The sequence below is a fragment of the Lactuca saligna genome, chromosome 9, assembly GCF_052625555.1.
Source record: "Lactuca saligna cultivar CGN05327 chromosome 9, ASM5262555v1, whole genome shotgun sequence".
NCBI lineage: Eukaryota > Viridiplantae > Streptophyta > Magnoliopsida > Asterales > Asteraceae > Lactuca > Lactuca saligna.
In genome coordinates, this window is record NC_136425.1 from 95,111,197 (window position 1) to 95,183,285 (window position 72,089).

The window sequence follows — 72,089 nt, forward strand, 5'->3', positions numbered from 1 at the left end:
ATGCTGGGAGTTTGGAAATGCTTTGAGACTTCAGTATCATCAATCACTGAAGCAAATCTTTAGATCCTATGGCTCATTGAGCAAAATTTCGGTATAGGTTGGACTACCCTGGGCACACTTGATATCATCTGTATTAACTGCTAAAGTTCCTTGGGCATGATCAGACTTATTTCTATATCAAAATCCATGGAGTTAGCATTAAAAGTATTAATATTTATGAAGTTACTAGGATCCTTGTTATTGGGAATAACAAAGGTTTTGCTAGGAACCTAGATCTTTTAAGCTTTCCCTCATGGAGCTACACTCCAAGCGAGAGCAGGGGCCAATGCTAAGTTTCCTATCTTGCGGTGATTCCCTGAGGATCTTGTACTTTCAATGTTTAGGATCTTGTGGCTGTAAGGTTAAAGGTGCTGCTTCTTGGGCTTTGTGGATCTCTTCCATCATTCTATCCACTTCCTTGAGTACCCTCATGTTGTCCTCCTGTTGTTGAGTGACTTATCATTCCAATCTCTTCATCACAGCAAATGGATCATTACTGGAAATCAGTATAAGAGCATCCTGAACACCTTGGGTAGTGACCGAAGAGTATTTTTTCTTTGGTGCCTTATAAGTTTTCTTATGAGTTCCGCCTGGATGTGGAGAAAGTTTTTTATTTTTTTTATAGGAAATTGGAGGAATGGAGGAAGAGAATAACTTGGTTAGGTAGACATGATCTAGAACAATTGTGAACACTTTTGGATTATGGTCCATTTCGGGTTGTCTTCACCAGGACAATTTGATAGGATGGATATTTGTGAAAGAGGTTCTTTATGATTTACTAATATATTATAAGTATAATATATTAATTTAGATATCATATTATTTAATTAGTATTGATCCTAAATTAATTTGGAATTAAGCTACTGATCAAAAGAGATGAATTAAATTATCGGGGACTAATTATGTACATTAGTGATACATATGGTTTGAGCTATTGATCCATGATGGGCTAAGTTTATGTAGGAATCCATAAATAGTTAGTCCACATGAGTTATGGGTCATAAGCCTAAGTGTATGGATTAGGGTTGCATGTGATTCTTGGATTCTACATTATATATGGAACCCCTTTATGCACAAAATTGACACAGTAAAGATCTTGGAGATTCTATAGCCAAAATTTGGTGCCAAGAAACTCTTTATCAAAGAACTCCTTTGTTCATGGTGTTTGTTACTCATTTGAGGCATCACATTTGAGGTGCTAAGTTCTTAAAGGCTAAATACATCAAGCTTCAACAAAGAGGTATCTAATCTATTTTATGATTTAAATATTAAAATGTATGGAAGTTTTAGGCTTCATGCTTTGGATAATTTTTTTGCATGTATAAGTAGAGAAAACTTAGATCCAAAGCATCAGGGTTGTACGTGCTCCATAGGATTGTTATAGTACCTAAAACCCAACAATGGTATCAGAGCCATAGGTAGTTTTTGGTTCTATAGATGCATTGTCTAATTGTTCAAAGTTGAAAAACCTGAAAAATTGCCTTCTGATTGCTGGACTCGATGAGTCCATACACAAACTCGACTTGTCCATGTTCATCACTGATGAACTCGACGATTTCATTATCAGACTAAATGATTTGGATCATCTGTTGGCAGAATTTTCGAGTTTTTGTCATGTTTTGGATTAGGATCATTATCAAAAAATGTTTTGGTTCATAAAATTCAATTTTGTTGGTATGGTAATGATAATCCCCGTCTAATTACATGATGATTGGTTCATAAAATTCATAAAATGCAGACTCCAGGTAGTATCAAAATGTACAATACCCCTCGGGGAGTTTATTTTGTCTTTAATTTTTACTATGTTAATTAAAGGTTTGAATGTGAACTCGTATTGAACCATGCTGATTGACAATCGAATAACTGATGACCCTCCAAGTCACACGGAGTGTGGTGACATTTTGTCACTCCTGGGCCTAGACAGCTCGGACTGTAGCTAGCACAAATATATACAATATATAACTAAGAATTCAACGACAATCGAACAGATAACAATATACCCTAAGTCCACAATCAAACAAGAACAGGAAAAAGGTGAACTATCAGTTCTAAGTCCTTCAAGTCTTATTTATATAAATGTATTGGTGTAGATATGGTTTAGAAATAGAGAAGTTTTAAAAGATTTTGGAGCTAGTTTTTAATACAATTTTACGTGAAAAACGAGTTTGATAAACATTAAAAGCAGTTTTATTGTCAAATCAGCTATAACTATAGAAATCCTCTCAGTTGCAAGTCATAAATCACATGTGATTAATACTGTAATTTGTTGGATTCGACTTGTATCCCCCCCCCCCATAAAAGCATTTAAAAACATTTGAAAGGTTAATTAAGGGGTATGAACTCACCTGCAGTGAGTGGAGTGGATGAAAATGCCGGGTAGGATGCTAGGTGTAAGTGAGGACTTGAACATACACACGGATCCTAAGAAACATGTAGTGACATATAATGGTGTCTAATTAGTTATTTAATCACTAAATAAGTAAGTAATTACACCCTAATTTATGAAAAACACTTTGTTTTAGGTGATAGGAGTGCCAAGGGTTGCATTTAAGGAGCATATGACCTCACTATGGAGTTTACTCCTCGAATACCCACCTTAGGTGAGTTTACGGTGGAGGGACCACTTCCCCCATGAGTTTACGGCCGTAAAGTCATGGGATTGGTGAGTTCGTGTGTTTAAAGGTGTCTTGCATCACTACGAGGGTTCTAAGATCGAATCAAAGGCTTTGAGAAGTGATTAGGGTTAAAAAGGGTACTCCCTTGGAGTTTGCGGTCCTTGGACCACTCCTTGGGAGTTCATGGTCGTAAACAATAGGGTTTACGGCCGTAAACCCTTGGGAACATCATTTCCTTTGTTGTTTTGGTCCTAAGCTCATTCATAAAAGTTTCTAGGTTAAGGTCCAACGCTAGGTAAGGGGTTTAGAGCACATTTTGCACCATTTGAGGGAGTTTACGTCCTAAGAAGGTTCTTGGGCCGTAAACCCTCATTCAACCCTCCAAACTTGATGTTTAAGGTCCATAACACTTCAAGGGTATGATCTAAACTAGTCTCTAAGAATAAGGAAGGACTTAAGGGACATTTTGGCACCCTTTTAAGCGTTTACGGCATAAGAAGGTTCTTGGGCCGTAAACACCTTGTTCTTGTGATTATTGTGTGATTTTAATGCTATATGAGCATGAAATGAGCTTTAACACAATCTAGGGTAAGAGAACTTACAGTTTGGGGATGAAAGCTTGAAGATTCTTAGAAGAAATCGAATCTTGAAGAGAGAGGGCAGAGAGAGAGAGAGAGAGAGAGAGAGAGAGTGTGTCTAGAGTGTCGAAAGAGTGTAAATGAGGTCCACTCATCTTTATATAGGGTAAGTTTACTGGCCGGAGTTTATGGCGTTATTTTTTGTGTTAGGGATTTAGTGGTTATTTTCTAAGGCTAAATCCTTAAGTGTAAGCTCGGAATAATCAAACGGACATTTAATTATGATAATATATGGTAGAAAAGAATCTAGTTTCTATGAATTGTTTGACCGTAGAAATTATTTATATGAAAATTTTCGGGTTATCACACCATCCCCCCGTTAGAGGGAATTTCGTCCTGAAATTAGAGTTCAAACAACTACGCTATTTGACAAAAACTAAGCAAAAAGATGAGGATATTTAAGTGTCATTTGAGCCTCGCTCTCCCAAGTGAACTCCGGTCCTCATTTGGCGTTCCAGTGAACCTTCACAATTGGGATGCGGCTTAGTTTCGTTCGTTTGACCTCCCGATCCATAATTTCTATAGGTTCTTCCACGAAGTTGAGGCTCTCATTGATCTCGATCTCATCTATTGGGATTAAGAGAGTCTCGTCGGATAGGCACTTTTTCAAGTTTGAGACGTGGAAGGTAGGATGTATATTACTGAGTTCGTAGGGTAGGTTAAATTTGTAAGCTACGTGGCCGATTCTAGCGAGAATCTCAAAAGGCCCTATGTATCTTGGATTCAGCTTTCCACGCTTTCCAAAGCGTATCATGCCCTTCCAGGTTGAGACTTTTAAAAGGACTCTGTCTCCCACCTGGAACTCCAAGGGTTTTCTTCGTTTGTCTGCGTAACTTTTCTGTCGATTGCTAGCATCTTTTAATTGTTCACGAATCTGTACGATCTTCTTGGTCGTTTCTTGTATGATCTCTGGACCCGTGAGAGCGCTGTCAGGAACGCGTCCTTTAGCTAACTGAGTGTCATCCACCTTAGCCCAGCAGAGACAGGATCTGCACTTCCGGCCGTAGAGGGATTCAAATGGAGCTGCCTTGATGCTCATGTGATAATTGTTGTTGTAGGAAAACTCGATAAGGGGTAAGTGGGTATCCCATGCCTTACCAAAGTCGATCCCACAGGCTCGCATCATATCTTCCAGGGTTTGGATAGTCCTCTCACTTTGTCCGTCGGTTTGCGGATGGTAGGTTGTACTCATGTCCAGCATCGTCCCTAAGGTGTTTTGCAGTGATTGCCAAAATCTTGAAGTAAATCTATTATCTCTATCGGAGATAATAGATATAGGGACACCATGCAACCGTACAATCTCCCTAATGTATGTTCTTGTGAGTTTCTCCATCTTGTATGTTTCCTTGATGGGCAGGAAGTGTGCGGACTTGGTCAATTTGTCGACGATGACCCATATGGTATCAACTACCCATTGTCTTGGGTAGCTTAGTTATGAAATCCATAGTGATCCGTTCCCACTTCTATTCAGGTATCTCCGGTTGTTGTAGTAGACCTGATGGTTTCTGGTATTCGACCTTGACCTTCACGCAGCTAAGGCATTTACTCAGGAAGGTAGCAATCTCTGCTTTCTTGTTAGGCAGCCAATATGAGTTTTTAAGATCCAGATACATCTTATATGATCCTGGGTAAACAGATTATTTAGCTTTGTGGGCTTCCTTCATGACCAAGTCTCTGAAGCCACTGTGTCGGGGTGTCCAGATTCGGTCCATGAGATATTAGGCTCCGTCACACTTGACTTCCAAGTTCTTATTCATTCCTCGCAGGGATTCTCCCGCCACATTTTCAGGTTATAAGGCTTCGAGCTGAGCTTCCTTAATATGTGCAGATAGATGCGAATTGATAGTCATTGTTAATGACTTGACTCTTCGACCAGAATGTTCTTTCTGGCATAGGGCGTCTGCTACTACATTCGCTTTACCTGGATGATGACGAATTTTGCATTCGTAATCGTTGAGTAGCTCGAACCACCGTCGTTGTCTCATATTGAGCTCTTTTTGGTTGAATATGTGTTGTAGGCTTTTGTGGTCGGTGTATATCGTGCTTTTCGTACCGTACAGGTAGTGTCTCCAGATCATTAGGGCGAACACAACCAGTCCTAATTCGCGGTCGTGTGTGGTTGTGATAACCCGATATTTCAAGTACATGTAAACGACCTAAAAGGTCAAGTATTATAACCACGTTAGTTGTAATAAAATTTACTTCGAAAATAAAACATCCAAAAATCACTAATTAAATTACCTTTTATGATAGATGTCATTAAACCATGATCGTACGTAAAAAGAACGCTCAAATCCGACTTCGTATGAGAAAGTTAGGAATTTTTAAAGTTCGGATTAACGACAGACGACTAAAAACTCGAATCAGAGATCGAGCGACTTTTGGCTGGAATGACCTAAACGAGAATCGAAGGTCTCATCAATGGTATTTCAGCGTTAAAAAGTCTAGCAAAAACCGACGTCAGATAAAGGAGTTATGAATTTCTAAAGAAACTTTTATTACCGCGACCTTTTAAAAATAAATAATAAAAATAATTTTGGAATTTGCTGGTGGAATCTAAACGAAAGTTGTAGAGTATGGTCTCACCTTCGCGGGGAAATAATGAACGTCGAAAACGGAGTTCGTATGAAGAAGATATGAATTTTTGAAGTTTATTAAATAAATTATATATTTATTTAAATCAAAAATCTGGTATTATCCGAAGGGGGAGTCAGCGTACTCATCCGAGTTACGCGCCGCGTAACCCCGTACGCCCCGCGTACGTGAAGGACTTGGTCTCGGCTCGTCCACGTCGCCCCTATGCGAGCAGTCCGACCCGTCCCATCCAAAGCGAGGCTGTCAAGTACTCGGTCACGCGTGACGCACGAGTACGCCCCGCGTACGAGCGTACGCCCCGCGTACCGAGGCTTCTCAGACCCCTATAAATAGAGGTGCGAGGGTTCCGGGAAAAACACCCCATCTCCCTCATTTCTCTCACGATATTGCCTCGATTTCCGTTCCCGCACTACCCCACAACCCCAATCACTTTGCTTAAGCCCCGAAGGTCGTTCGTGCCCCTGAGGTTCCCGAAAATCCAGAGGAAATCCACTTTCGCAAGCCGAAACTCAGTCCGGTTTTTCATCTTGCAACCTTCGATTTTACAAGTGAGTTCATACCCCTATAATTCACATTTTGAATGTTTTATGAGTACTTTTACATGCTTTTAAGGGGGGGGGGGGAATACAAGTAAAACACTCGGTTATTATCGGGTGTTATATAAACTTTCACTTTATGCGTTTTATCAAAGGAATGATATGTGATTTGAAACTATCAAAGGAAATATTTTATATGCAAAGTATAACACGACAACATTTTATCTTTTGAAGTGAGAAAACGATTTAGGTATTTATATAAACCAGATACTTTGCTTATATTACATTCGGTGTGTCGGTTTTGGCACTACAAAAACTACCGTTTTCATAACAAGTGAACATTTTCACTAAGGGTTTATTTAACAAATGAAACACACTTTTAGGAAACTATAATAGGTATAGTTTCACGAGAATACTACAAACTTTACATACATGGAAATACTATTATGATAAGCTACTTTCATATACAATAACTAACGAACATTTTTACACGTAAATCTATTTTATACTAAGTTTTGTGAGACATTAACTTCACGTACGTTCGAGTACACATTTCAAGTCATGTATTATATACCAGAATCCCTTGGAGGGGGAGCATGGTGTTTGTGTATAGATCTATACCGGCTTGACAACCCGCGCCCTGACTGTTAGCTACAGTCTACCTTTTGGGGTGACAAACGTCAAGACATTCCAACGCCTGAAGAACATTGTGTATAGACATTTCTTGTCAATAGTATAGTTATAAAACTCACATGGGGTATTAAAAACAAAATGATTTACGGAGTTTTTCAGACAAATTGAAATCTTTATACTTACACACATTTACTAGAAACAAGCATTTGTCGTGAAAGAAGGTTACAATTATGCTACTCAAAAATATAGGATTTTATAGGAACGTGCAAACAAAGAACAAAAAATTTCATTTCATACAAACATTGTCATTAAATACTTATGAAACTCACCAGCTTAAATGCTGATCTACACTTTCAAAACTACTTGTATGTCCCAGGGATTCAATAATTACAGGTAACAAACGGATTTTGAAGAAGGGACGCTGCGGCGCCAGTTTAATGTCATATTAGACATCATTATGTAATTGGTTTTCAACATGTACACTTTTAAACAAATTTAAACTTTCAATTATATATGATGGTTGTATTGTTTTCTTTACTATGTATTCATTTGTTACGTTACCACATGAAGTCATCCGCCTCCGAACGTTTCCGCCGTTCCGGTTTGGGGGTGTGACAGATTGGTATCAGAGCAATGTTTATAGTGAACTAAGTATATCGAACCTCATAAGATATACAAACTATAAATGCTTAGGGACTCAAAGTCTCTGACAAAATTTTTGTACCTAAATTTTTTATTTCACATAAATAGATTATTTTAGGTTATTAAAATCCGAAATACATGCATACAATGACATATTTTTATGATAAGAACTATACAAAAAGTATTAACACAAGTTGGACACTACGATTAGTTCTCGAGATATGTATTCAAATTAGGGACGAATATAGCCTGATAAACTATGTTTATCCGAAATTTGACTAACGTATGTCAAGGAATGATTGTAGTGAGCAACAACTCAAAACCTAACAAAATAGACACTAGTATCTAACGTACAATTTAAATACTATAGGAGTATTTGGTGCATACACTAGAGTAATTAGTATTACATGTCTCAAGTTTTGTTCAAATCTTATAACCCTATTCTCGTATAGTCAAATGGCTGGATTTCACCCGAATGGAGACCCCTACTACCCACAGCAAGGCAACGGAGGATGGATTGAAGAGGATCCGGAGGAGGACGAAGAGCCCATTGAGTTGGATGGAGGGGAAAACTCCGGGACAAACTCATATTAGGAAATAATCAACCCTCCAACCATTAGGAGGAACTTTCTAGGACCAACTCCCGTTTGGGGAAGTCACCTCATCCACTGGAGCCAACAAAAAGGGATACGCTCTCCCTACAGAATGTGTCGAGAATTCTATGACATCAGGGACGGAGGTTCAACCGACCGAGCACTTCCAGCAATGGTAGGTAAACTGGCCAACCAGTCCTACTAATCGGGGGTTCAAGAAAACCGAATCCGAGAAGTCAACGTGGAAATACAAGTCCACGCGGCCGATATCCGCCGCTTGGATATGTTGCAGAACGACATCCACCTCCGCGCCGAAGCATTCCAAGCACAAGCGAATGCAGATTTCGCAAAGTTGAGGGAACAACAAGCCGCCTTCGATAGGCGTCTTATGGAGTCGAAGCAATCAGATGCAGAATCGAGCTCCAAGCGCAAAACACGTCGCAAGTAGTACTTGTGAAAACCTCAAATTTTGTTATAAGATAGGATATCGGCTAAAAGTTTTTACTTCCTTTAAATTCATGTAATCGGAGACCCGTTTAAGGTTCAGATTTTCGTGATCATTGTATCATCTATTATATTAATATAATTCGCACGCTATTACTACTACGTTGAGTATCGCATTCAATCTTTAAAATACTATGGAAAAACAATACGATTGTTCACATATTCGGATTTACGAATAACCTTCGCTCTTCTATTTGTAAAGCTCATACTATCATCTGTTGTTGGACTATAGTAATTTAGTTCATGAGACACATTCATTATTCACGTATTCTTATCCATATCATCATCTTTTAAACCTATAGTTAAAGATGCTGCCACGCAGGAATACCAGACGTAACCCTAACAATGAAACACCGATACCACCAACACCTCCACCTCCTAAATTTGATGCTATCATGTTCCAGGCAGCAGTCACTGCAGCTGTGACAGCTGCCATGTCACAGATCAATACTCTTGTTACTAGGGGTTCAGGAATTGGAATGCATCCTTCCAACCATGGCAATAGTCATCGACAACCCCGAGAGTGCACCTACAAAGACTTCACAAATGCTAATCCCCGGATGTTTAATGGAACGAGTGGTGTGATGGTTTTAAGGCAGTGGATTGAAAGAACAGAATCAGTGTTTGAAATTTGCTCCTGCCCCGAGCACAGCAAGGTCAAGTTTGCAACTTACACATTTACTGATAGGGCTTTAACATGGTGGAATGGCCACGTTAAGGTACTTACCCTGATAGTGGAAAACTCGATAAGCTGGGAGAGCTGGAAAATCATGTTGATGAGGGAGTACTGTCCATGAGGAGAGATTCAAAAACTCGAGCACCAACACTGGACTCTAGGAATGATTGGTACCGACATAGCAACTTATACCAATAGATTCTGCGAGCTGGCAATCCTTTGCCCGGATATGATTGCCCCCGAGAGCAAGAAGATAGAGCGATACATTTGGGGACTGTCGCCCCAAATTCATTCGAGCGTGTTAGCTTCCAAACCTGACACCTTTGAAAGTGCCAAAGAGCTGGCACAATCGCTCATTGATTACAGAAATCATCAACACTCAGCAACTTCTGCACCAGAACCACACAAGGGAAACAACAATAACAACAATAACAGGAAGAGAGTGTGGAATAAGGGGAAGGGTGGATATTCCCAAGAATCCTTGAAGAAACAGCAACTAGTGGCCGTGAACGCTACGACGGTACCTGCTACCGTTCCTACAAGTCCCTACCCAACAAAGCCTTATGTAGGCAACCTCCAAAAGTGCACCAAGTGCAACTAGCACCACCACGGACCATGTCGGGAAATGCAGTGCTCCAACTACAACAGAAAGGGGAACACTGCCCGTTTCTGCAAGGCCCCTGCAAAACCGATCACTCAAGTTCCCGGTGCTGGTGTAGGCCAAGCCTGCTACGGTTGTGGCGAGGTGGGCCACTACAAAAGAAACTGCCCAAAGGCAGAAAATACCGGCGGAGTGGGACGGGTATTAGCTATTGATCACGAGAAAGCCGTGGCTGATCCTACAGTAGTTGCTGGTACGTTTCTTCTCGATAATTCATATGCATGCATCCTATTCGATAGCGGAGCGGAGAGAAGCTGTGTGAGCCAAAACTTTATTCACTTACTTACACGTAAACCTAGCATATTAGAAGAATCATTCACTGTAGAAATGGAAAATGGGAAAACGGAAAACACTAATTGCATATACATGGGTTGTACATTAACTTTACACGGTCACTCCTTCCCAATTAACCTTATGCCAGTCAACATAAAAAGTTTCGACGTTATAGTTGGCATGGATTGGTTAAGCCCTCTTCGCCCGACATTATGTGCTTTGAAAAAGCCGTTCGGCTAAATCTTCCTAACCATGAAACAATAGTGATCTACGGCGACAAATTAAGTACAAACCTTCACATCATTTCGTGCATCCAGGCTCGAAAGTGTTTGCGGAAGGATTATCAGGCATTTCTCGCACACATCGTCGATACGAGTCAAGAGATAAAAGATATAAACAGCATCCCGGAGGTACGAGATTTCCCTGATATCTTCCCAGAAGAACTACCGGGATTACCACTACAACGCCAAGTCGAGTTCAGAATCGAGTTAATTCTAGGGGCTACCCATGTAGCTAAATCGCCTTATCAACTGGCACCAGCAGAGATGCAAGAACTTTCAAGTTAGCTTAACAAACTACACCAAAAAGGATTCATTAGACCAAGTTTCACACCTTGGGGAGCACCGATCTTGTTTGTAAAGAAGAAAGACAGATCATTCCGGATGTGCATCGACTACCGAGAGCTGAACAAACTCACTGTCAAGAATTGTTACTCTCTACCCCGCATTGACGACCTATTTGATCAACTTCAAGGAGCGAGCTACTTCTCAAAGATAAATCTACGATCCGGATATCACCAATTACGAGTGCTAGAAGAAGACGTTCCCAAGACAGCCTTCCGAACCTGTTATGGACACTACGAATTTGTAGTAATGTCGATCGGATTAACCAACGCACCGGCAATATTCATGGATCTAATGAATAGAGTGTGTCGACCTTACTTGGATCAATTTGTCATCGTATTCATCGATTATATACTTATCTACTCCTGAAGTTAGGAAGAACATAGTCAACACCTACGGAAGGTCTTAGAAACACTACGATCAGAGAAGCTCTATGCGAAGTTCTCTAAATGTGAATTTTGGATTCGAAGAGTCGAATTCTTGGGCCACGTTGTTAGCGAAAAAGGGATACACGTGGACCCCTCCAAAATTAAGGCCATTGAGAACTGGTCGGCACCAAAGACACCCACTGAGATTCATCAATTTCTAGGTCTAGCTGGTTACTATCACCGATTCATAAAGAACTTTTCTAGCATCGCGAAACCTCTTACTACGTTACCCCAGAAAGGCGTGGTCTTTGACTAGGAAACAAAACAAAAAAAGGCGTTCCAAACTCTGAAGCAAGCCTTATTGCGATGCATCGAATCAAGGGCTTGGTGGTGTTCTTATGCAATGAGGGAAGGTTATTGATTATGCCTCCCGTCAGCTTAAAACCCATGAAGTAAACTATAAGACACACGATCTAGAGTTGGGACTAGTGGTATTTGCTTTGAAAATCTGGAGACACTACCTGTACGGAACAAAGAGTACTATTTACACCGACCACAAGAGCCTTCAACGCATTTTCGATCAGAAGGAGCTCAACATGCGACAACGATGATGGGTCGAGTTGCTCAATGATTACGTATGCGAGATTCGTTATCATCCTGGTAAGGCCAATGTAGTAGCTGACGCCCTCAGTCGAAAAGAATACACTGGTCGGAGAGTCAAATCTATGAATATAACCATCCATTCCAACTTATCCACACAAATTAAAGAGGCTCAACTAGAAGCTTTACAACTCGATCATGTGATGGGTGAATCCTTGAGAGGAATGGAAAAGAATCTAGAAGTCAAGGGTGGCGGAGCCTATTATCTCATGGACCGCATCTGGACCCGAAGACATGGTGGTTTCAGGGATGTGGTCATGACTGAAGTGCACAACACGAGGTACTCTGTTCACCCAGGTTCAGATAAAATGTATTTGGATCTTAAGAAACTGTACTGGTGGCCTAACATGAAAGCAGAGATTGCTACCTTTGTAAGTAAATGTCTTACTTGCGCTAAGGTTAAGGTCGAATACCAGAAACCTTCAGGATTACTACAACAACCAGAGATACCAGAATCGAAATGGGAACGGATCACTATGGATTTCATAACCAAGTTACCCAAGACAACATGTGGACTTGATACCATATGGGTCATCGTCGACAAATTAACCAAATCCGCGCATTTTCTGCCAATCAAGGAGACTGACATGATGGAAAGGCTTACAAGAACTTACATAAAGGAAATAGTACGATTGCATGGGGTTCCGATGTCCATTATCTCCGATAGAGATAGTCGATTTACGTCAAGATTCTGGCAGTCACTACAAAGTTCCCTAGGAACTAGATTGGACATGAGTGCAGCCTACCATCCACAAACAGACGGGCAAAGTGACAGAATGATACAAACTTTGGAGGATATGCTGAGAGCCTGTGTGATTGACTTTCGAAAGGCATGGGATATCCACTTACCTCTTGTCGAGTTCTCATACAACAATAGTTATCATACGAGCATAAAGGCTGCTCCATTCGAAGCCCTCTATGGCCACAAGTGTAGATCCCCTCTGTGCTGGACCGAAGTTGGCGACACACAATTCGCTAAAGGACAAGATACTGCAAGCACTCTCACCGGTCCGGAAATCATACGAGAAACAATAGAGAAGATCGTTCAGATTTATGAACGGCTGAAAGCATCTAGAGACCGACAGAAAAGCTACGCTGATCAACGAAGAAAACCTTTGGAATTCCAAGTAGGAGATTGTGTCCTATTGAAGGTCTCGCCATGGAAAGGCTTGATACGCTTTGGAAAGCGTGGAAAGCTAAACCTAAGGTACATAGGGCCTTTCGAGATTCTCGCCAGAATCGGCCCTGTAGCTTACAAACTTAATCTACCACATGAACTTAGTAACATACACCCAACCTTCCACGTATCGAATTTGAAAAAGTGTCTGTCTGATGAGACTCTTGTTATCCCACTCGACGAGATCGAGATCAACGGGAGACTCAACTTCTTGGAAGAACCAGTAGAAATCATGGACCGAGAGGTCAAACATACAAAACAAAGTCACATACCTATCGTGAAAGTCCGCTGGAACGCCAAGTGAGGACCTGAATTCACATGGGAACGCGAGGATCAGATGAAACAAAAGTACCTGCATCTTTTTCTCTGATTCACTTGTATCTTTCTTGCTTTAAATTTCGGGACGAAATTCCCTCTAACGGGGGGATGATGTGACAACCTGATATTTCAACTACATGTAAACGACCTAAAAGGTCAAGTCTTGTAACCACGTTAGTTGTAATAAAATTTACATCGAAAATAAAATATTCAAAAATCACTAATTAAATTACCTTTTATGATAGATGTCATTAAACCATGATCGTACGTAAGAAGAAAGCTCGAATCCAACTTCGTATGAGAAAGTTAGAAATTTTTCATGCTCGGATTAACGACAGACGACTAAAAACTCGAATCAGAGATCGAGCGACTTTTGGCCGGAATGACCTAAACGAGAATCGAAGGTCTCATCAATGGTATTTCAGCGGTAAAAAGTGTGGCAAAAACCAACGTCAGATAATGGAGTTATGAATTTCTAAAAAAACTTTTTTTACCGCGATCTTTTAAAAATAAATAATAAAAATAATTTCGGAATTTGCCGACAGAATCTAAACGAAAGTTGTAGAGTATGGTCTCACCTTCGCGGGGATATAAAGAACGTCGAAAACCGAGTTCGTATGAAGAAGATATGAATTTTTGAAGTTTATCAAAATAAATTATATATTTATTTAAATCAAAAATCCGGTATTATCCGAAGGGGGAGTCAGCGTACTCATCCGAGTTACGCGCCGCGTAACCCCATACGCCCCGCGTACGTGAAGGACTTGGTCTCGGTTAGTCCATGTCGCCCCTATGCAAGCAGTCCGACTCGTCCCATCTGAAGCGAGGCAGTCGAGGACTTGGTCACGCGTGACGCACGAGTACGCCCCGCGTACCGAGGCTTCTCAGACCCCTATAAATAGAGGTGTGAGGGTTCCGGGAAAAACACCCGATCTCCCTCATTTCTCTCACGATATTGCCTCGATTTCCGTGCCCGCACTACCCCGAAGCCCCGATCACTTTGCTCGAGTCCCGAAGGTCGTTCATGCCCCCGAGGTTCCCACGAATCCCGAGAAAATCCACTTTCGCAAGCCGAAACTCTGTTTGGTTTTTCATCTTGCAAGCTCCGATTTTACAAGTGAGTTCATACCCCTATAATTCACGTTTTCAATGTTTTATGAGTACTTTTACATGCTTTTAAGGGGGGGAATACAAGTAAAACACTCGGTTATTATCGGGTGTTATATAAACTTTCACTTTACGCGTTTTATCAAAGGAATCATATGTGATTTGAAACTATCAAAGGAAATCTTTTATATGCAAAGTTTAACACGACAACATTTTATCTTTTGAAATGAGAAAACGATTTATGTATTTATATAAATCAGATACTTTGCTTATATTACATTCGGTGTGTCGGTTTTGGCACAACAATAACTACACTTTTCATAACAAGTGAACATTTTCACTAAGGGTTTATTTAACAAATGAAACACACTTTTAGGAAAGTATAATAGGTATAGTTTCACGAGAATACTACAAACTTTACATACATGGAAATACTATTACGATAAGCTACTTTCATATACAATAACTAACGAACATTTTCACACGTAAATTTGTTTTATACTAAGTTTTGTGAGACATTAAGTTCACATGCATTCGAGTACGCATTTCAAGTCCTGTATTATATACCAGAATCCCTTGGAGGGGGAGCATGGTGTTTGTGTATAGATCTATACAGGCTTGACAACCCGCGCCCTAACTGTTAGCTACAATCCACCTTTTGGGGTGACAAACGTCAGAACATTCCAACGCCTGAAGAACGTTGTGTATAGGCATTTCTTGTCAATAGTATGGTTATAAAACTCACAAGGGGTATTAAAAACACAATGATTTACGGAGTTCTGAATGAATCTGCGAAAGTAGCCAGCGAGACCTAGAAATGGATGAATTTATGTAGGTGTATTTGGTACTGACCAGTTCTCAATAGCTTCAATCTTGGATGGGTCCACGTGGATTCCTTCTTTGCAAACTACGTGTCCTAAGAATTTGACTCTTCAGATCCAAAATTCGCACTTCGAGAACTTGACATATAGTTTCTCTGATCATAGGGTTTCTACGACTTGTCGTAGGTGATCGCTATGCTCCTCCTTACTTCGAAGGTAGATGAGTATATCATCAATGAAGACGATGATGAACTGATCCAAGTAAGGACGACACACCCTATTCATTAAATCTATGAATACCTCGGGCACATTGGTCAGTCCAAACGGCATTACTACGAACTGGTAGTGTCCGTAACGAGTTCGGAAGGCTATTTTCGGGACATCCTCCTCAAGCACTCGTAACTGGTGATACCTGGAACTAAGATCAATCATGCAAAAATAACTCGCCCCTTGCAGTTGGTCGAATAGGTCGTCTACGGGGAAGATGGTAGCGATTTTTGACTGTTAGCTTGTTGACTTCTCTGTAATCGATGCACATACGGAACGATCCGTCTTTCTTCTTTACGAACAAGACCGGTGCTCCCCAGGGTGAGAAGCTTTGTCTTATAAAGCCCTTGTCGAGCGACTCGTTAAGTTGATAGGATAGTTCTTGCATCTCAGCAGGCGCTAGACGTTAGGTTGATTTAGCTACGGGGGTAGCTCCTGGAATTAGGTCGATTCTGAGCTCAACCTGACATTTGGGAGGTAAACCTAGTAGCTCCTCTGGAAAGACGTCGGGGAAGTCACATACGATGGGGAAGTCTTTTAGATCTTTTGTTTTCTGGCTCATGTCGACAACGTGTGCAAGGAATGCATGATATTCCTTATGCAAGTACATTTGGGCTTGAATACTTAAGATGATGCGAAGGCTCGTATTAGGTTTGTCCCCGTAGATTAATAGGGTTTTGTAATTCGGTAGATTTAGATGGATTGCTTTATCGATGTACATAATATCAACACAATGGAGACTCAACCAGTCCATGCCCATCATGACATCGAAACTCTTGATCGATACTGGTATGAGGTCGATTGGGAATGCATGATCATCTAGCGTGATAGTACAACCTATGTAGATCTCTTCAGAACTCTCTGTCTTTCCGTTAGTCATTTCTACGACGAATGCTTCCTTTAGTGGTTTTGGGAATTGCTTAAGTAAGTGTTTAAAGTTTTTGTTTATGAAGCTTCTTTATCCTCCACTATAGAATAAAATAAAAGCATAAGAGTTATCAAGTAGGAAGGTACCTGTGACTACTATAGGGTCTGCTACTACTTCATCGTGGTCAATAGAAAGTAGTCTCCCTGTTCCTCCTGCATTCCCAACTTTCGGGCAATTTGTTTTGAAGTCCCCTGTCTCGCCACAGCAATAGCAGGCTTGACTCACTCCGGTACTAGGAACTTGACTAATGGGTTTGGGTTGACACCTGCAACACTACACGGTATTGTTGGATAAGGTGTCTAAGTCCATAACTATTTTTGGTAAGTAGTTGACCCGACCCGACATGGTCCATTTGGGTTGAATGGCACCATGCAATTGGATAGACTAAATGAGATCATGAATTAATTTAGAATTAATTAAGTGATCAAAAGATAAGTTCTAATATATTAATAATATTATTTAATTAGTTTGATCATGACATAATTTAGAATTAATTAAGTGATCAAAACATAACTAATTAAACATATCGGTTGATTATGTAAATCATCCATATCTTGTATAGCGGGCTAAGAGGCTCCATGGATAATTAAGTTGGGTTAAACCCATTGGATGCTCCATGGGAGTTACAAACCCATGTGTCATGGAAATGAAGAGTCATGACACATTAGGGTTTACATGGTGTATCCCTAGATATGTCAACACTATATAAAGTTCATGGTTCTCCGAAAATCGGCGACGTATGCATACTTGAGGGCTAGACCCGATTTTAGAGTGTTATACTTTCTCTCCAAGTTTACTCCATAGAATTTGGTGTTGTTTGAAGCATTTGAGGCATCACACTTGGGGTTCTAGGCTCACAAGGTTTCAAGGATCAAAAGCAACAACAAGATATGTAGTTCTGTCTTTTAATCAAGTTAAAATTGTTCCCCATGTATGCTAGATAGGATCATAACCTTGGAAATCAACTTTGCATGATAATTAGACAAACATAGATCCAAGGTTATTAGGGTTGCATGTACACTAAGGAAGTGTTAGAATGCTTAAAACCCATCAGTGGTATCAAAGCGTAGGCTTGTTTGTTGATTATTTGTGCAAACTGTTAAAAAAATCATTTTTTCTATTTTCTGCTTGTATGAACTCGCCGAGTCCATGGGGGGACTCGATGAGTCCATGACCAAATGCAATCTACTCGTCGAGTTTGTTCTTGCACTCGATGAGTAGAAGCTGCAGTTTTCAGAATTTCTATTTTAGTTGCTGGAAATGGACTAGAAACATTACCCTAAATTGTTTTGGTTTTTGTAAATGTGTTCTAGTTGGTGTAATGTTTATGCTAATCCATTTACAATGACAATTATCAAAATTACAAGTTTTTTAAGTGTAATTTTTGATTCATGAAAGTGTTCATGTTCATGTTCTTGTTCTTATGATGTTTAGATGATCGTAGGAATTGTTTGTAACCTATGTGGTAGATTAATTCATGATCATTATGTGTTTTAATGGAGTCCATAACTTGTCCTCAAGTTATGGAAAACCAAAAGTCACTTTGTTAAAAACCATTAAAAATAACACATGAGTTATAAAAATGAAGAGCCTTCATTTTAATACTCTATTAACTCATAAGTTACAAGAAATGAAAAGTTTTGAAACTTTACAAAACTTGACCTCAAGTTCTTGAACAAGTAAAGTCTTGATTGAAACATTAGTTCCAACCCTTAGAAATTCAAACCTTATACTTATAATATTATATGTTAATAATATATATATATATATATATATATGTATGTATAAGATCAAAGTCGTCTTACCGCTAGTACGCTTCATTCACGAAGCCATTCTATAATGTGGGTATAAGATTGTTTCCTATAAAATGGCAACTTAATGGGTGTCCACTCTCACTCACTGCTTGCTTGACTGGTGGAGGGTCGTTCGCCAAATGGGTAGGACAATGACTTATGAATTCTCATTAAAAGTATAATGATTATTATAAAGTAACTAAATGTTTTATAAATTCACAATCTTAGTTACATTAGAAAAAATTTGAATAAGGTGCTAATCCATGAAATTAGACTTTGCACCTTGTTTAAGTCGTTGGTGGAGCGTGTGTGGTTTACCGGCACACTAACTTGGACTTAACAAGGAAGGCAAATGGTGACTTAAGGTTTTTCATGAGGTCGGAAGGAGCGTGTGTGGTTTACCGACTCTACGATTAAGTGAAAAACATTAAGGGTACCAAGTAATTTGCATGGTTACTTCACACCTTGTTTTGTGATCCTCGGTATCCCAATCACAAAACATGAAGGGCACACTCGAGATTGAAACATGCCGTTGAAAATTGTTGGATTAATGTCTAAGTCCATAACTATAATTGGTAAGACTTGACCCGACCCGGCATGGTCCATTTGGGTTGCATGGCGTCATGCACTTGGATAGACTATAATGAGAGAAATAAGACACTTACGGTTATTAATATATTATAAGTTCTAGTATATTAATAATAAGAATAATGAGATTATTTAATTAGTATTGATCAAGAATTAATCTAGAATTAATTAAGTGATCAAAAGAAGACTAATTAAATATATGGGTTAATTGTGTAAATCATTCATTCTTATATATGTGGGCTTGTGATCCAAGATTCCTTATGTTGGACTAAGTCCATGGGGTGACCCATGGATACTCCATGGAGGTTAAAATCCATGGAGCATAAGGAATGGGTAAAGTCATGAGTTACATGGTGTAACCCTAATAGCCACCATATAAAAGAAACCCATGGCTCAAGAAATCGTGACTATGACTAACACTATGTGTATGTATGAGGGCTACACGATTTCATGAAGTGTTCTAATTTCTCTCTAAGTTATTCCAAGTGCTTATGGTGTTGTGTGAACCATTTGAGGTGTCACACTTGGGGCACTAAGCACTCAAGCTTCATGAAGACAAGCACTATCAAAGAGGTATGTATTCTATCTTGTTACATCCATTATTTTGTATGCTAGAATAGGATAATACCTTGGATGTTCATATTTGTATGTATAATAGAGAAAACATAGATCCAAGGTATTTAGGGTTGCATGTACACTTAGGAGTGTTAGAATGCTCATAACCCAACAGTGGTATCAGAGCCTAGGCTTGTTTTCTTGTTATACCTGCAATAGAAGCTGAAAAATCGAGTTTTGATGCTGTCAGCCCAGCTGACTCGCCGAGTCCTTGAAGGGACTCGACGAGTCCAAGGCAAAATGCATCCAACTCGCCGAGTTGAGTTCATGCACTCGACGAGTTGGACCCCAGACAGCATATCTTCGAGGTTTTTGGCTAGAAATGGACTAGGAACATTACCCTAAGTAGTTTTGAACTTATAAACTTGTTTTTAAATGTGGTAATGTTCATGCTAATCCATTTTCAAGATAATTGTCAATAGATTCATGTTTGTATTAGTTTAAAGGTTAGACTAATTACATGAAAAAGTTTGATTTGAATTATCTTGTTCTTATGAGTTGCTTAGATTAATGGAAAAGTTGAGTGAAAAAGTTGTTTTCAATCCAAATTAATCTAAGAGTTGAGTATAAAATGTGTTTGTGTAACTTATCCTTAAGTTACATGAAGAGTCACATTAACGACTCATAAAACTCATAAAGTTGGCAAAGGTTACAAAAAGATGAAGAGTCTTGTCCTTAAGTTATGGAGGTTCAAGAGTCACTTCATTAAAAAATAAATAAATAAAATATGTAACCTTAATTAATTCCATAAGTTATAAAATAAAGAAAAGATTAATTCTTTATTAATTTAAAGTCTTCCATAATTTGTCCACAAGTTATGGAACTTGAAGAGTTTTTTGATTAAAACTACTTTAAATACATAAGTTATGGAATTAATTAGTTTTGAATAGTTTCAAAACTTGCCCTCAAGTTTTGGAATTTGTAAAGTTTTCTCTTATGAATACTTTAATTCCAAGTTAGCCCTTAGAATTTTAAAAGTTAAAATTCAACCCTTATACTTTATAATATTATAAGTTAATAATATTTATATGTATAAGAGTAAAGTCGGTCTTACCGCTAGTACGCCTCATTCACGAAGCCGGTCTATAAGGTGGGTATAAGGTTGTTGCCTATAAAATGGCAACTTAATGGGTGTTCACTCTCACCCACCGCTCGCTTGACTGGTGGAGGGTCGTTAGCCGAACGGGTTTGACATGACTATAATTCTCCCTTCATTAAAAGTATTAATGATAAATACTAAGTAACTAAACTTTTAATAATACCCAATCTTAGTTACTTAGAAAAATGTGAATAAGGTGCTAATCCATGAAATTACACTTTGCATTTTGTTTAAGTCGGTTAGTGGAGCGTGTGTGGTTAACCGGCACACTAACTCGTATTTAACAAGGTAGGCAAAGGGTAACTTAATGTTTATCATAGTATCGATGGAGCGTGTGTGGTTAACCGGCACATCGATTGAGGGATAAACACTTAAGGGTACCCAGTAATTTGCATGGTTACTTTACACCTTGTTTTGTGATCCTCGGCATCCCAGTCACAAAACCTGAAGGGCACACTCGAGATTGAATCATGCCATTGAACAGTTCAATGAATCTCAAAAGATCTAGGAGTTTCAAAACCAATTAAAACCTAATAATACATTTCGTTTATCTTGGTGGAAATTGGTGAATCGTCATTCACCTACCTTCAAATTGTTTTATAGCTTGGATTACGGCATACCTCTTCTAAGTTATAAAATAGTTTGTTGGGTCCTAGCCTTAATATTTTTCATATTGGGTGTCATATTAAGGACTCAAAGATCAACTATCTTGAATATCTCCCATAACATGTCTGGTTTAGACATTTATGATCTTCCCAAATCTCTTGAAACAAGCTTTCCTAAATGAAGATGATATCCCATGGATATCATACTTCTTTCTCCTCCTCCAATTATTCTCCCTAACCCACAAGTTCTTGAAAAGTTTAAGATCACTCAAGCCCTAATGGCAAGGCAAGGTCTAAGTGTGATCACATCTTGGAGATGTAGTCACATATTGACAAGCCGGGAGAGAAGGGTGTCAAAGTCTTGAGAAAGTTGGTGGTTCAATCACTTTCTAAGTCACATAGTGAGTTCCTTTGGGACACCTATGAAATAGACTATGACAAGACCCTTAATGATCTTATCTATTGTTAAGATCAACTTCCTGAAACTTTATGGACATTGACAATAGTGACACAGGAAATCCAGGAAAGCATTCTCTTCCCAATGGAAAGGGATCGGCCATAGTCAACTCGGTTGACGAAATGGTAAAGAGAAAAGTCTAAGTCTGTGATAGTCTCGTGTACCATTATCAAAGGGTCCATATGTTTATATCGCCAAAGTAAGGGTCATTAGTTGCGAAGCTGCCTAATTTACCTAAGGATGTTAAAGTCAATAAGATTGACTCTACTTCAGGTAAAAGTCCACTAATCTAACTCTGTTAAGTTTCTATTTTCAGATTCCTGATACATGATGTGACTGGGTCACATGGTAATGTTTTAAGAATCAAAGAAAAGTAAAGGAACTTAAAGAAAGAATATGCTGAATCTGATCGCATAGATGGATTTCTATCGCGTAGTTTGAAAAAACGGATTCTTGAGCTACTTCTTAGGAGTTATGAGATATTGCTTAGGAATAGATAACAACAAGTTTTCATATGGATTGTAAGGATAAGTTTTTCCGCATAGTTTTAAAATAAAAGGAAAATTTTGATTTTATTTATTTTAAAAAAAAAATATCCTTACAATGGCATTTGAGGAAAAATTGTTGCTTATATGATTCCATTAATAGCAAGAGTGGAAATATGAAATTGATTCTTTCATTTGTGGTAATGTCTAAATTTACCAAATAAGGAAAGATTCTCATCACCCAAGTCTCAATTGGACCGGAACTTGGAATCATGCGAGTTGTATAGCATGATGAATGAGAACTTTCAAGTATTGGAAAAAAATTAAGACTAGTTACTTATTCACATGGATGTGTGAGTCAAGTAATGGACTAAGGGATCGAGTACATAGTCTTGTGCACTGATTAAGTCCACCACAAAAGATATAAGGCTATTCGTCATAGTTTACCAAAAGCTTAGTAAATATGGTTATACTTACAAGCGTAAGTATAACTCTAAGACATTGGAAAAGGTTCCAACGTATGGTAGAGCGAATAAGAAGAATTAAATTAGGCAGAAGGATAAAAGTCTCTCAAATCTGAAAAGATGGGAGAGTACTTTAGTATCAGTTTGGTGATCATCTTAATGATTAAGAAACCATATCAAAATTAGTTCTCTAAGGAAATCTTAGTGCATTCTTATGACTAAGAAGAGGAACTTGAATTGTTGAAATGGTTAAATCAAGAAGATGAGACATACTTCGTTCCAATACAAGACTTAGAGTCATACTCCAAGATTGTAACATGAGTGACATGTCTCAAAGAAGGTTTAAAACACTTATCAAATGTAAGAGTAAAAGTTTTCTACTCTTGTACATTTGAAATTGGTAAGTTGTGATGTTTTGGATAAAACAAAGACCAACTAAGGCCAATTGTGTGAAGTGTTTGTCTTGATTAGAATCCACACTAGCTCTTGGATGTTTGACAAGGAAGTCTTATAGGTCAAGAGGACAGTGGGAGTCTTAAAGGTCTTGAAAGTCTCAAGAACTAATCAAGAATAAAACCTAAAGTTCTTCACTAGCACACGACTTAAGGTTTATAACCTATCGTGTTGACATATTCTTTGCCCATTCCAGTTAAAGTTGGCTTTGCATATGAGTTCTTAGAGTTCTCAATGTGTTGCACAACAACTTGGAAGCAATGGTAGGCCCTTGAGCTGCCAGGTGGCAAGAAATTAAGATTGAGTTCAATCCATTTGGTTTTGGATTTGTCATTATCCTTGTCTTGTGATTATGGTTTTGACAAATTCATATGGGTAGGAACTCATACGATGACAAGCGATGATATAGAATGAATTTCGGGACGAAATTCTTTTTAAGTGGGGGATACTGTGACAACTGTCAATTCAGGTCATTCTTGGACTCATGCATCTTTATAATAACCATTCATGCACAACATGCCATGACCTAGTAGTATAAATTAGGTCAAAAATCTTGCATAAACTAGGATCCAACTAAGGTCTAGGACTAATATACTTGATACTTACAATTCTAGTAAGTTGCTTAGCTACAATAGGAAATGCCAATACTATAATTAGAATAAGCTTCAAACTTTGTTATAATTGAAATAGGGTATAAAACTCTAAAAATAAATTAAAACACTCTAATTATACTTCAACATGTTGTTGAATACCAAACAATGTTCCAAAAACCCTAAAGAGCCAAAAATCCAAAGTTATAAAATATAAAGCTTAAAAACTTTATAAAATTTGGCTATAAACTTCCTAGTATCAAATTATATTAATCAAATTATGGATTATACCAATGAACTAGAAATATAAATTACAAGTATTAATCATAAATTATTTGTTGAAAACAAGATTTTTAAATAAATCAAATTGCTTAATAAACATTTTATAAAAATGAATGTTTTTATATAAAATATGGGAGGGAAGTTTATAAAGTTTAAAATTTAGGAGAGAGGAGGCCAAAAGGCATGCAAAAACCGGCCATCACCTCTCCCCATGCCCTCTCTCTTCCCCAAAACACAATCATCAAGCCTAAACCCTTACTCCACCTCTTCCACTTCACTCTCTCACTTCACTCTCTTCTTCCTTCTCTCTAAACTCACGAAAATCCTCTCAATCCTCTGCAAAATTTCCAGATTTTGAATCCCTTGAAGTGTTCTTACTTCTCTCAAGATCAAAACCAAGGTAAACAACAACATCTTCTTCCATAGTTTCATGGTTAAACCTCTTTTTCTTCTTAGTCTTCTCTACTTTTCGGATTCTATGCCTTTCCATGGCTAGAAATCTTTATTCTCCCCTTGTGGTTTGTAGATTCTCACCATAACACAATGCATGTGTTAAAGATGGTGAAAATCCGGGATCAAACCCATGCAAGGAGTGGAAAAGAAGCACATATGATCATGTGACATCAAAACATAATATTTCATGTTCTTCTCCATTTCTTGTGTGTTCATGCATGAACGAAAGCATTAAACCATTTCTAGTACATCTTGGATGCTCATTCATTCCATGCATGTGTTAGAAATCGGGCCTTACCAAGGACATGCATGATGTTCTTATTGAAATACCCTAAAAATGCACACAAGCAAACATGCAATCTGCCAGATTATTTTGTTCGACTTTGAACAGTCATAACTCAGTCATTTTTTAACCAAATCATGATATTCTTTTTGTATTGGTTAGTTCCACGAGTTAACTTTCAAACCCAACTGGTCTTACTGTAAAATATTAAATATCCGATTTTTGGCAGATTTTACAAAAAGGTTGCGCATACAGCTCTTTTTCTGTGATCACTATTTTTATCTTGCTTAAACAATGGTCTTAAACCCAACCATAAATCTTAGGAAAAATACCTTAGAAACTTAACATATCTAGTGAGTTATGGTTGAAATTTCGTGGCTTAAAACCTCACTGAATGGGCTACAAAAATTCATGAACCTCAGCCACATCTACACTTCATGCATTATTGCATGCAACTTTTCTTAAATTGTTTGGAATCATTACCCTCATTTCTCTTCTGAATACATTCTTAACATTTTTACTTTTGAAAGCCCTTGCATGCATGAGATAATCTGGAAAATTTCAAGAGCTTTTGTTATTTATTTGATTTATTAGAATTATTGCTAAAACCAAGGGCATAAATCATATAAAATACTTCCAGAGGTCAATAAATCCTAAATAAATTCATGGATGATACTTATGGGGAATAATGACCCCTCACCAAATTTCAGCAATTTTTGTTACTGTTTCATATGATTTCTAATTTTCTTTTATTTAGGACATGATAAATTACAAAACCACTTTTTAGGATGTGAAAATTTTATCTAACAATTTTCGCATACCTTACTTGTGATGGGTGACTCAAGAAAATAATTTCAAGATTTTTCATCATGTCTAGCTATTTTTCCCAATTTTTGGTAATTATAATGGCTTAAAAATGGGAAAAATAGTTCTGATTATCCAAAATTCATGAAAATTTGCCAGGATATCATATTATATAGTAGGAGGTTACATAAAAATTTTGAATATTTTTCTCCACTGTAAACTATTTTTCCCTTATTTTCTAAAGTTAATTGCACTAAAATTCACTTAAATATACATAAATACCCAAAACCAGTTTATACATTATGAAAACCACTTTTGATATTTTTCCCAAGATATTTATACTGTAAATGATGTTACAAAAATTTATGGTAATTTATTTTAACTGTTTAATAATATTTCTTTAATTAATGACTATTTAAAGAAATAAAACAAGGAAAAATACAAATAACCACTGAAAAATATATTTTATATTTTTCCCAGCCTATTTATGTATAATAACAATTAAATAAAAAGTTTGGGTAATTTTGGAAACTGTTTACTATTTATTTCAATTTTTATTGAAATAAATGCTCAAAAATTATAAAATATAATTAAACAGCTTGGAAATCCATTTTTATAATTTTCCCAGCTTAGTGTTGTGTATTAACAGTTAAATAAAAAGTTTGAGAATTTTTATCCCTCGAATACTATTTTTCGTGAATTTATGTTGTTATTGAGACTTAAAATTTGGAAAATTAACCTTCCAAGGTTGTAATTAATCGCACGACTTGTAAAATTTCAATACATCAGAAAAAGTGTAACAAAATGATATAAATCCAATACTAAAACATAAATTGGCATTTCCCTATATGTAGAGTTTAGTATATTAGCATTAGATATCGACATGGAAACTCACTAGTGCGTGTGTTTGGTGTCGTAGGATCCCGGTAGTAAGACGTTGGTGCATCCCGAAGTACCGCTTGTGTCTACACAAAACATCGTGAGTATTCACGCACTCCCCTATTTTCGTTTTTTATGTTTTGGGGTGGAAAAGCATGTCCAGAAAAACTATTGTTTGCATGTTGTACTTAAATTGAATTGTATCAAACATGATTGCTATTGTATTGCTATGTTTCTTTATGTATGTCTATGCAACACGGAACATGAGAACTTATCGTACAAAGGCCCTTCCCTTATCTCTAACCATTAACTCTTTGAGCCAATGGTCGTTATGGATAGCGCTATTAGGAATTGACAACTCCTCACTCGCCCGAATCGCTGGAGTGCATGATACCATATTCATCTATGGAACGATAAGCATAGATCTCGATAGGGCTTCAGTCATAGGTTTGGTTGAGACTCATTGTTTGCTCATACACATACAAACTCGTTTCTCGTTATAGCAATAAACTTGTATTCATTAATAGCAATCAACTTGTTTATCATTGAAGCAATGTACTTGTATTTACGAAAAGCCTTATTGTACGCTCGATTTTATAAACTTGTGATACTCACCAACTATTTTCATAGTTGACGCTCGTTTTACATGCTTTTTCAGGAAATAATTAGTAAGTGGATGTAAAGATTCATCATCATAGAGCATGCTGCATCGTGTTGAAGCTATTATGAAGCTATATTTTGAACAATGTTATTTTGAAAAACTTGTATTTTGTTCTTTTGAAGCTATGGGTTGTAAACTTTTAAATACTGCTATGGTGATGTATCTTTATCTTTTGCAATGAAACCGTTATCGCTGTCATACCTTGCGTTTCTGCTTTAGCGGGGTGTGACAGAAGTGGTATCAGAGCTAAAGTTATAGAGAACATCGGTTTTTCTTTAAGAAAACACAACCTATAACTAAAGCTTACAAAGAAATTCCTTTTACATCAAACATATTACAAGTATAATTAGGTTGGGAGTTGTATTATTGGACCTTGATTAAACATAGCCTGATCACCTATGTTTAATTAAGAAAAGATTTATACAAAGCTTGAGCTAATTATAATGGGAATATGTTCAACAAAAATATTTGAGAAAACCTTATTTAAAAATTTCAAAAGGTTAATTTTGGTGTGTGTAAGCATTGCATATTATAGGCATGCATTGTCATTTATTTCATATCTCATTGAAACTATGTCACAGTCCACTATGTCAAGATCGTCATCTTCCCGCGCTACCGCCTCAGCCGATGAATCCGGCTACGTCACTGTTATCCCTCGACGTAATCCCCCCGCCTCGATAGAAGAAGACCCATCAGAGGATACGGAAGATACTGGGAACTCGGTGGAGATCAGCAATGACAACGCCCCGAGTCAACGACGCGAGGCATCACCGACATCGGTGTTGCCACAGCCACCGCTCTATGGACTTCGCATTCGGAGGACAGCGAGGAAGAGTGTCCCCATTCCAGGAAGGATACCCGCCAGCACAGCAGGACATGGCACGGCAGGACCTAGCGGGGTAGGACCCAGCGATGCAGGACCAAGAGCATCCTCACCTCAGCAAGTCATAGGGATACCTGTCCGACAGCCAGGTATGACCCCGGAGGAGTCCCGGAGATTGCAGTCGATAGCAGCAGGCCTACGTCACAGTCTCGCTGCGATAGCTGGGCATCGAGAAGTTTTGGATGAAGTTTTAGCAGGAATGGAAATCCTGTATCAGCATTCGATGGAGACTGCTAACACTGCTAGTGCTGCTAGACGAGAGGCAGGTCATGCGATGACAGCATATTATGTGTTTGGTGGGCTGTTCCTGATTGTGGTGTTGATGCTTCTTGTTGGGATAGCGATTGGCTTTTGGTTCTGATTTCAGTATTTTGTTTTATTTTGTTTTGAAATGAAAACCCATGTTGGGTGTCTTTTGGGAAAAATATTTAAAACTTTATTTTGAGATTGACGTATTGGTTTGGCTTTAAGATTATTTCAAATGGTAATGAAAATTTTTATTTTATGTTTGAAAACTTTTACTATGAGGTCAAACCCTAAAATTTATTTGGTAAATGGTTGAATAAAAGAGATTTTTCTTTTCTCTCCTTTCTCAAATCTATATGCATAGTATTAATGCAACCCATTAATTTGACAACACTTACGGTTTTCAAAATGGTAGTGAAATACACATTATACATTATTTTATGTATTTATACGTATTTCTTCTCCTGTGTCATAGAACCATGTCAGGAAGGCCTAATCGCGGGCGCCCACAGAACGAAACGCCCGATGTTGCTCAAATGGTAGCACAACAACTCATGCAAGCAATCCCAAACATTGTCACTCAAGTAACTGCAGGACTTAATGCTAACCAAGGAAGTAGTGGAGGAAACCGGGGAAACAATGAAAGAGAATGCAACTACAAGTCCTTTATGGCCTGTAAACCTAAGGAGTTCCATGGAAAGGAAGGTGCGGTTGGGTTACTGAAATGGATTGACAGCATGGAGTCGGTCCTTCATATTAGCAAATGCCTCGAGCGCAACAAAGTTGAGTATGCATCTTGCCTATTCCAAGATAGGGCATTAACCTGGTGGAATACTCTAGTGCAAACCCGAGGCCGTACAGCAGCATATCAGCTAACTTGGGAAGACCTAAAGAAGCTGCTGATAGAGGAGTATTGTCCCAAGGATGAACTTCAGAAACTTGAATATGAATTCTGGAACCATTCTATGGTTGGAACACAAATAGAGAAGTACACAGTCCGATTTCATGAACTAGCAAAACTAGTACCTCACATGGTTACTCCTGAGGAGAAACGGATAGATCGTTACATCTGGGGTCTGGCACCAGAGATTCGGGGAATGGTTACCTCAGCAAACCCAACTACCATTCAAAGTGCAGTAAGCCTAGCAAATCGACTAACCAATGATGTGATAAGGATGGGAGCATCAGCAAAGGAAAGCTCTAGTAGCAAGAGGAAGCCAATAAATCAGGGAGAGAAGAAGTATGGAGGCAAGTCAGGGAGGGAGCAGAAAGTCTCAAGAAACTTTATGGTAAGAGCCCAGGAGCAAGAACCAGTGAAAACTCAAGGACAAGAAGTGCAGGAGCGAAAGCAGTACTCAGGGCCGCTTCCGAAGTGCAATAAGTGTAACTTCCATCACAAGGGAGCTTGCCCGGTGTGCCAAAACTGTAAGCAAACAGGCCATTACTCGAAGTATTGTAAGGTGAATAAGGAGGGAAAAAGGACATGTTACGAGTGCGGGAGTATTGATCATCTCCGTAGAGCATGTCCTAAACTGAACAATGGACCTGGTAACCATGGACAAGGCCAAGCCAGGCAAAACTTTCAAGGAAATCAAGTTAGACAACCAAGAGGTGTAGCCTTTGTGATTGGTGCAGAAGAAGCTCGTCAGAACCCTGAAGTGATAACAGGTACGTTCCTCCTGAACAACCACTTTGCATCAGTAATATTCGATGCGGGAGCAGATAGGAGTTTTGTTTCTTTAGCATTTAGACCGTTAATTGGCTTGAAATCGGTAAAGATGAGGATTGCATATGCTATTGAACTTGCTGATGGGTATGAAATTAGGGCTAGTGATATAATTCCTGGTTGTACTCTGAATTTAGCTGATAAACTCTTTAGCATTGACCTAATTCCTATAGAGCTAGGTAGTTTTGATGTGATAGTAGGGATGGATTGGTTATCCAAAAATAGAGCAGACATTGGTTGTTATGAGAAAGTCATCAGAGTGCCTCTCCCTAATGGAGAAACCCTTATCATACACGGTGAGAAGCCAGGAAGAAGTTTAAACATAGTATCAAGCGTGAAGGTTCACAAGTACCTGAAGAAGAATTGTATTGCATGCATGGCCCATGTGCTAGAAAGAGAACCTGAAGCTAAGCAACTCAAGGAGATTCCAGTGGTTCAAAACTATCCCGAAGTATTTCCGGAGGAATTGCCCGGTCTACCCCCTTATAGACAGGTCGAATTTCGGATAGACTTAGTTCCCGGAGCGGCACCGGTAGCAAAAGCACCATATCGCCTTGCACCATCCGAGATGCAAGAACTATCCGGACAACTTCAAGAACTTCTAGACAAAGGGTTTATTCGACCAAGTTCTTCACCTTGGGGAGCCCCAGTGTTATTCGTCAAAAAGAAAGATGGTTCGTTCCGAATGTGCATTGATTACAGAGAATTGAACAAGTTGACAATCAAGAATCGATATCCCCTCCCTAGAATAGATGACTTGTTCGATCAGTTGCAGGGCGCTTCCTACTTCTCAAAAATCGACCTTCGGTCAGGGTATCATCAGCTAAGAATTCACGAAGAGCACATTCACAAGACAGCGTTTAGAACCCGTTATGGACATTATGAATTCTTAGTCATGCCTTTTGGACTAACGAACGCACCCGCTGTATTCATGGATTTGATGAATAGGGTCTGTAGACCATACCTAGACAGGTTTATAATTGTCTTTATCGATGACATACTTGTTTACTCGCGGACCAAAGAAGATCACAATAGACATCTAAAGCTAGTGTTGGAGCTGTTGAAGGAACAAAAATTGTATGCCAAGTTCACTAAGTGTGAATTTTGGATTCGGGAAGTACATTTTCTTGGTCATGTGATCGGTGAAAGAGGAATCCATGTAGATCCAGCTAAGATAGAGGCAATCAAGAAATGGGAGGCCCCCAAAACCCCGACAGAAATACGACAATTCCTAGGATTAGCTGGGTACTACAGACGCTTCATTGAGAATTTCTCTAGGATTGCTCAACCGTTAACATCTTTGACCCAAAAGGATAGAAAATTTCTCTGGGAAGAGAAACACGAAGAGGCGTTTCAAATCCTGAAAAACAAGCTGTGCAATGCACCAATTCTGGCTTTACCAGAAGGATCAGAGAACTTTGTGGTGTATTGTGATGCGTCTCATCAAGGATTAGGATGTGTGCTAATGCAAAAAGATAGGGTCATTGCATATGCTTCCAGACAACTCAAACCGCACGAGAAGAATTATACCACCCATGATCTAGAACTAGGAGCAATAGTTTTCGCCCTTAAGATATGGAGGCATTATTTGTACGGAACCAAATGCACCATTTATACCGATCACAAAAGCCTTCAGCATATCCTGGATCAGAAAATGTTAAACATGCGGCAGAGAAGATGGGTAGAGTTGTTTAGTGATTATGATTGTGAGATACGATACCACCCAGGAAAGGCTAACGTAGTAGCCGACGCTCTTAGTAGGAAAGTAAGAGTGAAACCTTCCCGTGTGAGAGCTTTGGGAATGGTAATTCAGACAAGCTTGAAATCTCAAATCATTAATGCCCAGGAGAAAGCGTTATGCAAGGAAAATCTTCCAGGCGAAACTTTACATGGTTTGGAAGAAAGATTTGAAACCAAACCTGATGGAGTTCGTTATTTTAAAGACAGGGTCTGGATTCCAAGGGTTAACAACCTGAGAGACATGGTATTAGAAGAGTCTCATCGATCTAAATACTCCATCCACCCTGGAGCAGATAAGATGTACAAGGATCTTAAAGAGTACTATTGGTGGCCTGGAATGAAAAAGGATATTGCCTTGTACGTCGGGAAGTGTTTGACATGCTCAATAGTCAAAGCTGAACATCAGAAACCTTCCGGGTTGTTGCAACAACCTGAAATTCCCCAATGGAAATGGGAGCAAATATCTATGGATTTCGTTACCAAACTCCCTAGAACTGCTAGAGGTCACGACTCAATTTGGGTCATAGTGGATCGACTGACGAAATCCGCTCACTTTCTCCCTATTCGAGAAGATTTCAAGATGGAAAAATTGGCCCAAATCTACATCGACAAAATTGTTTCTCTGCATGGTGTATCCCTATCTATCATTTCTGATAGAGATAGTCGTTTTACATCTCGATTTTGGTGGATGTTACAGAGGGCACTAGGAACCAAGATAGATTTGAGCACAGCTTACCACCCTCAGACAGATGGGCAAACAGAGAGAACAATACAAACATTGGAAGACATGCTACGAGCGTGTGTCATTGAGTTCAAAGGAAATTGGGATACTCATTTGCCCCTAATTGAGTTTTCCTACAATAACAGTTACCACACGAGTATCCAATGTGCTCCATATGAAGCATTGTATGGACGCAAGTGTCGTTCGCCCTTATGCTGGACAGAAATCGGTGACAGACAGTTGACTAGAGTCGAACTTATCCAGGAAACATCTGACAAGATTACTATCATCAAAGATAAGCTTAAAGCTGCTAGAGATCGTCAGAAAAGTTATGCGGATAATCGTCGAAAACCATTAGAATTCCAAGTAGGAGACAAGGTACTTTTAAAAGTGTCGCCTTGGAAAGGGCTTGTGCGTTTTGGTAAGAAAGGAAAACTAAGCCCGAGATATGTTGGACCCTTTGAAATCCTTGAAAGGATTGGTCCGGTAGCGTATAAACTCCAATTGCCCCAAGAGTTAAGCGCCATTCACGACACATTCCACGTCTCCAACCTTAAGAAATGTCTAGCCGACGAAACATTAATAGTACCCCTGGAGGAAATTAAGATCAATGATAAGCTGAGCTTCGTTGAGGAACCGATAGAAATCCTTGACAGGGAGGTAAAACAACTTAAGCGGAGTAAGATCCCGATTGTGAAAGTTCGATGGAACTCAAAACGCGGGCCGGAGTACACCTGGGAGCGCGAGGATTACATAAAGGAAAAGTATCCGCAACTATTCCCATGCGATGACAAGCGATGATATAGAATGAATTTCGGGACGAAATTCTTTTTAAGTGGGGGATACTGTGACAACTGTCAATTCAGGTCATTCTTGGACTCATGCATCTTTATAATAACCATTCATGCACAACATGCCATGACCTAGTAGTATAAATTAGGTCAAAAATCTTGCATAAACTAGGATCCAACTAAGGTCTAGGACTAATATACTTGATACTTACAATTCTAGTAAGTTGCTTAGCTACAATAGGAAATGCCAATACTATAATTAGAATAAGCTTCAAACTTTGTTATAATTGAAATAGGGTATAAAACTCTAAAAATAAATTAAAACACTCTAATTATACTTCAACATGTTGTTGAATACCAAACAATGTTCCAAAAACCCTAAAGAGCCAAAAATCCAAAGTTATAAAATATAAAGCTTAAAAACTTTATAAAATTTGGCTATAAACTTCCTAGTATCAAATTATATTAATCAAATTATGGATTATACCAATGAACTAGAAATATAAATTACAAGTATTAATCATAAATTATTTGTTGAAAACAAGATTTTTAAATAAATCAAATTGCTTAATAAACATTTTATAAAAATGAATGTTTTTATATAAAATATGGGAGGGAAGTTTATAAAGTTTAAAATTTAGGAGAGAGGAGGCCAAAAGGCATGCAAAAACCGGCCATCACCTCTCCCCATGCCCTCTCTCTTCCCCAAAACACAATCATCAAGCCTAAACCCTTACTCCACCTCTTCCACTTCACTCTCTCACTTCACTCTCTTCTTCCTTCTCTCTAAACTCACGAAAATCCTCTCAATCCTCTGCAAAATTTCCAGATTTTGAATCCCTTGAAGTGTTCTTACTTCTCTCAAGATCAAAACCAAGGTAAACAACAACATCTTCTTCCATAGTTTCATGGTTAAACCTCTTTTTCTTCTTAGTCTTCTCTACTTTTCGGATTCTATGCCTTTCCATGGCTAGAAATCTTTATTCTCCCCTTGTGGTTTGTAGATTCTCACCATAACACAATGCATGTGTTAAAGATGGTGAAAATCCGGGATCAAACCCATGCAAGGAGTGGAAAAGAAGCACATATGATCATGTGACATCAAAACATAATATTTCATGTTCTTCTCCATTTCTTGTGTGTTCATGCATGAACGAAAGCATTAAACCATTTCTAGTACATCTTGGATGCTCATTCATTCCATGCATGTGTTAGAAATCGGGCCTTACCAAGGACATGCATGATGTTCTTATTGAAATACCCTAAAAATGCACACAAGCAAACATGCAATCTGCCAGATTATTTTGTTCGACTTTGAACAGTCATAACTCAGTCATTTTTTAACCAAATCATGATATTCTTTTTGTATTGGTTAGTTCCACGAGTTAACTTTCAAACCCAACTGGTCTTACTGTAAAATATTAAATATCCGATTTTTGGCAGATTTTACAAAAAGGTTGCGCATACAGCTCTTTTTCTGTGATCACTATTTTTATCTTGCTTAAACAATGGTCTTAAACCCAACCATAAATCTTAGGAAAAATACCTTAGAAACTTAACATATCTAGTGAGTTATGGTTGAAATTTCGTGGCTTAAAACCTCACTGAATGGGCTACAAAAATTCATGAACCTCAGCCACATCTACACTTCATGCATTATTGCATGCAACTTTTCTTAAATTGTTTGGAATCATTACCCTCATTTCTCTTCTGAATACATTCTTAACATTTTTACTTTTGAAAGCCCTTGCATGCATGAGATAATCTGGAAAATTTCAAGAGCTTTTGTTATTTATTTGATTTATTAGAATTATTGCTAAAACCAAGGGCATAAATCATATAAAATACTTCCAGAGGTCAATAAATCCTAAATAAATTCATGGATGATACTTATGGGGAATAATGACCCCTCACCAAATTTCAACAATTTTTGTTACTGTTTCATATGATTTCTAATTTTCTTTTATTTAGGACATGATAAATTACAAAACCACTTTTTAGGATGTGAAAATTTTATCTAACAATTTTCGCATACCTTACTTGTGATGGGTGACTCAAGAAAATAATTTCAAGATTTTTCATCATGTCTAGCTATTTTTCCCAATTTTTGGTAATTATAATGGCTTAAAAATGGGAAAAATAGTTCTGATTATCCAAAATTCATGAAAATTTGCCAGGATATCATATTATATAGTAGGAGGTTACATAAAAATTTTGAATATTTTTCTCCACTGTAAACTATTTTTCCCTTATTTTCTAAAGTTAATTGCACTAAAATTCACTTAAATATACATAAATACCCAAAACCAGTTTATACATTATGAAAACCACTTTTGATATTTTTCCCAAGATATTTATACTGTAAATGATGTTACAAAAATTTATGGTAATTTATTTTAACTGTTTAATAATATTTCTTTAATTAATGACTATTTAAAGAAATAAAACAAGGAAAAATACAAATAACCACTGAAAAATATATTTTATATTTTTCCCAGCCTATTTATGTATAATAACAATTAAATAAAAAGTTTGGGTAATTTTGGAAACTGTTTACTATTTATTTCAATTTTTATTGAAATAAATGCTCAAAAATTATAAAATATAATTAAACAGCTTGGAAATCCATTTTTATAATTTTCCCAGCTTAGTGTTGTGTATTAACAGTTAAATAAAAAGTTTGAGAATTTTTATCCCTCGAATACTATTTTTCGTGAATTTATGTTGTTATTGAGACTTAAAATTTGGAAAATTAACCTTCCAAGGTTGTAATTAATCGCACGACTTGTAAAATTTCAATACATCAGAAAAGTGTAACAAAATGATATAAATCCAATACTAAAACATAAATTGGCATTTCCCTATATGTAGAGTTTAGTATATTAGCATTAGATATCGACATGGAAACTCACTAGTGCGTGTGTTTGGTGTCGTAGGATCCCGGTAGTAAGACGTTGGTGCATCCCGAAGTACCGCTTGTGTCTACACAAAACATCGTGAGTATTCACGCACTCCCCTATTTTCGTTTTTTATGTTTTGGGGTGGAAAAGCATGTCCAGAAAAACTATTGTTTGCATGTTGTACTTAAATTGAATTGTATCAAACATGATTGCTATTGTATTGCTATGTTTCTTTATGTATGTCTATGCAACACGGAACATGAGAACTTATCGTACAAAGGCCCTTCCCTTATCTCTAACCATTAACTCTTTGAGCCAATGGTCGTTATGGATAGCGCTATTAGGAATTGACAACTCCTCACTCGCCCGAATCGCTGGAGTGCATGATACCATATTCATCTATGGAACGATAAGCATAGATCTCGATAGGGCTTCAGTCATAGGTTTGGTTGAGACTCATTGTTTGCTCATACACATACAAACTCGTTTCTCGTTATAGCAATAAACTTGTATTCATTAATAGCAATCAACTTGTTTATCATTGAAGCAATGTACTTGTATTTACGAAAAGCCTTATTGTACGCTCGATTTTATAAACTTGTGATACTCACCAACTATTTTCATAGTTGACGCTCGTTTTACATGCTTTTTCAGGAAATAATTAGTAAGTGGATGTAAAGATTCATCATCATAGAGCATGCTGCATCGTGTTGAAGCTATTATGAAGCTATATTTTGAACAATGTTATTTTGAAAAACTTGTATTTTGTTCTTTTGAAGCTATGGGTTGTAAACTTTTAAATACTGCTATGGTGATGTATCTTTATCTTTTGCAATGAAACCGTTATCGCTGTCATACCTTGCGTTTCCGCTTTAGCGGGGTGTGACAATACACCATTAAATCTAAGTGTCATAATGTTTCTCTCCGATTCATGAAAATGATGGTGAGGAAACACTTCCACTAAGTAGATTTTAGCTAGATAGCAATTGTGATCTCAAAGTCGTTAGTGGAGCGTGTGTGGTTTACCGGCACACTAACTTGGACTTGTGAGAAATGGCAAAGGTCAAAACGATCAAGACTATGATTACGACATCCCTTTTCATAGTTCTTAAAATTGTTTTGACATACCCATGAGCTATCTAAGGGAAGGTGTATGTTTTTTGATAAAGTCTTATCAAAACAATCTAGTATCAGAAATCTGAACTTTGGTAAGAAAGTCAATAAAGTATTGATTTCTAGAAGTCGAGCTTTCTGAGTATATGTCAAAGCTAGTGGGAGCATAAGTGTTATGCTAATAATCATCATGTTAGTGGGAGCATGATAATTACGATAAGTATTGCAAGCTAGCAATGTTAATTATAGAAAACAAAAGTTTCAACTGGGAAAGAGTTGTTTTGCTATAATTAAGGGAGAGGAAATTATACTTCATCTCAAATCTATAAGCTTAGATCGTGAGGTTTTAATCATTTAGTCAAGGATATATATGAATTTCATGTTGGAATGGCTCAACATAAGGAAATTCTGTATATGGGTCCATTATTTGCGTTCTTAAATTCGATTATGATTACGGCATCCCTTTTCATAATCTGAATTATGAGAACTTGGCAAATTGAAATGGAAATGTTATAGCAAAAGACTGGTTTAGTCTTTATGTGAGACATCATGAATCGTGTCCCATATGCTTCGGATATAGGACCGATTACATGTGCTATATTCATCCTTTCTAAAATTTTCCGAATGCATGGGGCGTTAAGAATGGAAAAGGTTTAGAACTGGATATGACTAAAAAGGATTAAACAATTATCGAGGACAATCTAAGGTTTACCAAAGACTGGTTTCTCAAGGACAATTGGAAGTATAGTGATAATTCTGGGAGGACCATATTGACATAATCTGTAAGGAGGCAACTCTTGTTCAGAAGTGATAGTCGAAATGGAATCTGGAAATGTTTCAAAGTTAGAATTTTCAATCTGTTTAAGATTAAGGAAACTTAATGCAAGAAGGATGGTTCCAAGGACTTGATCTCCTTTGGAATGCTCTGTAATGATTGTCGTTAAGTCTTTCTGACTTTGTGCATAATCATTACAAGAGGATCGATGCATATAAGTTTAGAATCTAACAGATTTCAGTAAATGGCATGAATTTGGAATTCTTGCATTTGCAGTAAGGATTTGGGAGTGTGAAAAGAGAATCATTGAAGTTATGTTCATTTGATCTAGTTCACAAAATAAAGATCATAGTCAAACATATTATGCATACTTGGTGTATGGCATGACTATTGTTTAGAAAACATAGTGTGCATGCTTGGAGCATGGGACAACTATTGTTTTAAATTCAAGAATAAAGTTGATAGCTGAAACAATATACAATGAATAATGTGTAATCATATGGTGATAAATAAAAAGTGTTTTATTTATATTCATAAGTTCTAAGACCATATTGGATTCAATTATTATTGTGTTTCACATTGCATGTTTTGACTTCCCGAATAAACTAGGTTATTCTTTCGGAATAACTAAGTTATTCAAACCATCCATAGTCGGTCATATGTTGGAAGTAGATATGAATTAAGACTGTCATGGGTTGGCTTGTAGAGGTCTAAGATGTTGGACAAAGGGCTACAACACTCATGAGTGCTCATAAGTTCTGAGTATTGGATTCAACCCGCGCTCATTGGAATCACTTCATGGATTTTATCACGAGTGATCATGAGACGATAATATCTTATATTCTTCAAACCTAGAGATATGAGTTGTTACTATGAGTTGGTTATACATTGATTGCACGAAACTGCATTTGGTAACTCGGTGCTATAAAACGTGCCTTTGTGTATGATTCAACAAGTAGTAGAACAAGCCATATGAGTCGAAGTTTATCCATTCCTTTTACCTTCGGGATAGAAGCGATATCTGTGGGCCCCTCGATGATTTGATGATGACAAATGGAAGTGCTCGGCCGGGCCAGGACTGATTTGATTTGTTCAATTAGTCAGTCGTCATAAATCAGAAATCGGGAAACAACTAATGGACAGAGAGAATGATTATAATCCATGTCTCAGTCCATATGATATCTAGAATGGAGGAATATATGACCCCTTATCTAATGGATAAGTCGTTGACAAAGATCAGAGTTCATCTACAAGGTCAGAGTTCGACAGAAGCTTTTGAGAGCTACGATTGCTAGTTGGTTCCTGAAGTCATACGCAATAATAGTTTTAGACTTATCCAAGTGGGAGACTGTTGGATTAATGTCTAAGTCCATAACTATAATTGGTAAGACTTGACCCGACCCGGCATGGTCCATTTGGGTTGCATGGCATCATGCACTTGGATAGACTATAATGAGAGAAATAAGACACTTACGGTTATTAATATATTATAAGTTCTAGTATATTAATAATAAGAATAATGAGATTATTTAATTAGTATTGATCAAGAATTAATCTAGAATTAATTAAGTGATCAAAAGAAGACTAATTAAATATATGGGTTGATTGTGTAAATCATTCATTCTTATATATGTGGGCTTGTGATCCAAGATTCCTTATGTTGGACTAAGTCTATGGGGTGACCCATGGATACTCCATGGAGGTTAAAATCCATGGAGCATAAGGAATGGGTAAAGTCATGAGTTACATGGTGTAACCCTAATAGCCACCATATAAAAGAAACCCATGGCTCAAGAAATCGTGACTATGACTAACACTATGTGTATGTATGAGGGCTACACGATTTCATGAAGTGTTCTAATTTCTCTCTAAGTTATTCCAAGTGCTTATGGTGTTGTGTGAACCATTTGAGGTGTCACACTTGGGGCACTAAGCACTCAAGCTTCATGAAGACAAGCACTATCAAAGAGGTATGTATTCTATCTTGTTACATCCATTATTTTGTATGCTAGAATAGGATAATACCTTGGATGTTCATATTTGTATGTATAATAGAGAAAACATAGATCCAAGGTATTTAGGGTTGCATGTACACTTAGGAGTGTTAGAATGCTCATAACCCAACAAAAATTTCAATGAATCTCAACAAATCTAGGAATTTCTAAAAGCCAAATAAAACCTAATAATTTATGTTTCATTTTCATGGTGGAAATTGGTGAATCGTCATTCACCTACCTTTCAAATATGTTATAACTTGGATTATGGCATCCCTCTTCTAGGTTATAATATATTGTGATTGGATCCTAACCTTAATATTACATTTGGGTGTTTTATTAAGGACTATCTCTAAACTAAACTTACTTTCTTCCTTTCAGATGTATTCCAACAATTCTACTCCTGGTTGAAACCCAACTTGCTCCTTCTCTCTAATGAACCTTTCTGGAAGAGTCATCTTTGATGGATCCAAATTTACTGACTAGATCAGAAACATCAGGATGGTCACTCGTTACGAGAACAAGGAATATGTTCTTGACAAGAAGCTCAAGGTGCCTGATCCAATTGCTACTACTGAGGAGCTTGCTGAATATGAGGTTCATGAAAGAGATGCTACCAAAGTGGCATGCATCATGATGGCCACTATGACAGCCGAGCTCCAAAAGTCCTATGAGGACTAGTATCCTTTTGAGATGCACCAGGATTTGATGGACCGCTACCATCTGAGTGGTCATCAATAGCAATATGAAATCATCTCCTCTATGATCACAACCCGAATGAAATATGGTGAACCCATCATGAGCAACATGCATAAAATGCAGAGGTATGTGGATCGATTGATGAAGTTGAATGTGAACTTCCCTGAGGAGTTAGCAATAGATATTATTTTTCACTCCTTACCTTCGTGTTATGATCAATTCCGCATGACATACCACATGAATAAGGAGGAAGTTACTGTTGGATAACGTGCCTAAGTCCATAACTTATTTGGTATATACTTGACCCGACCGGCATGCTCCATTAGGGTTGCATCTCATCCAAACTATTATGGATAATTTTATGAGAGTTATACACATATGTTTATTAATATTTTATGAGTTATAATATATTAATATAAAGTTACGTTATTTAATTAGTTTTAGTATTAAATTAATAATGAATTAATTTAGAGATTAAAAGGAAGACTAATTAGATTATGGGCTATTTGTTTTATATAGTGTGGGCTAAAACTCATTTGTTAATGGGCTAGGATTATGTGGAAGTCCATGGATGATCCATGGAGCTTTTAACCCATGGATCCTTGGAAAAGAAAAGACATGGGTTATTAGGGTTTCACCCTAACCATGCACACTATATAAGCATGCTTATGGAGCATGAAATGGAGCCTAAGAGGAAACTAGTGAACTAGTGTGTGTGTGTGTGTGTGTGCTTGTGTGTGGCTGATTTTATACAAGTGTGTATACTCTCTCAAAGTTTTCCAAGAGTTTGTGGTATTTTGTGATTCCATTTGAGGCATTCACACTATTGGTGCTTGTCCCTCAAACTCCTTAGAACCAAAGTCATCAAAAGGTATGTAATCTCTTCTAACTCTTTTATGTTGAAATGTTCCCCATGCCATGTTAGATAGGTTATAAACCTTGGAAAATTTATTATTTTGCATGTATTTAGACAAACAAAGATCCAAGGTTTATTAGGGTTGCATGCACACTTAGGAAGTGTTAGATTGCTTAAAACCCAACAGTGGTATCAGAGCCTAGGCTTCCTTGTTTGATACATGATGCAAAATAGTGAAAAAAAGTCGAAATCGTTGCTGTCTGCATGGTGGACTCGCCGAGTCCATTGGGGGGACTCGACGAGTCCAAGGCAAACTTCAACCTACTCGTCGAGTAAGTTCATGCACTCGACGAGTAGGATCGAAAGAGTGCAGTTTTCCGACTTTTGCTGCTGGAAATGGACTAGAAACATTACCCTAAACTGTTTTGGTGTTATAAAACTTATTTTAGTTGGTGTAATGGTTGTTCTAATCCATTTTCAATAGCATATATCAAAATTCCATGATTTTATGTGTTCATATAATTCTTGAATTTTTGATGATCATGTTCATGTTCTTATGAATTTAGAAAATGATAGGAATTATTTGTTGAATTGTTTAGGATTAATTCTTGATCATTTATGTGTTTTAATGGAGTCCATAATTTGTCCTCAAGTTATGGATTTCCAAAGGTCACTCTTATTTAACACACACTTAAAACACATAAGTTACATGAAAATGAAGAGTCTTCATTTTTATGAACCTTTAATTCATAAGTTATGAAATGAAGAGTTTTGCAAAGTTACAAAACTTGCCATCAAGTTTTGGAATTTGTAATGTTTCACACACTTTAATAAACTTTAATTCCAACCCTTAGAGTTTTAATAGTTAAAATTCAACCCTTATACTATTTATAACATTAATGGTTAATTATTATATATATGTATAAGAATAAGTCGTTTTACCGTTAGTAGGCCTCATTTACGAAGCCGGTCTATAAGGTGGGTATAAGGTTGTTGCCTGTAAAATGGCGACTTAATGGGTGTATACTTTCACCCACCGCTTGCTTGATCGGTGGAGGGTCGTTAGCCGAACGGGTAGAACAATGACTTTAAATCCTCATTAAAAGTATAATGAATATTATAAAGTAACTAAACTCTTTTAATTCCCAATCTTAGTTATTTTAGGAAAAATGTGAACATGGTGCTAGTCCATGGAATTCACACTTTTTACCTTACCAAGTCGTTAGTGGAGCGTGTGTGGTTAACCGACACACTAAATAGGACTAGTAAGGATCACGAAGGGTGACTTAATGTTTGTCATAGATCAATGGAGCGTGTGTGGTTAACCGGCACATTGATTAGGTGATAAAATTAAGGGTACCAAGTGAATTAGCATGGTTATTCACACCTTGTTTTGTGATCCTCGGCATCCCAGTCACAAAACTTGAAGGGCACAATCGAGATTGAAACATGCCATTGAAAAGTTCAATGAATCTCAAAAGAATCTAGGAATTTCAAATACAATTAAACCTAATAAATCATTTCGTTTTCATGGTGGAAATTGGTGAATCGTCATTCACCTACCTTTCAAATATATTATTACTTAGATTACGGCATCCCTCTTCTAAGTGTAATATATTGTGATTGGATCCTAGCCTTAATATTACATTTGGGTGTCTTATTAAGGATCCTAAATATCTAATCTAAACTTACTCTCTTCTTTCAGATGTCTTCCAATCCTAATGCTTCTGTCTCTAACCCAACTGGTTATTTCTCTCTCATTAATCTTTGTGGGAGGGTCATCATTGATGGTTCCAACTTCATGGATTAGATTAGGAAGATCAGGATGGTTACTCGTTATGAGGACAAGGAATTTGTCCTCGATAAGGAGTTAAAAGAACTTGATGAGTCGACTGCTACTCTTGAGGAGATCGTTGAATTCAGGACTCATGAGAGAGATGCTACTAAGGTGGCATGTATCATGATGGCCACGATGACAGCCGAGCTCCAAAAGTCATATGAAGATTTCTACCCTTTTGAGATGCACCAAGACCTGATGGAAAGGTACCATCAGAGTGCTCGTCAGGAACGATATGAAATAATCTCCTCCATAATAACTACCCGCATGAAGGACGGTGAATCCGTCACGGGCCACATGCAAAAGATGCAAAGGTATGTGGACCGTTTGCTGAAGCTGCATGTTAACATCCCCGAGGAGTTGGCAATTGACATCATTTTGCACTCCTTGCCTTCTTGTTATGATCATTTTCGAATGACATATCATATGAACAAAGAGGAAGTTACCCTCAGCAAGCTTCAAGGACTCTTGAAGACCGCGGAATCCGGTCTTAAGGGTAAAGCAATTCTTACCTCTACTACTCCTACTCCAACATCTACCCCTGTTTTAGCTATTGGGCAAGGCAAACGGAAGAAGAGGAAGCACCATTTGAAGGGTACCAAGGGAAAGTCTCTTGAAGGCTCCTCATCAAAGACCAAGAGCGGTTCTATCACCCCTTCTACCATTCCCAAGGATGCTGAATGCTTTTATTGCCATGAAAAGGCACACTGGAAGCGAAACTGCCCTAAGTACTTGCAGGATCTAAAGGATGGGAAAGTGAAACCCACCCATGTAGGTATTTACACTATATTGTCTAATTACTCAACATATTCTAACTCTTGGGTGCTTGATACAGGATGTGGTATTCACATATGTTCTGATTTGCAGGGCCTAAGAAGAAGTGAGGATGTGGAGCACGGGAAGATAAACTTAATCATGGAGAATAGGAAGGCTTCACCTGTTTCCAAGATTGGAGTTTATACTTTGTTGCTTAATAATGGGTTAAAATTAGATTTGAATAAATGTGTGTACTCGTCTGAAATGGCGAGGAATATTATTTCTTTTAACGCTTTGTACAAACAAGGTTTTACCTTTTCGTTTGATAATGAATGTGGTGGTATTAATGCTTTCTTTAATAATGTGTTTTATTTTAAAGAATTACCTTGTGATGGTGTGTATGAAACTGTGTCGATTGTAGACAACTTAGGAAATAATGTGTTGTATATTGATTCTTCTACTAGCCTAGATAAAGCATCATTGTGGCATTGTCGTCTTGGACATGTAAACAAGAAACGCATAGGCCAACTCCGAAAGATTGGAGTCTTGGAATCGTTTGACCATAAATCGGATGATAATTGTGAACCTTGTCTACTTGGAAAGATGACAAAATCACCCTTCACTGGAACTTGTGAGAGGGGTGAGGGTTTGTTGGACCTAATACATACTGATGTATGTGGGCCATTCAAAACCGCCACAAGGGATGCTAATCGGTATTCTGTGACTTTTATTGATGATTTTAGTAGATATGGGTATGTCTACTTAATCAAACATAAGTCAGATCCTTTGAAAGGTTTAAGGAATTCAAACAGGAAGTAGGAAATCAATTGGGCAGGAACATTAAGATGCTTCGATCCGATCGAGGTGGTGAGTGTCTTAGCACCGAGTTCCTTGACTATCTTAAGGAGTGTGGGATTGTCTCACAATTGACTCCTCCCAGGACACCACAGCTGAATGGTGTAGCTGAGAGGCGTAATCGAACTTTGTTGGACATGGTTCTCTCTTTGATGAGTCGAGTTTCGTTACCAATCTCTTTTTGGGGGTATGCCTTAGAGACTGCCGCCCATATCCTTAATCTAGTCCCTACAAAGAAGGTTACCAAAACACCTCATGAGATGTGGACTGGGAAGGTTCCCAATTTGAACCACATCAAAATTTGGGGTAGCGAGGCTTTCGTGAGACGTGAGACTCATGATAATCTTGAACCCCGAAGTGAAAGGTGTATTTTCATCGGCTACCCACAGAATCCTTCGGTTACCTCTTCTACAGACCCAGTGAGAATGTGGTCTTTGTAGCACGAAGAGGAGTCTTTCGTGAGAGAGAATTTATAAGCCAAGGAGACAGTGGGAGGCAAATTGATCTTGAAGAAATTCAAGAATCAATTGGTGAAGGAACCTCAGACACTAGCAATCAACCTGAGGAGGAAATTCCTGTTGATCCAGCTGACGAGTCTGTACCTCCAAGGCATTCTACACGGGTTAGGAACACACCTTCATTTTATTATGGTTTTCATATTACTACGGAAGGTGATACGTTCATCAGTGATAGTACATTGGTAAATTTGGATGAACCTAGCAGTGTTAAGGAAGCCATGGTAGGCCCGAAGTCTGCTAAGTGGAAGGAGGCTATGGACAGCGAGATACAGTCCATGTATGACAATCAAGTTTGGAACTTGGTTGACCATGTACCAGACCGTAAAACAGTCGGGTGCAAATGGATCTTCAAGAAGAAGACATACATGGAAGGAAAAGTGCATACCTATAAGGCTCGACTGGTTGCGAAGGGTTTTACTCAAACTCAAGGTATTGATTATGATGAAAACTTCTCGCCGGTAGCAAAGATTAAGTCTATTAGGGTTATGTTAGCCATTGCAACATTTCATGATTATGAAATATGGCAAATGGATGTCAAAACCGCTTTCCTTAATGGAAAGTTGGCTGAGGATGTGTACATGAATTAGCCAGAGGGTTTTGTCAGTGCATAGTACCCCAATAGAGTATGCAAGCTTGAGAAATCCATTTACGGATTAAAACAAGCATCTCGTAGCTGGAATCTTTGTTTTGATGAGAAGGTAAAAGAGTTTGGCTTCTCGAGAAGCGAAGATGAGTCTTGTGTGTATGTCAGAGCTAGTGGGAGTATAGTTAGCTTCTTGGTACTATATGTGGATGACATACTACTCATAGGAAATGACATCCCAACCTTGCAGGAGGTTAAGTCCTGGCTTGGGAAGTGCTTTGCTATGAAGGACCTAGGGGAGGCTACCTATATCCTAGGGATAAGGATATTAAGAGAAAGGAGTAGAAGACTAATTGGACTTAGTCAGAGTATCTACTTGGATAAGGTGTTGAAATGGTTCAACTTGGAGAATTCCAAGAAAGGAGATTTACCGATCCAAAGCAATACCAAACTGAGTAAGACTCAGAGTCCGAGTACAGAGGCAGAGATAGCTGAGATGAGCCAATTACCGTATGCTTCTGCAGTTGGCTCGATCATGTATGCTATGACTTGTACCCGTCCTGATGTGGCATTTGCTTTGAGCATGGTCAGTAGGTATCAGGGGAACCCTGGCAAGGCTCATTGGACCGCGGTAAAGAACATTCTCAAGTACCTGTGGAGGAATAAGGATTGGGTCCTTATCCTTGGTGGGAGTGATGACTTGAGAGTATTAGGGTATATTGATGCAAGTTTTCAGACTGATAGGGATAATTTCCGCTCTCAGTCAGGCTGGATCTTTACCTTAGATGGAGGGGCAATTTCATGGAAGAGTTCCAAACAGGAGACGGTGGCTGATTCGACTTGTGAATCAGAGTATATAGCAGCAAGTGAAGCAGAAAAGGAGGCGATATGGCTAAAGAACTTCATCGAAGACCTTGGAGTTGTACCAGCTATTAAGGAACCTATAGAGATTTTCTGTGACAACAATAATGCGGTTACCTTAGCCAAGGAACCAAGAGATCATGGCAGATCTCGACACATTGACATAAAATATCACTTCATAAGACACAAGATTGAAGAAGGACTCCTTGTGACAAGGAGGATATCGTCGGATGAGAATCCTGCAGATCCCCTTACGAAGGGACTGGCGAGGGTTAAGCATTTTCAGCATGCGAGACGCATCGGGCTGAGGGACGATATTAGTTTTACAGATTAGATAGTTTTCCTGAAACTTGTAAAATGTAATCGACGTTTGATGATGAATAAAATTTGTGATTTATTTATGAGTAAAGTGTTACTATCATTGTCAATTATTTACTATTGTTTCAGTTTTGCATGTTTTGACTTCCAGAATATTTAATTTATTCAAACCTCCACAATCGATCATACGTCGGAAGTAGGTATGAATCAAGATTATCATGAATTGGGTTTTTAGATGCCTTAAAGGTGTTTAGACATGGCAATGGTTGCTGCAACATTCATGAGTACTCATAAGTTATGAGTATTGGTATAAACCCACGCTCACTTGTATCACTTCATGGAATTTATCTCGAGTGATCGTGAGACGATAACATCATATAAATCTTTAAACCTAGATATATGAGTTGTTACCTATGAGTTAGTTGTGCATTGATTGTACATAAACGCATTAGTAACTTGATGTTATAAAACGTGCCTTTGTGTACAATTCAATAAGTAGTAGAACAAGCATATCAGTCGAAGTTTATTTGTTCCTTCTAGAAATAGAAGCGATATCTGGGCCCCTTGATGATTTTGTGTTGACCCATATACCAGGCCTGGTCAGAACTAAACTGATGTGTTCAGTGATGTTCTTCGTCAAACAAATCGGAAAATCGAGAAACAACTACTAAACAATAAGCAAGACATAGTTCCATGTGTTTGTCCATCTGATATCATGAGAACAGAGGATTATGTGATCACTTATCTAAAATGGTGCTTCATAGTTCAACAGAGTCTTCATAGTTCGAGGGAGTTTTCGAGAGCTATGATTGCTGGTTGGTTCCTGAAGTTATAGGCAAATACAGTTATTAGACTTATCCAAGTGTGAGTCTGTTGGATAAGGTGTCTAAGTCCATAACTTATTTGGTATATACTTGACCTGACTGGCATCGTCCATTTGGGTTGCATCTCATCCAAACTATTATGGATAATTTTATGAGAGTTATACACATATGTTTATTAATATATTATGAGTTATAATATATTAATATGAAGTTACGTTATTTAATTAGTTTTGGTCTTAAATTAATTATGAATTAATTTAGAGATTAAAAGGAGGACTAATTAGATTATGGGCTATTTGTTTTATATAGTGTAGGCTAATACTCATTTGTTAATGGGCTAGGCTTATGTAGAAGTCCATGGATGATCCATGGAGCTTTTAACCCATGGATCCTTGGAAAGGAAAAGACATGGGTTATTAGGGTTTCACCCTAACCATGCACACTATATAAGCATGCTTATGGAGCATAAGAGGAAACTAGTGAACTAGTGTGTGTGTGTGCTTGTGTGTGGCCAATTTTATACAAGTGTGTATACTCTCTCAATGTTTTCCAAGAGTTGGTGGTGTTTTGTGATTCCATTTGAGGCATTCACACTATTGGTGCTTGGCCCTCAAACTCCTTAGAACCAAACTCATCAAAAGGTATGTAATCTCTTCTAACTCTTTTATGTTGAAATGTTCCCCATGCCATGTTAGATAGGTTATAAACCTTGGAAAATTTATTATTTTGCATGTATTTAGACAAACATAGATTCAAGGTTTATTAGGGTTGCATGCACACTTAGGAAGTGTTAGATTGCTCAAAACCCAACAGTTACACTTAGCAAACTTTAGGGACTCCTAAAGACTGCAGAATCAGCTCTTAAAGGTAAGACGATTGTGACCATTCCTACTTCTACTCCAAACTTAGCAGTTGTCCAGGCAATTGGGAAAGGCAGAGGGAAGCAGAGAAAGAACCCTTCGAAGGGTACCAAGGGTAAGACCCTTGATGGATCCTCTTCTAGCGGAACCAAGAAAGGTTCCGTTACACCTTCTTCTGATCCCAAAGAGGTTGAATGCTTCTGTTTCCACGAAAAGGTGCACTGGAAGCGTAACTGTCCAAAGTACCAACAAGATTTAAAGGATGGGAAAGTTAAACCCAACCATGTAGGTATTTACACTATATCATCCAACAATTCACTGTATTCTAACTCTTGGGTCCTTGATACCCGTTGCGGTATTCATATTTGTTCTGAATTGCAGGGAGTTAGAAGAAGTGAGAATGTGCAGCATGGAAAGATAAACTTGATCATGGGGAATAAAAAAGCTTCACCTGTCACCAAGATTGGAGTTTATACTTTTTTGCTTAGTACTGGTTTTACCTTAGATTTGAATAAATGTTGTTATTCGCTAGAAATGGCAAGAAATGTCGTTTCCTTTCATGCTTTGTATAAACAAGGTTTTATCTTTTCTTTTGATAATGAAATTGGTGAAATAAATGCTTTCTTTAATAATGTGTGTTATTTTAAAGCATTACCTTGTGATGGTGTGTATGAAGTTGTGCCTGTTGTAGATGATTTAGGAAATAATGTGTTGTGTGTTGATTCTACTAATGATAATAACTTGGATAAAGCATCATTGTGGCATTGTCATCTTGGACATATAAGCAAGAAACGCATAGGCCAACTCTAAAAGGATGGAATCATGGAGTCATTTGACCTAAAGTCAGATCATAGTTGCGAATCATGCTTACTTGGAAAAATGACAAAGTCGCCCTTCATAGGTTTTTGTGAGAGGGGTAAAGGTTTGTTGGATCTTGTACACACGGATGTGTGTGGACCATTCAAACATGCCACAAGGGATGCTTATCGTTATTATGTGACTTTTACTGATGATTACAGTAGATATGGATATGCCTACTTATTCAAGCATAAGTTAGAGACTTTCGAGAGGTTTAAGGAATTTAAACAGGAAGTTGAGAATCAATTGGGCAGGAACATTAAGATGCTTCGATCCAATCGTGGTGTTGAGTATCTTAGTACTGAGTTCCTCGACTATCTAACGGAATGTGGGATTGTCTCACAATTAACATCTCCCAGGACACCACAATTGAATAGTGTAGCTGAGAGGCGTAATCGAACCTTGTTGGACATGGTCCATTCCATGATGAGTCGAGCTACGCTACCAATCTCATTTTAGGGGTATGCCTTAGTGACTGCCACCCATATCTTTAATCTTGTCCCTACAAAGAAGGTTGCCAAAACACCTCATAAGATGTGGACTGGAAAAGTTCCTAGTCTAGCCCACATCAAGCTTTGGGGTTGCGAGGCTTTCGTGAGACACAAGACTCATGACAAGCTCGAACCTCGAAGTGAGAGGTGTATTTTCATCGGCTACCCACAAAAATCCTTTGGTTACCTCTTCTACAGACCTAGTGAGAATGTGGTCTTTGTAGCAAGGAGGACTGTCTTTCGAGAGAGAGAGAGAGAGAGAGAGTTCATAAGCCAAGGAGACAGTGGGAGGCTAATTGACCTTGAAGAACTTCAAGAGTCACGTGGTGAAGGAAGCTCAAACCCTAGCAATCAACTTGAGGAGGAACCTCCTGTTGATCCAATTATACCTCCAATTGTACCTCTGAGGCGATCCACAAGCGTTAGGAATGAACTTGAGCATTACTATGGTTTCCATATTACTATGGTAGGTGAGACACTTATCCGTGATGAGACACTGGTAAGTCTGCATGAACCTAACAGCTATGCGTAAGCCATGGGAGGCACCGAGTTTGCTAAATGGAAAGAGGCAATGGATAGTGAGATACAATCCATGTGTGACAATCAGGTCTGGGACTTGGTTGACAATGTGCCAGGTCGTATGACAGTTGGGTGCAAATGGATCTTCAAGAAGAAGACCGACATGGATGGTAATGTACACACTTATAAGGCACAACTGGTTGCAAATGGCTTTCCTCAAACTCCAGGAGTTGATTATGGTGAGACCTTTTCACGAGTAGGCAAGATTACGTCTATTAGGGTATTGTTAGCCATAGCTGCATTTCATGACTATGATATATGGAACATGGATGTCAAAACCGCTTTCCTTAATGGAAAGTTGGCTGAGGATGTTTACATGAATCAGCAAGAGGGTTTTGTCAGCACAAAGTACCCTAATAGAGTGTGTAAGCTTGAGAAATCCATTTATGGATTAAAGCAAGCACCTCGCAGAGGGAATCTTTGCTTTGATGAGAATGTCAAAGAGTTTGGCGTTTCTAGGAGTGAAGATGAGTCTTGTGTATATGTCAAGGCTAGTGGGAGTATAGTTAGTTTTTTTGGTGTTGTATGTGGATGACATACTACTCATAGGAAATGACATCCCAACTCTGCAGGAAGTTAAGTCCTGGCTTGGGAAGTGTTTCGCTATGAAGGACCTAGGAGAAGCTACCTATATTCTAGCAATAAGGATCTTGAGAGATCGGAGTAAAAGACTAATTGGAATTAGTCAGAGTACATACTTGGATAAGGTGCTGAAGAAATTCAGAATGCAAGATTCCAGGAAAGGAGAGTTACCCATCCAGAGCAACACTAGACTAACTAAGACTCAGAGCCCGAATACTGAGGATGAGATAGAAGAAATGAGTCCGGTACCTTATGCTTCGACAGTAGGCTCGATCATGTATGCTATCACCTGTACTCATCCTGATGTAGCCTTTGCTTTATGCATTGTGAGCAGGTATCAGGGGAATCTTGGTAAGGCTCACTGGACAGCGGTAAAGAACATTATCAAGTACCAGCGGTGGACTAAGGACTGGGTTCTTACCCTTGGTGGGAGTGATGACTTGAGAGTTGTAGGGTATAGTGATGCTAGCTTCCAGACTGATAGGGATAATTTCCTCTCTCATTTGGGCTGGATCTTTACCATAAACGGAGGAGCAATCTCTTAGAAAAGTTCCAAGTAGGAGACAATGGTTGATTCAATTTGCGAATTAGAGTATATAGCGGCAAAAGAGGCTATGTGGCTAAAGAACTTCATTGGAGACCTTGAAGTTGTACCAGCTATATCGAAGCCCATAAAGATTTTCTGTGATAGTGAAAGTGTAGCTGCCTTAGCAAAGGAACCAGGGGATCATGGGAGTTCCATACACATTGGCTGAAAATATCATTTCATCAGACATCGTATAGAAGAAGGACTCCTCATGGCAAAGAGGGTATCATCGGATGAGAACCCGGCAGATTCCCTCACGAAGGGACTGGGTAGGGTTAAACATCCCCAGCATGCTACGAGCATAGAGCTGATGTATGATATTAGTCTTAGTAGTCAGATAATTTTGAAATTTGTAAAATGTAATTGACATTTGATGATGAATAAAAGGTATGTTTATTTATGAGTAAAGTGTTGCTATCCCTTGTCAATCATTTACAATTATTTCTTTTGCATGTTTTGACTTCCAGAATATTTAAGTTGTTTTACATATTATTCAAATTATCCACAGTTAGTCATATGTTAGAAGTAGATAAGAAGTAAGACTGTCAAGAGTTGGTTGTAGAGGTATAAGGTGATGGAAATGGCCTCAAGACTCATGAGTGCTCATAAGTTCTTAGTATTGGATTCAACCCACGCTCGCTGGTATCACTTCATGGAATTTATCTCGAGTGATTGCGAGATGGTAATATCATCTAAGTCTTCAAACCTAGAGATATGAGTTGTTAACTATGAGTTAGTTATGCATTGATCGTGCGAAAGCACATTGGTAACTCGATATTATAAAACTTGCGTTTGTGTGTAATTTAACAAGTAGTAGAACAAGCATATGATTCGAAGTTTATCTGTTCCTTCTTGGATTAGAAGCTGATACCTGGGCCCCTCGATGATTTTGTTTTGACCTATGTACCAGGCCCGGTCAGAACTAAGTTGATGTGTTCAATTAAGTTCTTTCTCAAACAAATCAGAAATCGGGAAACAAACTAATAGAAAATAAGTACGACCATGTTCCATGTATTTGTCCAGCTGATATCTAGAATAAAGGATTATATGATCCCTTATCTAAAATGGTGTACCATCACCTTCTCAGTTCCGAGAAACCTTGAAAAGAGCTACGATTGCTGATCGGTTCTTGAACTATTATTGGTATAGTTATTAGACTTATCCAAGTGGGAGACTATTGGATAAGGTGTCTAAGTCCATAACTATTTCTGGTAAATACTTGACCCGACCCAGCATGGTCCATTTGGGTTGCATGGCACCATGCAATTGGATAGACTAAATGAGAGAAATAATACTTGTGGTTATTAATATATTATAGATTCTAATATATTAACAATATTATTTAATTACTTTGATCATGAATTAATTTAGAATTAATTAAGTGATCAAAAGATAACTAATTAAACATATGGGTTGATTATGTGAATCATCCATATCTTGTATAGTGGGCTAAGAGGCTCCATGGATAATCAAGTTGGGTTAAACCCATTGGATGCTCCGTGGAGGCTCCATGGGCGTTACAAACCCATTGGTCATGGAAATGAAGAGTCATGAGACATTAGGGTTTACATGGTGTAACCCTAGATGTGTCAACACTATATAAAGTTCATGTTTCTCCCAAAATTGGTGATGTAGGCATACTTGAAGGCTAGAGCCGATTTTAAAGTGTTATAATTTCTCTCCAAGTTTACTCCATAGCATTTGGTGTTGTGTTAAACCCATTGGATGCTCCATGGAGGCTCCATGGAGTTAAAACCCATGGGTCATGGAAATGAAGAGTCATGACACATTAGGGTTTACATGGTGTAACCCTAGATGTGTCAACACTATATAAAGTTCATGTTTCTCCCAAAATCGGCGATGTATGCATACTTGAGGGCTAGAGCCGATTTTAGAGTGTTATACTTTCTCTCCAAGATTACTCCATAGCATTTGGTGTTGTGTGAAGCATTTGAGGCATCACACTTGGGGTGCTTGGCTCACAAGGTTTCAAGGATCAAAAGAAACAACAAGGTATGTAGTTCTGTCTTTTATTCAAGTTAAAATTGTTCCCCATGTATGCTAGATAGGATCTTAAACTTGGAAATCAACTTTGCATGATAATTAGTCAAACATAGATCCAAGGTTATTAGGGTTACATGTACACATAGGAAGTGTTAGAATGCTCCAAACCCATCAGGTATGACTCTTCCGGTCGCAGTTAGTGTAGTGCATTTCATGGAAGGGGTCGTGATGATGGAACGAGAACTTGGTACACTTGGGTAGGTTTCCAACGTACGTTTTGGCTGGTACAGGAGCAACAGGAGTAGTGGCAACATGGACAGCCACCGTCTGTTGGTTTTTGGAGGATGATTGAGTTGACTTTCCCTTCTTTCATTCTCACCATTTCCTCTTGTTGTCAGATAACTTAGTTGGTGCAGTGGCAACCGTTGAGGTTGTTGATGGCGTGGAAGGAACTTCATGATGAATCAACCTTTGAGCCAATTCCTTGGCACTATCAAAGGTTGTCGGGTGTGATGACAGAACATTCTCTCGATACGGGGGCATTTGTCACACCCCGAAAACCGAAGGCGGAAACATTTCCGGGGTTGACTCCATGTTGAGTATCAAATCCAATGCACATAGTAAGTAAAGTAAAACAACCATTACATTACATAATAAAAGTTTTACGGTTGTTTCAAAAGTAAAGTTTGTACAGTTGTGATACATAGTATATATAAACAAAATGAAACGGATCTTCATGTACTCCGTCTTCGAGCAAAAGGATCTTCGGGTACCTATTCTAACGCTGACCTGAGAACACAAGCGGTTTGAAAATCAGCATAAAGCTGGTGAGTTCATAAGCGGTTTTTGTTTATGAAAATGTTTCGAGTTTCCTTTCTGTTTCTGAAATAGTATGTACACCAAGAAAATCCCGTATTTTCTTAAAAGTTGGTTATTGTTTCACAAATGTAAAGTATAGTAAGTTTGTACACTGATAACATGTCTACTCATGTGAAAATGTAAAATTTGTTTATCTGACTGGTTAAACTGTTCTGTTTACTTATCATGTGTTACCAGGAAAGTCCCATACTTTCCTTATTGTATGTTACAAATTGTAAAAGATGTAATGTTATCCAGTTTGTTACTCTTTCTAGTTATGTAAGTGTTACCCAGGAAAGCCCCATGCTTTCCTGCATGTAAGTTTCTAATGTAAACGATGTTAAAGATGTAAAAGATGTAATCGTGATTAGGTTCCATGTTTTCCCCAGGAAAGTCCCGTACTTTCCTGATTGTTAGTTACAGAACGTGAAAGATGTAAAAGATGTAATCGTGATTAGGTTCCATGTTTTCCCCAGGAAAGTCCTGTACTTTCCTGATTGTTAGTTACAGAACGTGAAAGATGTAAAAGATGTAATCGTGATTAGGTTCCATGTTTTCCCCAGGAGAGTCCCGTACTTTCTTGATTGTTAGTTACAGAACGTGAAAGATGTAAAATATGTAAAAGGTGTATAAAGTAATTCATTATTACTGTAAGTAAATCTCTGTTATCCTAATTACGAGTTCCATAAACATACAATAGACTAAAACTTGTGGCAATAAGTAGTCCACATGTGGCAATAAGTCATCCACATACTTATGACTTTCGTCACCCTTGAACCATTTTAGTTCAGCTGTAGCTAGCAGCTAGGTGTGGGGTAGTTAGCCCCGTATAGATCTATACACTCAAGTCATGCTCTCTAAATACCAGAGATTCTGGTTATGGGTGTAGTCCTCCACTCGTGTAATCTGGGTGGAGTGTTCTCCGAGGACGTGTCTCCAATCATACAGGAATAACAAATTTACTAATAATAATATGATAGTCCTCCACTCGTGTATGTGTGTGGAGTGTTACCGAGGACAAAACAGTGTACATGTATTATGTTCAAATGTTTTAATGTCATGCTTTTAACTGATAATTTGTGGAAAACCATTTGTGAAATATATATGTAAAACATACTAGTTTAAAGACCTATTTCACAAATATATGTTACGTGATCTGTATGTTCAATCTGTTATCAGTTGTAGTAATCAGTTATAAAAGCATAAGAATAGGAAACACACATTTGAAAACATGTTTTGAGTACAAGAATTCCCTTGTACTTTGCTTGTGTTCCCCCCTGAAAACAGTGAAAAACAGTGAAAAAGGTAGGGGTATGAACTCACCGGACTCGGAAACGTGTCGGTTTTGAATGCTAGACGTTGGTTTGAGGCTTGATTACTCGCGATGTCCCTATTTAAAATGAAATAATGTCCATATATATATAATTAGGGATGCATTCACTAATCATATGGAACATTACACTCCAATGAGGTTAAACACCTCAAAACGAGCGTTTGGAGTGACCTGGGTGACATCTTCGGACGTGTAATGGCACTAGGGACTTGGGACATGAGTTTACTCCCCAAGAGTAAACATTTTAAAGAGTTTACAACTATGGAACACACACATACATGATTTTACGGCCGTAAACTCATGTGGGTGTGGTTTTGATGGTTTAAGGGATCAAATGGACATAGGGATTGCTAGAATGGATTATCTAAAATGCCTTGGAACACTTGGAATGAATTTATACTATTTAAAATATGAGTTTACGGCCACACTCATAGAGTTTACGACCGTAAACTCACCCTTGGCTAAGAATGGTTAATTTGAACTATTTAGGGCAATCACATGTGATTCAAACTAATTTTCTAAGCCTTGTTATGAATTTAGATTACCATTTTACACACTTATAGGAGTTTACGGCCTAGGAGGAGTTCTTTGGCCGTAAACTCACTTATGTAGGGTATATGTTGTGTTTAAGGTCTCCAAACCATTTTTAGATGAATCTAGGATTTACCACAAAGCGATTGGTTGAGTTTGAAAGCATTTTGACATGTTTAAGGGCACTAAATCACCATTTAAGAGGAGTTTACGGCCCAAGAGTATATCTTGGCCGTAAACTCATTTTTATTACTCAAAAATCAAGTTTAAAGTGTTCCAAGTCTAGATTAGCAAGCCCAAAGGTCATATCTAAGTCCCAACTATGATTTGGAAGGGTTAATTGGCTCAAAAACCCTTTGAATATGATTTTACGGCCCAAGAATGACCCTTGGCCATAAACTCCTTCAAACCTCATAAAATTGATGTTTTAATTGTTTAGAGTCCATATCTTGAAGTCCCTTGGCCATATCTAAAGTCCAAATGAGTTTAGGAGGGAGTTTAAGGGCTTAAAACCCATCAAATTGGTGTTTACGGCCTAGGCATGCTCCTGGGCCGTAAACTCACATATGTTGTCCTATTTTATGATTAAATATCGAATTTGGAAGCCAAATATGCTATAGATTAAGGCTAGGAAGGTACCTTATAGATTTGAAGCCTTAATTTTGAGTTTTGATCCCTTAAACTTAAATTAGGAGAGAGGTGGGTAGTGTTTAGTGGTAACTTGACCAAAGGCTTCAAATGGAGTCTTAAACACGTTTATATAGTGTTTAAGTTTCGGACACGGTGGAATTCTACCCAATACCGGTGTTAGACGAGGCTTTTGGTCGTACCCGATTGAGTTACCGTAACCCGATACGGTAATTTCTAGAAATATTCCGATCACTAAAGTTGGGTGTTAAAATGATTTCTAAATGTATTAAGACACCCATTAAGTCACTTTAAATGAGTACTAAATAATGACCTAATTAAACGGAAGATCGGAAATTGAAATTGGAAACGGCGATTGGTCGCGCGAATTGTACTACGAAAGAGTTACAATAAAATGATACGGAAATTTCGGGTTGTTACAGCATTAAACCCCAGATGTATCGTTATATTTTCGTGCTTTCAGTAGGGATCATGTTAGGACACATAGCTACCACGTCGCAGAACCTGGTCGTATAAGCCACTATGTCGGTCCCTTTCATTTTGAGATTCCAGAGTTCGTCATCGAGTTTGTGAACTTCGCCCCTAGGGCAATACGTTCTCATGAAAAGGTCCTTCAGTGTGTCCCAACCCATGGCGTTGGCTGTTACCAAGGAGAGTGATTTGACATGGCCATTCCACCATCTCAAGGCCCTTTCGGTGAAAGTGGCGACAGCGAACTCTATTTTTCTTTCTTTGGGGCATGAGCACATTTCGAAGACGGCTTCAGTTCTTTCGATCCATTGCGACAAAGCAAGGATCCCACTGGTCCCATTGAAAAATGTCGATTTGCAGTTCATGAAATCCTTATAAGTATACCCCTGTGCACCAACCATGTCTTGTGTTGACGACCATTCTAGCTCCACTTGCATCACCGAAATTCATATGAGCCATAGCTGCTGTTACAGCTGTAGTTACAACTGTTTGGAACATCACCGGATCGAACTGTGGAGGAGGGGGTGGTAGAGGTGGAGTTTGATTTGGAGGTTTGCCTCAGTTCGGAGGCTTGCGGGGAAGCATGTTTTACTGGAATTTATAAAGATGAAGATAATAGTAAGAATCGATTGTAAACATGTTGTGAGAGTTTGACAAACCAAACTGATATAGTTCAATCACCAAATAGAAATACAGTAACAAAGTAGGAAAACACAAAGCTACAGACTTTCCCATGAAGTAGATAACCAACCAATATTACTGGTATTAATGATGTAAAATGAATTCGGGAAAAACGACCTAACAGTAGGTCTTATATCAAACCATAAGGGAAAATGTTGGCAGTCTAGGAGCCTAATTAGAGTACTTTCAAAGTTATGAATGTTTACAGACATCATCTACTAGCGACATGTACCCATTGGGCGAACCCTAAGATCAGCCAGTTGGTGTACAACTTACTGAAGGTGTCATTCTTGAACCCTCTGACGCGCTCGGTGTTCCCTAACTTCGGCTCGGGATGCAGCTAGCTGTTGCTACAGAGCATCATTGGTCCTCCTAGTCCTATTCATGGCTTCTTCCAGTTGTCGGATACAAACAGTGTTAAGGTTGGAGTTGGCATCAATTTCCACAACTCTGGCAATGGTTGCTTGACCTTGTTGGATGCTCCTAGTAATCCTACGGACCATGATGGGTAAGACTCTGTCAGTAGAACCTCCCTCGCTTACGTTGTAGAAATTTCGGTCTCTGTTGAAAGGTAAAGGTTGACCGTGCTCATCGCTCCATCAGTTCAAGGTTATGGCCCACGTGGGAGTGGGACCTTGAAATGATGGATGGGGGTTAGGGTTTGGAGCTACTGGGGGCAGGTTGTTGACTTCTGGTTCGGATTCGGAGCTATCTGAAAAGCCCTCAACACGGTGATCATCCAAAGGGATCGGGTGATCATCTTCTAGTTCCTCATCGAGCCATCCCCCATTGCCTATGTCACACCCCGAAAACCGAAGGCGGAAAACATTTCCGGGGTTGACTACCACGTTGAGTATCAAATCCAATGCACATAGTAAGTAAAGTAAAGCAACCATACATTACATAATAAAGTTTTACAATTGTTTCAAAAGTAAAGTTTGTACAGTTGTGATACAATATATATATATATATATATATATATATATATATATATAAACAAAAGAAACGGATCTTCATGTACACCATCTTCAAGAAAAAGGATCTTCGAGTACCTGTTCTAACGCTGACCTGAGAACACAAGCGATTTGAAAATCAGTATAAAGCTGGTGAGTTCATAAGCGGTTTTTGTTTGTGAAAATGTTTCGAGTTTCCTTTCTATTTCTGAAATGTTATATGCACCAAGAAAATCCCATATTTTCTTAATAGTTGCTTATTGTTTCACAAACGTAAAGTATAGTAAGTTTGTACACTGAAAACATGTCTACTCATGTGAAAATGTATAGTTGGTTATCTGACTTGTTAAACTGTTCTGATTACTTATCATGTGTTACCAGGAAAGTCCATTACTTTCCTTATTATATGTTACCAATTGTGAAAGATGTTTTGTTATCCAATTATTACTCTTTCTAGTTATGTAAGTGTTACCCAGGAAAGCCCCATGCTTTCCTGCATGTTGGTTTCTAATGTAAACGATGTTAAAGATGTAAAAGATGTAATCATGTTTATGTTCCATGTTTTCCCCAGGAAAGTCCCGTACTTTCCTGATTAATAGTTTCTGCAAGTGAAAGATGTAAAAGATGTAAAATATGTATAAGGTGGTTCATTATTAGTATAAGTAAATCTCTGTTATCCTAATTGCGAGTTCCATAACCATACATTAGACTAAAACCTGTGGCAATAAGTAGTCCACATGTGGCAATAAGTCGTCCACATACTTATGACTTTCGTCACCCTTGAACCATTTCGGTTCGGCTGTAGCTAGCAGCCAGGCGTGGGGTAGTCAGCCCCGTATAGATCTATACACTCAAGTCACGCTCTCTAAATACCAGAGATTCTGGTTATGGGTGTAGTCCTCCACTCGCGTATCTCGGTGGAGTGTTCTCCGAGGACGTGTCTCCAATCATACATGATTAATAAATTTAATGTCATGCTTTTAACTGATAACAGGTGGAAAAACCATTTGTGAAATATATGCAAAACATAACAGTTCAAAGGCCTATTTCACAAATACAGGTTACGTGATCTGTATGTTCAATCTATTATCAGTTGTGGTAATCAATTATGAAAGCATATGAAATATGAAACACACATTTAAAAACATATTCTGAGTACAAGGATTCCCTTGTACTTTGCTTGTGTTCCCCCCTGAAAACAGTGAAAACAGTGAAAAAGGGTAGGGGTATGAACTCACCGAACTCGGAAACGTGTCGGTTTTGAATACTAGACGTTGGTTCGGGGTTTGATTACTCACGATGTCCCTATGTAAAATGAAATAATGTCCATATATATACAATTAGAGATACATTCACTAATCATATGGAACATTACACTCCAATGAGGTTAAACACCTCAAAATAAGCGTTTGGAGTGACCCGAGTGACATCTTTGGACGTGTAATGGCACTAGGGACCTGGGACTTGAGTTTACTCCCCAAGAGTAAACATTTTAAGGATTTTACAACCATTGAACACACACATACATGAGTTTACGGCCGTAAACTCATGTGGGTGTGGTTTTGGGTGTTTAAATGACTTAAATGGACATGGGGATTGTTGGAATGGATTTCTAAAATGCCTTGGAATTAATTGAATGAAATTATAACACTTAAAAGGGAGTTTACGGCCATACCATAGGAGTTTACGGCCATAAACTCACCTATGGCCAAGGAAAATTGATTTGAGCATCAAAGGACAATCACATGTGATTCTAGTTAATTTTCCAAGCTTTATCATGAATTTAAACATCATTTTGCATACTTTTTGGAGTTTACGGCCTAGAGACATGATCTAAGGCTGTAAACTCTATTATACCCAAGAAAAGTTAGTTTTTGATGCTTAAAACAATCACATGTGATTCTAGAAATTTGAACAAGCCATTTGGGGTGGTTAAATGCATCATTTGACAAAGTTTCATGAGTTTACGGCGAAGGGTATGCTCCTAGGCTGTAAACTCTTATAAGTGACATTTTTGTTGTGTTTCAAACCTTTAAACCATATTTAGATGCATCAAGATTTTACCACAAGGCCATTGGTTGAGTTTCAAGGCATTTGGACAAGTTTTAAGGCTCTAAATCCCCAATTAAGAGGAGTTTACGGTCCAAGAATATGTCTTGGCCGTAAACTCTCTTTTGTCCCCCAAAAATCATGTTTAAGGTGTTTAGATGCTAAAACCAATGTCCCACAAGTCATATCTAAGTTCCAACTATGATTTGGAAGGGTTAATTGGCTCAAAAACCCCTTGGATATGAGTTTACGGCCCAAGAATGTGTCTTGGCCGTAAACTCACTTTTGTCCCTCAAAATCAATGTTTTACATGTTATAAGTCCTTTCCATTAAGCCATTAAGTCATATCTAATGTCCAACAATGCTAAGGAAGGGTTTTAGGGCTTAAAAACCCCATTTCTAGGAGTTTACGGCCCAAGCTAGTTCCTTGGCCGTAACTATTGCTTTACTAGTAACGACCCCCTTTTGTTCTCACATATGTATTTAATAGAATGCAGAATACTCCTATAGTATTCTCGTTCAGATGTTCTTTTAGTAGTGTTGGTAAGTTTTTAGACTTGTTGTTACACCACAACCATTCTTAGGCACATGCTAGTCACTCCCACGAAAATGTAGTTGATCAGGCTACATCCGCCCATATATGACTATATCTCTCTAAGCCTAATTGTGCTATTTAGCCATCTAAATACTTTTGTTTTGTCCTAGTATGATACTGACCCTTTGTATGAATGGATGTACATATATACTTAGTTAAATATTTTATTATTTAAAATTATTTATTCTTGTTCAGAGTGTTTTAATCCCGATGTGTTTATAGTTCGTATATATTTTATGGGTTGATATACTTGATTCACTATAAACAATGCTCTGATACCAATTTGTCACACCCCAAAAACGAGAATGGCGGAATCCGTTCTGGGGTGGACGACGTCATGTACAATATCATAACAATGCATAATAGTAAAAACAAGCGACAACAACAATTCCATTAATATAGTAATTGTAATACAAGCATGTTTTGTACAGTTTAATAGACACCAAAAGTATAAACGTAAATAACAGATGGGTCTTGTATGTGCTCCATCTTCTTAAAAGCTGCATCAGTACCTGTCTATTGTTGACCTGAGAATACAAGTTATTTTGAAAACGAGTATCAGCTTAAAGCTAGTGAGTTCATAAGAATTTAGTGTCGTTGCTTGTGTAGAAGTGTTTACAATCATGTAATATAATAGCGGTTATCAATGTTTGAAATTAGTATAATCCCTAGAAAATCCTATATTTTCCAGTAAAAGTAGTCTTCTACGAAGACTTGGTTATTTGAAAGTTTGATCCTTTGAGAGTGTAAAAGTTTTTCCAATGAATTATCACTTATGAAATTTTATTGTTTAGACTACATTTATGTAAAGTAAATGGAAAAAGATAATGTTTTACCCTAGCAGTGTCACTGCCGGCTGAATGTAATGAAATGCAGACTCCAGGTAGTATCAAAATGTACAATACCCCTTGGGGAGTTTATTTTGTCTTTAATTTTTACTGTGTCAAATAAAGGTTTGAATGTGAACTCGTATGTAACCATGCTGATTGACGATCGAATAACTGATGACCCTCCAGGTCACATGGAGTATGGTGATATTTTGTGTGACAACCTGAAATTTATCCCGTCATTGTAACCTCTTTTTCCGTTAATAAACTAGTTTTTATTAACATTTTCCGTTAACTTTTGGATTAGGTTATTTAAATTGATACTTTTATTATGACTTCATGAGTGTCCAAACGCATTAGAAACACATGAAAACACCCCCAATATTCATTTGGATGATTTTTTAGTTACAACTAAGTCGGGTTACGACAATTTAATCGGGTACGACCATAAGCTCCGTTTAACGTCAGTATCTGGTAGATTTCCACCAAGCAACAAACGCAAACCCTATATAAGGGTGAGTGGACTTCATTTGAAGCTTTTCCACTCTCTCAACACTATCTCTCTAGTCTCTCTCTCTCTCTCTCTCTCTCTCTCTCTCTCTACAAGCCAATTTGATCCAAAAACACCCCTTTCAAGCTCCAAATTGGTAAGTGATCTATCCTAGCTTATACTTTAGCTTGTTTAGCATACAAATCCGTATTTAAATCATCCAAAAGTATCAAAAACTTGTGTTTACGGCCCATAAACAACCCCAAACCGCAAACACCCATAAATGGGGTTTTGAAGCCCCAAAACCCTACAAAATCACTCCTACTGCATAGATATGACTTAAGGACTTGAATGTACGAGTTTAGAACACCAAAATCCTTTCATTTGGGGAGTAAACTTGAGTTTACGGCCCAAGAACATTTTTGGACCGTAAACACCCATTCATAAGCCGTAAACACCATTTATGATGTTAAATTGCCCCTTAAACACCTCCTATGGCTTGGAATAATGTCTAGAACCAACCACCATCGAAGTAGGGATGTTAAACATCAAGGAAACCTTGACCATAGGAGATTACGACCTTAAACCCCCTAAGAATTGGTCCCTTGTCCGTAAACTCCTCTAAGGAGGTCAAATGCTGCCCTAACTCCCTTTCATGGCTTGTATATCGGACTAGAATAATGTGTGCTTAACCTAGAACCATGAAAACACACAAGGATGGGACTAGTAAGAGTTTACAGCTGTAAACACCATGAAAACACACAAGGAGGGGACTAGTAAGAGTTTATGGCTGTAAACTCTATGTTTACAGCCGTAGACTCCCATAAATAGTCCATTTGAGGAGTTAACCTCTTCCTATGCCCTAGAATTGAACCTAGCCTAATTCCACAAGTGTTGTAAGAACTTTAAAGATCCCAGAACACACCACCCATGAGTTTAAGGCCGTAAACTCATGTAGATATGGTCTATGGGATGTAATCTCTTCTAAGAGTTTACTCTTGAAGAGTAAACTCCCTAACTAGGCCCTACACCCCCTTAGATGCAACCCATATCATTCCTAACACTTGAAATAAAGTGATTTCGTGCCTCGGAGTGTATTATCTTACTTAATTAGTAGTTCAAAGTCTAATTAGATACAATTATGTATCTCTTCATATTATATAGGAACCTCACGTTTGTTCATGCCCTAAAATGACACTTAGCATCCTAAACGACACATTTCTCGTCTGGTGAGTTCATACCCCTTCTCCTTTTTCTGCGGTTTTCATGGTTTCAGGCGGGAATACAAGCAAAAGTACAAGGAAATCTTGTACTCAAACTTATTATTTGGTATGAAATGTTTCGTATTTAGTATGCTTTTAACACAGAAATTCGTATTAACCAACTGTTTGTATCAAAAATCTCGTATGGAGAAACTCATTATAAAATGTTATATTTAATGTTTCATAAAGGATTTCATGCCATTCATCAAAAATGATTTCCCGTATTATTACTTGTGAATTCGTTGTTCATAAGATTGGAGACACGTCCTCTGAAACACTACATAGAGATACGCGAGTGGAGGACCGCCCCTATAACCAGAATCTCCTAGACGGAGAGTGTGACTTGAGTATATGGATCTATACGGGGTTGACTACCCCGCACCTTGCTGCTAGCTACAGTGGGAGCAGCAGGTCTATGGGTGACAAAAGTCATAAACTGATACTGGCCTTCTTCTTTCCATATCTACTTTATCGTATGGTTATAGAACTCGCAACTTAGATAATGGAGATTTACTTTTAAGTAATAAAGAACTTCGTGAATTAATAACCTTAGGAATTAGTTTACTACATACTTAGTAGTTTTATATACGTGTTAAAACTAATGTACGTTTCAAGGATAACAAGGCTTTCAGGAAACTTCACTTAAACGCTACGAGTATGGTAGATACTTGTCCACTTCATTACGAATCGATAACCAACCACCAACTTTTAAGGAAAATAAGGGTTTTTCCTAGGATAATTTCTCTTTTCATAAACAGGATGATTAACAAATAGATAACTAAACTTCTTTTAGAAGAAAATATGGGTTTTTCTTAGATAACAACTTTTTCAGAAAACCAAAGGAAACTAGTTCTCTTACCAGAAACAAACCGATTAAGAACTAACCAGCTTTATGCTCATATTTTAAAACTTCTTGTATTCTCAGGTTCTCGTTAGACAGGTATCCCACGTTCTTTTGCAGAAGACGGAGCGTTTGGAAGTCTCGTCTTTACTTTTGTTATACTAATGTATATGTAAACATCTATTACCCTGCTTTCCAACAAATGTAAATATTCCTATGTAATGTAATGATTATGTTTACTATGCTTGCTATGTACATTGGTTGTCATACTTTACATGACATCCTCCGCCCCGGAAAATTTCCGCCTTCGGTTTCGGGGTGTGACATTTTGTCACCCCTGGGCCTAGACGGCTCGGACTATAGCTAGCAGTCGGGATGTGGGAGTGTCTATCCCGTATAGATTTGTACACATAATGCCCACTCTCCCTCCAGGAGACTCTGGTTACACAGTGATGGCATAGTGAAGTGTCGTATCGAAGAATAGTGTGTCACATTCTGTTTTATTATATTCTTTAGTATTATAGTATGATGTACTTCTTGGTATAAGGTATTGAGTGTTGTCTTATATAGTATATGGTATTCTCTTTGTATAGCATTTAATGTGTATAGACTCATAATAGTACCAACTATGGTAAGTTCCATGGTAATAATAGTAATAAGTGGAAATCCTTAACTATACCTATTATAGTTAAATAGAATGCTAGTTGTATGACCTTGATACACAAAGGTATTGAAATGAAATGAAGACTTACATATCTAACACAAATATATACAATATATAACTAAGAATTCAACGATAGTTGAACAGATAGCAATATACCCTAAGTCCACAATGAAACAAGAATAGGAAGAAAGGTGCACTATCAGTTCTAAGTCCTTCAAGTCTTATTTATATAAATATATTGGTGTAGATATGGGTTAGAAATAGAGAAGTTTTAAAAGAGTTTGGAGCTAGCTTTTAATACAATTTTAACATGAAAAAAGAGTTTGATAAACATTAAAAGCAGTTTTATTGTCAAAGCAGCTATAAGTATAGAAATCCTTTCAGCTGCAAGTCATAAATCACATGTGATTAATACTGTAATTTGTTGGATTCGACTTGTATACCCCCCCCCCCCATAAAAGCATTTAAAAACATTTGAATGGTTAATTAAGGGGTATAAACTCACCTGCAGTGAGTGGAGTGGATGAAAATGCCGAGTAGGATGCTAGGTGTCAAGTTAGGACTTAAACACACACACGGATCCTAAGAAACATGTAGTGACACATAATGGTGTCTAATTAGTTATTTAATCACTAAATAAGTAAGTAATTACACCCTAATGCATGAAAAACACTTTGGTTTAGGTGTTAGGAGTGCCAAGGGTTGCATTTAAGGAGCATATGACCTCACTATGGAGTTTACTCCTCGAATACCCACCTTAGGTGAGTTTACGGTGGAGGGAGCACTTCCCCCATGATTTTATGGACATAAACTCATGGGAATGGTGAGTTAGTGTGTTTACAGGTCTCTTGCATCACTAGGAAGGGTTCTAAGATCGAATCAAATGCTTTGAGAAGTGATTTGGGTTAAAAAGGGTACTCCCTTGGAGTTTGCGGTCCTTGGACGACTCCTTTGGAGTTCACAGTCGTAAACACTAGAGTTTACAGCCGTAAACCCTTGGGCACATCATTTCCTTCATTTTTATTGTCCTAAGCTCATTCATACTGTCACACCCCCAAACCAGAATGGCGGAAACGTTCGGGGGCGGAGGACGTCATATTCAGTATCATAACAGTTCATAGAAAGGAAAGTACACACCAACATATATATTAAAGTTTCCAAGATGTTTACATAATTGTATTCATTACATGTTCAAAAGATAAATACATAAACATCATCCAAAAGAAGTAATTAACGACAACGCGTTAATCCCAAAAGTTGATTCCCAAACCTGCTTAGCGGTTCCCTGAGAATACAAGTTATTTCAAAGAAAAAGTGTCAACAATTAAGTTGGTGAGTTCATAAGTAGTTTAGAAAAATTGGATGCCATTCCAAAATGGGTGTATATTTTCCAGAAAACACAGAATTTCAAATGTAAAGAGTTGTGATTTGTTGTATTGAAAGTGAATGTATTAGATCCAAAAAATCTCATATTTTCCCTAATGGTTGAGATACGAGTTGTTGTGTTTTCCAAGAAAAACCCTTATTTTCTTATAAAAGTATGAATTGCATATAAATGTTGGTGTTATAAATTGTAAATAATTGCACCAGGAAAATCCCTTATTTTCCTATTAGTTGTTTGGTTTGTATGCAGGAGAAACCCTTATTTTCCTAATATAAATGGCAGTCTCTAAGACCGAAAATCGCAAGAAACCGACGTTCTCAAAAGTTATGTCATGGTTTTATATAGTAAAACTATATGAAGATCGCATTTATTAGATGAAGAATAGTTTTAATAGCTACTCGTTCATAAAAGCATAATACCATAATAATTGTATATCCGATGAGTTTTATAACCATACTAAACATAAAATGCCTGTAACGACGTTCTTCAGGCGTCGCAGCGTTATGACAACTGTCACCCCAAAAGACAGACTGTAGCTAACTGTCAGGGCGCGGGATCATGACTTCCCGTATAGATCTATACAAGTTTGACACGTTCTCCGAACGGGAGACTCTGGTTATAGACAGGACTTGCAGCATTACTTTCTAATAAAGAAAAGTAACGTTTGAAGATATACACGTCTCATGGATTCTCAACTAAGCCCGTATTAAAGTGATAGTTTTCTATGCAAAGTTTATCCTTTTTCACAATGTTTGAGAAAGCAAAATCATAAGTTTTTAGAATGTATACAACGACTTAACAATGAAAGTTACTTTGAAATCATTATATACTTTGTATAATGTCTAATGCACGCAAAGTATGACAAGAGTTTTTCCATAATAGTAATGAGTTCCAAGTGATTTATTCGATAAAACAAGTGAAGTGAAACTTTATAAAATACACGATAATAACCGTATGTTTACTTGTATTCCCCCCCTAAAAGAGTATGAAAGCATTTAAAATGTATTTAAAGTGTGTTTGAAAGGGGTATGAACTCACTTGAAAGTTTGAAGATAGCAAGATGGAAAACCGGGCAGAGTTTCGTCTCGGGAAATGGATTTTCCTCGGAAATCTCGGGATTCCTCGGGAGAAAAATCGACCTTCGGGACTTGCACAAAATGACCAGGGCTTCGGGGTAGTGCGAGCACGGAAAACGAGGTAAAACGCAAGAAAAAGGAGAGAGAATGGGCCATTTTCCCGGGAACCCTCGCATGCTATTTATAGGGGGGGCCTGAGAGGCCACGTACGCGGGGCGTACACTCGTACGCAGCGCGTACGTGTACGTCATGCGTGACCGAAGCCTCGACTGCCTTGGCCTCGGATGGGACGGCTCAGGCAGTCGGGTCGGATGGGACGGCGGGTCGGACGGGCGGGTCGGGTGCCTCGCATAGGGCGACGTGGACGGTTTGAGGGCAAGTTTCTCGGGTACGCGGGGCGTAGAGGAGTACGCAGCGCGTACCTCGGATGAGGACGCTGACTCCCCTTCGGATAATACCGAAGTTTTAATAAAAAATATATATAAATTAATTATCAAACTTCGAAAATTCATATCTCCTTCATACGAACTCCGTTTTTGACGTTCTTTATATCCCCGCGAAGGTGAGACTACGATCTACAACTTTCATTTAGATTCTGTTGGCAAATTCCGGAATTATTTTTATTATTTATTTATTAAAATGACGTGATTAAGGAATTTCTTTAAAAATTCATAACTTATTCATACGATGTCCGATTTGAGCGTTCTTTTTATGCATGTTTGTAGTTTAACGATATCTACGACTTTCATTTAGACACCTAAGGTCGGAAAGTGTTTTATTGAAACTTTGCGTTTTTACGCAACTTCGTATTGCTGGTTTTTGTCGGAAAACTTAGAATGAGCATAACTTCTTCGTTAGAACTCGGATTTTTGTGTTATTTATATGTTTGGAAACCTTAAGACGATAACTACCACAAAGTGTACTCCAAATAGAGTTTTTGAATACTTCATTTTTCGATGATATTCTATTTCCTTTCTCAACGAGGTTACAGGACTCAATTTTTACTGACTTGAAATAACGGGTTGTTACATCATTCCCCCGTTAGAGGGAATTTCGTCCCGAAATTTTAATACAAAAGAAGAGTCTTAGGGGCTGGGGAAGAGATGTGGATACTTCTGTTGCATTTGATCTTCTCGTTCCCACGTGAACTCAGGTCCCCTCTTAGCATTCCATCGGACCTTTACTATTAGAATGCGACTCTGTTTAGTTCGTTTAACTTCCCTATCCATGATCTCGACGGGTTCTTCCACAAAGTTAAGATTTTCATTTAGTTCGATCTCATCGAGTGGAATTACAAGTGTTTCGTCGGACAGACACTTCTTCAGGTTTGATACGTGGAATACTGGATATACTTTGTTAAGCTCAATTGGAAGTCAGAGTTTGTAGGCTACTAGACGAATCCTTGAAATGATTTCGAAGGGTCCAATGTACCTAGGATTTAGCTTCCCACGCTTTCCAAAGCGTATCATTCCCTTCCAGGGTGAGACCTTCAGTAGTACCCGATCGCCAATCTGAAATTCCAAGGGTTTACGTCTTTTATCGGCATAGATCTTTTGCCTATCCCTCGAGGATTTCAGTCGTTCTCGTATTTTCACGATCTTTTCAGTAGTTTCTCTGATGATCTCTGGACCAGTGAGGGTGCTATCAGGGACTAGACCTTTTTCTAGTTGTGTGTCGCCCACTTCCGTCCAGCACAGAGGTGATCTGCACTTACGGCCGTAAAGGGCTTCAAATGGAGCAGTATTGATACTAGTATGATAACTATTGTTATAAGAGAACTCAACCAAAGGTAAGTGAACATCCCATGCTTTACCAAAGTCGATTACAGATGCTCGCAACATGTCTTCCAAGGTCTGGATCGTTCTTTCGCTCTGTCCGTCAGTTTGGGGGTGATAGGAAGTACTCATGTCCAATCTTGTTCCCATGGATTTTTGAAATGATTGCCAGAATCTAGACGTGAATCTGCTGTCTCTATCCGAGATGATAGACATTGGCACTCCATGAAGTCGTACGATCTCTCGGATGTAGATTCTTGATAGCTTTTCCATTTTATCAGTTTCCTTGATCGGTAGGAAATGAGCGGACTTGGTTAATCTATCGATGATTACCCAAATAGTATCTTGGCCACCCTGAGTTTTGGGCAGTTTCATTATAAAGTCCATGGAAATCTGCTCCCATTTCCACTCAGGAAATTCAGGTTGTTGGAGTAGTCCTGAGGGTTTCTGGTGTTCTATTTTGATCTTGGTGCAAGTCAAACACATGCTCACATATGTAGCGATCTCTGCTTTCACGTTTGGCCACCAGTAGAGTTGTTTGAGATCTTGATACATCTTGTCTGACCCGGGGTGTACGGAGTATGGAGTCTTGTGTGCCTCGCTCATAACTACCTCTCTAAGTCCACCAAACTTGGGCGTCCATATTCGGTTCATGAGGTAGCGTGCTCCGTCACTCTTGATTTCTAAATTCTTGTCCATTCCCCTAAGGGTCTCACCTATCACGTTTTCGGGTTTCAGGGCCTCTATTTGAGCTTCCTTGACTTGTGTCGACAGGTGCGAATGGATTGACATGGCTAATGACTTCACTCTTCGGCCAGAGTTCTCCTTACGACTAAGGGCATCTACCACGACGCTAGCCTTTCCTGGATGATAGCGAATCTCACATTCGTAGTCGTTGAGCAATTCGACCCAACGTCGCTGTCTCTTGTTCAACTCCTTCTGGTCGAAGATGTGTTGTAGGCTCTTGTGGTCTGTAAAGATAGTGCATTTGGTACCATATAGGTAGTGTCTCCAGATTTTAAGAGCGAAGACCACCGCCCCAAGTTCTAAATCATGAGTGGTGTAATTGGCCTCATGCGTTTTCAGTTGTCGTGAAGCATATGCAATAACCTTTCCCCTCTGCATTAGTACACAGCCCATCCCTTGCTTCGAAGCGTCGCAATACACCACAAAATCTTCGGTCCCTTCTGGGAGAGAAAGGATGGGCGCACTGCAAAGGGCCTGTTTCAAAGTCTGGAATGCAACATCTTGCTTTTCTCCCCAATCGTAGGTCACACCTTTCTGGGTTAAGGCGGTAAGAGGCTCTGCGATGCTGGAGAAATTTTGGATGAACCTTCGGTAATAACCAGCAAGACCTAGAAATTGGCGAATTTCTATTGGTGTAGTTGGCGCAGACCAGTTCTTGATAGCCTTGATTTTTGATGGATCCACGTGGATTCCTTCCTTGCTGACCACGTGTCCGAGGAAGTCCACCTTTCTAATCCAAAATTCACATTTTGAGAATTTTGCA